Source organism: Vulpes lagopus, chromosome 1, assembly GCF_018345385.1.
Source record: "Vulpes lagopus strain Blue_001 chromosome 1, ASM1834538v1, whole genome shotgun sequence".
Lineage (NCBI taxonomy): Eukaryota > Metazoa > Chordata > Mammalia > Carnivora > Canidae > Vulpes > Vulpes lagopus.
The window spans coordinates 72,204,243-72,272,018 of record NC_054824.1 but is presented as its reverse complement, the minus strand read 5'-3'; the positions used below and the strand labels follow the sequence as shown (position 1 = coordinate 72,272,018).

Below are 67,776 nucleotides of genomic sequence, written 5' to 3'. Positions count from 1 at the left end.
CCTCAGTGTCCTCACTGGTACAGTGGGAATAACGAATCTCCTACAGTTCTGATGATCAAAAGTGCTAACGTGAAGTGCTAGGATAGTGTCTGACACATGAAAAGCACTCTGTAAATGGTAGCAGTTACTACTATTAAAATCCGGTCTTAAAAAAAAAAAAAAATCCGGTCTTCATCTTCTAGTGCTCTGATAATTGACAAGAGCAATAACAACAGTAACCAATATTTATATAACTCTCTAGGATTCCCAAAGCACTTGTCACATACATTATTTAATTTGAGACTCAGGAAGACTAGAGGTAGTCTGGTTGTAGAGTTTCAGGAAGTTGAATGCCTTGCCTGGAGTGACAAGGCAGGGAGGAGCAGCCCTCAGACTCAGGCATCAGATGCCAGAGCCCATGCTCTTTGCCCTTGCTGGGTCGTCTCGGGGTTTCTCCCTGGATGGTGATTCCTCCCAGCTCCCAGCACCCAGAGCACTGGAACCCTCCAGCCTCCTGTGACCCGGTGTCTGCATCCTGCCTCTGCCACAGCTCCCCGTTCTCTGACTCCCAGGGTCCCAGCCTCCTACCTGGCAGGAGGAGACCAGCCAGCAGCAGTGCCATCATTCCTCGCCCTCCCACATGCCCCTCCTGGGGTGCCTGCGAGGAGCCCATCTTGGACTGTGCAGCCTTCTAACAGCAGCTCGTGGACACCCAGGGCCTTTATGCCAGGGCTGGACATTCTCCGGGCAGGAGTCACCGAGGGGAGGGGTGGGGAGGTGAAGGGGCAGGTGCCCGGGGCACCTTGGTGTGGCTGGGAGGAGCTCAAGTAATCAGCTGGGGCATCTGCCTACTCAGCGGCAGAGGTGGCTCGGTGCTGGGTATCCGCGGCCATGGGGCCTCCAACAATCCTGCCTTCCAGCCCGCTGACGGGCCTGCCCGTGGCTCTTCATTGCTTCACCTGGAACCAGGCACTCTGCCCGCTCAAGCGGCCACTCTCCCCACAGACCCAGTCACCTGGCTCCTGTCCCACTCCCCATCCTCCTCCCATGCACAGACGTGGACATTCAACTTTCCCAGGTACCCGCTCTGGCCCCCCACTGCTACCCCATGGCTAACCCCACCTGGCTTCCCATCCATGGCCCCTGGATCTGCCCCTTTCCTTGGGATCTGTCCCTCAGCCTCCACTTTCCTCCTGCAGCTCAGAGAATCTGCCCTGCACCCCCAGAACCCCCTGTGGTCACTGTCCGGGTCGCATGCCTGCCACATGCCTAGTATGTGTCCAGCAATGAATGAGTCCTCTCCCTCCTACCCACTAGGAATCTGCACTCCGAATACCAGCTCCCTGACCTCTCCCTTCCGGGGGCGCTCCTGGGATAGGGTGAGGGGTGCTGGGTGCCAGGGCCTCAGCCTGAGGAGAGGCCTGGGCTGGGAGCCCCTGTCATAGCTGGGTCTGAGGTTACTCACAGGCCACTCATGGCCTCTCCCCCGCAGCTGGTGACCCTGACTCCCGGGCGTGAGCCAGAAGCTAATGAGGCTAATTGGGAAGGTGGTGGCCCTGCAGACCATTAGCTGGCTCCCTGGCCTGGATGAGGGGACAGGAAGCAGCCAGCCCTGGTCTGAGGGTGGTGAAGGAGGGCCAGGCAGAAGGCAGACTTCAGGGTTCCCTAGGATGAAAGGCAGGACTGGCCGACCAGAGTCCTGAGTTCAGCTGGGAGGGAGACCGGTCCTCCTCCATCATGTTCCCCTCCTTCTGCTTTGGTCCTGGCCCCACCCCAGCCAATTAATTGCTCACTGGTATTGCCCAGAGTATCAGTATCGGAGGGAGAGGCCTGGGACCAGGTCAAGCTGCCTCTCCTCCTCCTCCCTGCACCCCTCACCCAGACTCTCACCTCCATACCTCCCCACAAAGACTGCCTGTGCCCCAGCCCTGATTGCCTTCTCTCTCTCTCTCTCTCTCTCTCTCTCTCTCTCTCTCTCTCTCCTGTCCTGCCTTTCCCTCCGGCCCAGTGCTGCCCCTAGGACTTTCTTTGATGATAGGAATGTTCTGTTCTGTATCTGTGCTGCCAAATACTACTAAGCATTTGAAATGGGGCTAATATGGCCAGCCTAAGGAACTGATTTTTTTTATTGTACTTAATTTTAATTTATTTTTAAAATATTTTATTTATTTATTCATGAAAGACACAGAGAGAGGCAGAGACACAAGCATAGAGGGAAGCAGGCTCCCTGCAGGGAGCCTGATGTGGGACTCGATGGGGACCTTGGAATCATGCCCCTGACAGAAGGCAGGCACTTAACCCTGAGCCACTCAGGCGTCCCCTTAATTTTAATTTAAATGTGAACAGCCATGTGCAGCTAGTCTAGCCCTTGACTTTACCAGCACTCAAAATGGGATTGGGAAGGAAGAGGGGCCAGGAGCTAGGGAGAGAGGAGGGAACAGGACAGACTCCCCGAAGAGGGTTGAGGCGGTGGGAGAAAAACAAAACCACTGGCTTAGGACCAGGATGACCTGGGTAGGAGTCTCAGTTAACTTCCTGGCCTCCGGCAAGTCTCCCAACCTTTCTGAACGTCAGTGTCCTCCTCTGTAAAATGGAGATACTTTGAGTCAAGCCTGACACATGGTTTGCGAGGGGGTTTGCGAGGATCAAATGGGAAATGATCAGAAAGATTCGGTGAGGCTGAAGATGCAGCCCTCGGGCACAGGAGCTTGGCAGATGAAGCTCACAGCGCCCCACCTGTGTCCTCCCCTGGGGACAGTGAGCAGGATGGCCCACTCCCCAGCCCCAGGCTTTCCCTTCAGAGGCTCCAGCCCAGCTGACCTGGAGGGGACCCAGAGTCTCCCCCCACCCCCGCCCCACCCGCCCCACCCCTATGGAGCAGCGAGCAGCGTCACCCAGGGGTGCTACTGAACATGGTGTCAGTTCCTCCGGAGCCCTTCCCGGCCACCTCTGTTCCCTCCCTGGACTCCCAGCCGCTGGCTCGGTCTCAGGGAAGAGGGGGGCGGGGTGTGCTGGGAGCAGAGAGGGGAGTGCCCGAAAGAAGAGGCACAGGGAGCCTTGTGGGTGGGCAGAAGGGGAGGAACGTCAAGGCCTGTGGGATAGTCTTTCCCAGCACAAACAGAGGTGGCAACGTCTGTCCTGTTTTCTCTCTCTTCATTCCTCCCAGATGCCGTCAGACCTTGGCCAGGACAGCCAGGGCTGGGGGAAGCAGAGTGTGTGTCGTCTCTCACGCTCACACAGCCTGGTGTTCAGCCTCCGTCCTTCCCCCACCTGCTGTGCTCCTATCCTCCTGTCCTCTCTGTTCTCCTTTCTCCCTGATCCCACCAGTGCGTCTGCCCATGTGTGGGCCCTCCCAGCAACTCTCCTCTCTGCTGTTTTACTATGTCTCTTGGACTCATCATGAACACTTCTTTCAGCTCAGGCAGTAAAAATCTGAAGCTAATGGGGCTGAGGAGGGCAGGAAGGGCCGTTGGCTCGGCACCTGCCAGGCCAGGGCTATCCTGTGGGACATTCACCAATGCCTACAGAGGTGAAGGAGGTCTGCTGTGCTCCCCAGCAAGTGCCCTGTCCAACACCTGGACTGAGGGAGAGAACATGGTGACCCGAGGCAACCCCACACACACCAGAGACTATCAAACATTTTTTAAGACTTTATTTATTAGAGAGAGAGAGAGCACAAGCAGGGGGGAAGTGCAAAGGGAGAGGGAGAAGCAGGCTCCCCACTTAGCAGGGAGCCCAACGTGGAGCTCCATCCTAGGACCCTGAGATCATGACCTGAGCCACAGGCAGAAGCTTAACCAGCTGAGCCACCCAGGTGCCCCTAGAAAATCAGACCTAAGGCACGCGCCTTCCAAGGGTAAGAGATTGGGAGTTGGTGATGCGTTTATGAAGAAGGCAGGTTGTGTCCACTCAATTGAGGCTGCCTGGGGCTGCTGCTGCTGCTGCGTCCAGCATTGGGCACTGGTTCAGTACACTCAGCCTACACTGTGCTTTAGACTTTGCAACAAGGAGGGCGATGAATTGTCCTTGACCGTGAGGAGCTGAGGTCCAGCTGGGGATAAACAGACAGCCCGGAGAGAAGGCTAGCATGGAGAAAAGAGAAGCACTTGGTTCCGAGGTGGTGTCAGGACATTCCCTGGGCCTTGGGGAATGCTGAAGGCAGGGAGTCAGCAGCTCAGACTCCAGGCCCTGGCTGTGCTGAAGGGGTGTTTGGAACAAGTGGCTGGCTTGGAAAGTATAAATGGGAGCAGCAGAGTGGAGGCACAGAGGGGCTACTTGGGCCAGCATCACAGGTGATGCGTAACAGCAAGTAAGGGAGGAATATGGTCAGTGTAGGAGGAAGCAGGGATTGGAGGGTTCTGAACAGGGGGAACAGCATAGTCAGAGGGGAGGTTTGGGGTAGAGAACCACCATCTCCTGAGGGCCAGTGGTGGGCCAGATGCTGTCCCGGCTACTCCAACTGCTCTGGTGCTTAGACCTCACAACAGCTCGGCAGGGTAAGAGTTTTTCTCCCCCAATTCACAGACAAGGAAACTTGAGTTTCAGTTGGTTGCTCAGACCAGCTGGTAACTAGCACGAGAGTTTGGAAAGGACACACACTCAAGCCTGTTGGACTCTAGAGGCCATGTAGGTCCCATCTTTCAGCTGACACCAGGCCATGAATCAATGGCAGTGGTCCACAGACAGATTTCAGAGGTTCCTTAGACCCAGTTAGGGTGTGTGCAAAATTCCTTGTGTGTCATCAAAGTCTCAAAGCTGAGAGGTCCCAAGCAAGGAAGTCAACAGCAGGGCAGCCCGGGTGGCTCAGTGGTTCAGCGCCACCTTCGGCCCAGGTTGTGATCCTGAAGACCTGGGATCGAGTCCCACGTTGGGCTCCCTGCATGGAGCCTGCTTCTCCCTCTGCCTGGGTCTCTGCCTCTCTCTCTCTCTCACTCTGTGTCTCTCATGAATAAATAAAATCTTTTAAAAAATTAAAAAAAAAAAAAGAAAAGAAAAAGAAAGTCAACAGCACATCCTGTCCCTCCCACTCAATCTTGCCTCCTTTGTTTTTTATCCACGGCCCTCAAAGTCAGGACAGAAGTTTTGGAACAAGTGTCCCATGCAGGGGTGTTTGGTAGACCTAGGACTTCCGCTTGAGAGAAGGAACGGGGAATGAAAACACAGGGAGAGAAGAAGCCCAAGAGAGGGGCTTGTTTTGTGGGGGCAGAGGGCAAGAGGCTGCTCTGCACCCCAGGGCCTGAGCCTCTCTGCTCTGCTCCAGCCAAAGGCACTTCCGTCTCCTGCCCTCTCTTCCTCCCTCGCACTTTCTCTGCTGGGGTGGGCTTCTCTGTCCAGCTGTCACCCAGGGCAGGCTCACACCCCTGGCCCGCTCCCAGAAGGTCTCCCTGGGCCATTGCCCCGTAGTGGGCATGGGTGCCCCTGAGTCACCCACACTCTCCACCTGGTCCTCTCGTGGCTGAGGACACGGGTCCAGGAAGCAGAGGACGAATCTGCACGTGGGAGTTCCTGCCCGACCCATGCCCACCTCAGCCCCGCTGTGCCCACGTGACTGGCTAAGTGTCACTCCAGTGTGGTCTCTCTCCTCCACCTGCCTCTGTGCTTTCTTCCCTGTGGTAGATGATGCAGCCCAGGACCCATATTCCACATGGGTCCTCTGAGCAGATAGATCCCAGGGCAGCTTATGTGCGCAGCCCGGCACGGCCATCAGCCCCGATCTCGGATCTCCACATGCCAGGCCCGCGCCCCCAGCAGGCGCCTGTGGTTCTTCCCCCGCTGCCCTACTTCCCCTGGATCTCCCCGTCTCGGCCTTCAGCGCCCTCCCAGCCGCTAGGCGCCCGGTGGGATGTGGCAACGGCTGAGGCCTTGCCCCCAGGAGCACCCTGTCTGTCCAGGCACATGAACTTGGCTCCCATGTGAAACTTCTCGGCTCCACTGTGTTGGGGGCCCACCGGTCCCACCCTCATTCCTCACGGGTGACTGTCTCCCCGAGCCACTCGTCTCCCCCCTGGACGTCCTCTCTCCTCTGGGGGATGCAGCACACCTCCATTTATAAAGAGCAGAGCTCACATGGCACCCCGAGGGAGTCCTGGGAACTCCCCTGCACCCAGCCTTACTCTGGAGCCGAGGGTGGAGCAGGACGGGCCCCGTGTTCCCTAACAATCCCTTAGGTGAGTTGTTGGGAATCCCCCCCAGGATGACACGCCACCCTTAGCTAAGAATCACTGGGGAGCAGTCTGCACCTCATCAAACGTTCAGCGGCGTGCTCTACGCTCAGCTCCACCTGGTCCTCCTCCATCAGCTCCAGCCCACCCGTGTCTCCTCTGGGACTGACCTCCTGGAGTTTGGCCTGAAGTGGAGTCAGAAGTGGAGTCAGCCTCCACTTCTCCTCTTCCCATGCCCCACCTTCACCCTCTCCGCAGCCTGCCGGCACCCTCCCAGGGACCCAGGGCACCGCAGCTGGAGTGAGGACTGGAGCCCGAGGCAGGGGCATCTTTAGGCAGTGAGTCTCCGTGAGGACGAACTCTGCCCCCAGCCTCCCTGCTCCCCCTCCTGTCTCCTCCCCGCCTCCTGTAAGCAGCAGCAGGGAGTCAGCTGAGCGCCGGTCATGCTCCCAGCCTGAGACCCGCTGGGTTTAAGTCACATCTGATTTGGCCACCACCTCTCTTGCCTTGTGAGGAGGTGACTACAGAGGCTGTGATTAGCTGTCCGAGCAACAATAATATTTGTCCTCTTCTCTGTTCTGTGGAATGAGTGCCAGGGAAACCAGCACTCATTGCTCATTATGTTTACCTTTAAAACAGTCGTTCTTTCCACTGTAGTTATTAATGCTTCTTTATTGTTATTGGTCACCCAGGACTAGTGCCTCCCAGCTCCCTGGCAGTCCAGAGGATGGAGCCAGGGAGGGTGAAAGGGAAGGCCAGGGTACAGTCTGAATGAGCTTTTGGGAGCAGCTGGAAGGCGTTGCCCCAAGAGGGACTCCCAGGCCACCTATGGTTCTCGGGCTGCTGGGGGCGGATCGTGTGGGCCCGTCTTCTGGACTTCTGCCTGGCTGGGAGCACCACTCTCGCAGGGAGCTTCTCCTGTCCCCCGAGGTGTCCATCCCTGGCACCTGATGCATCACCCTTCCACACAGGTGGCCAGAAAAGCCCGAATCATGTTGGAGAGGCTGGCATCCCTAGTCTGGCTCTGTTCTCCTGGACCCCAGGACTAGAACCAGAGAGTAGCACTGAGTCCTCAGCAGTGTGTAACAGATCCTCACAGTCACCCACATGTGCGGGGTTGATTTGGATCCTCTCAGTGACCCCAGGAGACAGAAATTATCACTTGTCCTTTGGAGCTGCAGAGGTAGCTGCAGACACAAGTCCAGGGAGGTAAGGTGATGCTCACCCCTAGTGGCCTGGGCTTCCCATGCACTCAGGATGCCCTAAGCTGCTTTCTCCTCTTCTTCTTGGGTATTCCCATAGCCTGACTTCCTCCTTCACTTCATTCACTCCTGTCACCTGCCATTTCCTCAAGAGGCCCCCTCTATCTTTTCTATTTAAAATCGCACCCCACCGCTAAATATGACCCATCATGCTCCATTTCCTTCCTTTTCCTGAATTTTCTTCAGAGCGCTTATCCCAGCCTGACATCCCATTACTTCTGTCCTGTGTCCATCTGTGGGATGTTCCCTTCCCCCACCACAAGATGAGCCCGTGAGGGGAAGGCCCTCCTCTCTTTGACTCACCACTGCATCCACAGCCTTAGAGCACCGCCTGGCTCATGGGAGGGACATAATCAGAGAACGAAGAAATAATGAATATGTTGGGCCATAGGCCAAGCAGCCTATGCCTGAATTTTCCTGAGGGCTCCAGAGCCTGCCTCATCTCACCTCATGTGCCTGACTCACCTCAGAGAGGTCACCCTGGCAACCAAGAGGGTACTAGTGGGGCCTGAGTGAGGCCTGGGGAGTGTATGATGTCAGAGGCAAAGGGCAAAGAGAACTCTGGATGGAAACATCTTGGGGGGCCTCTAGGCCGCCCTCTGGTGGAGAAGCATAGAATACCCAACACAAGGAAGCAGCCTCTCTGCCTGGGGTGGAAATTTGGAGATTATTACAGAAATCCCGAAAAGTCACATCCCAAGGTCACACAGAAAATATGTAGCAGAGAAGGGACAAAAACTTGGGTTACAATCGGATGCTTTCACCACTATGGGATTCGGTCTTCCTCCAACCACAGGTGAGATTAAGCTGTCAAAAGGAAGGCTAAGGTTTTTTGAGGCTATGGTGGGAGTAGGGGGAAGCTGGGAAGGTGGAGTTGGTTTAATTCAACAAGTTTTTTGAGCTAGTGCCAGGCACCCAGTGGGCACGCAATTGAAGATTAGAGGAAGAAAATGTATAGCAAGAGAGCTTAAATTTATACTGAAGCAAGTTTTCAAATGAATTTGAAACATGAAATTGGCAGAAGAGTTAGGTCTTCCCCTCCTCAGCTCCTACAGAGGGGTGTGCCCCTCCGTAATTTAACTTTTATCACATTTTATCGCCATAATTTACATGTTTGTATCCTCCCCAGACACACAGCTCCTTGAGGGCAGGGAGGACTGAAGCTGCTTCCTGGGATTGTCACCACAGCCTAGCACCCCACACAGTAGATGCTCAATAAATTATTGTTGTATAGGCAAGTGGATGAACAAATGAGTGCTTTGGAGTTTCCCTGCCTAGAGATCTTCAAAGAAGTGCAGACAACCATCTCTTCTGTCTAATCCAAAGACATGATTGGCCTGCCCAAAGGCTGAGCACTGTGCCTGACGCCTTCTCAAGTTAACTAGGCTTCTATAATTAGGTTATACCATGATACAAGTTCTAGGTTCTTCTCTTTCATTGGCCAAGCATTTACTGACTACCTGCCATGTCCGAGGTACTGAGCTATTGTTCTCTAAAACTGTGATCCTGTTCTATTATTTAATTCTCTGACTCCATGTTGACATAAGATGCAACACTGTCCCCACCGCATTCACTCCTAGGTGAGGTCAGTCAAAGTAGACAGGAAAGAAGCAGTATTGTCTAACCTGAATGATAGGCTGGCACAATGGGTTCCCCTGTGTCAATACTCCATACCCTTCAGTACCACTCAATCTCCTTCCCAGCTAATAGCACCCTGTGTTTGGGTATCAATGCCTGCTGCCTATCAATAGGTATTAAAATCTCCCATTACCTCATGCCTCCCCCTTCTCTCTCCCACTCACCCACCTGTTGTGTCAAACCAGAAAGAACTGATTTGGAGCCAAGTCCTGGATCGTCTTCACTTTGGCACTTGGGTGATGTCTTTTTTTTTTTTTTTTTAAGATTTTATTTATTTATTCATGAGAGGCAGAGAGAGAAGCAGGTTCCATGCAGGGAGCCCGATGTGGGACTTGATTCTGGGTCTCCAGGATCACGCCCTGGGCCGAAGTTGGCGCTAAACTGCTGAGCCACCTGGGCTGTCCTTGGGTGACATCTTAAACAGATGAGTTACCTCTCTCAGAGTAGTTTCCTCATCTGTGAAGTGGGGCTAATAACTTGCTTTATTGAACACCTTCAGAGCCAAGGACGAGGATAAGAAGTAAGACCTATAAACACAGACAAGGCACCATCTCTGCCCTCCAGAACCTCATACTTTACAAGAGGAGAAACATGGAAACCACAATAATGTGGAAATTAAATAAGACGAACCCTAGGTCCTTGCCTGGGCCACACTAAGGACTCAGTTCCTTTGCCTCACTTTCTCTCTCCTTTAAGAATGCTTTTCTCTTTCTTTTCACAACGAACTTTATCTCACTGGCTTGGGGGGTTGCTAGGGTCCATTTGAGGGGTCCAGACTTCTTCCCTTCCTTCCCATACCTCCCTGCCAGAGCACACCCAGGCATGTGTGTGAGCCTCCTTATCACTGGGCCACGACTCTATCAGGGTAGAAAGACTTTTGATATGAGCTCCCAAGCTTGGCTTCCCTGATTTTCCCCCAACTCACTTGTCCAACAATATCCCCCTCCTTTCCAGGTTATAAAGCCCTTCACTCTAATCATTACAGTCTATTTCTGTTGCCCAAACTTGCTATTTATTAATGAATTCAGCCACTCATAAAACATGTATGCAATGGTTAGTTTTATCTGTCAACTTGACTGGGCAAAGGGATGCCCAGATAGCTGGTAAAACATTATTTTGGAGTGCATCTGTGAGGTGCATCACGAGGCGGCTTCTTGGAAGAGAGTAGCATTTGAATGGTGAACTGAGGGAAGAAGCTTGCTGTCACTGGTGGGGTGCGGGTAGGCGTCATGCAACCTGTGAGGGCTGAATTAATTGAACAGATAAGAAGGATGAGCTTGCTCTGTTTGAGCTGGGACATCCATGTTCTCCTGTCCTCAGACATCATCAACACTCCTGGTTTGCTGGCCTTTTGACTGGGACTGGTACCTGCACCAACTGTTCCCCTGGTTGTCAGGCCTTTGGGATTATTCCACTGCTTTCCTGGGTCTCCAGCTTGTAGATGGCAGACTGGGGATTCTCAGCCTGCACAGTCTCAAGAGCCAATTCCTGTAATAAACCTCCAGGTATATTCCATTGGTTCTGTTTCTCTGAAGAACCCTCATATAACCACTGTGTTCGGTGTCAGGGTTACACAGATGAATAAAGGGATGGGAAGCTATAGTGATTAAAATCAGAGACATTGCTGTAGGATAGATCTGAGTTCAAATCCCAATTTTGCCATTTGTTTCTCCTTGTATGCGCCTCACTGTACCTGTCTGGATCCAAAACAGTGATAAGGGGAAGCCTGGGTGGCTCAGGGCGTGATCCCGGGCCAGATGGAGTCCCACATTGAGATCCCTGCATGGAGCCTGCTTCTCCCTCTGCCTGTGTCTCTGCCTCTCTCTCTCTCTCTGTGTCTCTCATGAATAAATAAATAAAAATATTTTTTTAAAAAACGGTGATAAGGATGGGGTTATTGTGCAAATTAGGTGAGAGCTTACTGTGTAGACATTTCACAAGGGTGTCCATACAGCACATGGGGGTCACAGGTAACTGCGGTGGCTTGTAGTAAACTGTGCTTTGCGTCTTACGCTGGGTTGCCCAGATCCTGAGACAAAGATTCAAAGCAAAGGGGGATTCATTTTAAAAAGGCAAGGGGGAGGGGGCAACCGGGGCTCAGAGGACCGGAGTGTGCACGCCCCCGCATCTGTGAGTCACCCTCGAGGGGCTGCGGGGAGCTGCGGGGGAGCGCGAACGCGAGGGGACGCCGTCCAGGTGCTTCCAGCGGGCAAGGCGGTGGCGGGCTGCCGGGGTGACAGCAGTCTGCGGCAGGAGGCTCGAAGCGCCAACGAGGTCCCCGAAGCAGCGCCCCGCCCGCGGCGAGCAGCCCGAATAGGTCATTTCCCGCCCGAGCTCGGGCGCAGGCCCCGCTGCGCCGCGGACCGCAGGCGGCGGGGGACAGAGCAGCGGCGACGCGGAGGAGAACCACCACCCGGGCAGGGCAGCCCTGGTGGCGCAGCGGCTTGGCGCCGCCTGCAGCCCGGGCTGTGATCCCGGAGACCCGGGACCGAGTCCCACGTCGGGCTCCGCGCACGGAGCCTGCCTCTCCCTCTGCCTGTGTCTCTGCCTCTCTCCCTCTGTGTCTATGAATAAATAAATAAAATCCTTAAAAAAAAAAGAACCACCACCGGCTGCGGAGAGGGAGGCCTGCGACACGGCGGGCGGCGCGGGGCACACGGCGCCAGGTGCCCGCCGCCGGAGCTCGCAGGGGCAGGGCCCGCCCTCTGCGCCCGCGCCGGAGGCCCGCAGCCCGCAGCCCCTCCCCCGCAGCCCCCCAAGCCCCTCCCCCGCAGCCCCGCAGCCCCTCCCCCGCAGCCCCCCAGCCCCTTCCCCGCAGCCCCTCCCCCGCAGCCCCCCAGCCCCTTCCCCGCAGCCCCTCCCCCGCAGCCCCCCAGCCCCTTCCCCGCAGCCCCTCCCCCGCAGCCCCAGCCCCTCCCCCGCAGCCCCGCAGCCCCCCGCAGCCCCCCAGCCCCTCCCCCGCAGCCCCTCCGGGCCGTTCCCCCCGCCGCTAGGAGGCCTCCCCGGACCCCGTCTGAGCCCGCGGCGTTGCTTCCTCGGCTGTTTGGGTTCCTTCCCAGAGTGATTCAGTTACACACACCCTTCCTGTGTGGGACGTTGTTGTTTGACTTTTCAGGCGAAACCTTTCTTCCCCAGCTGAACTGTAAACTTCCTGAGAGTGGGAACCGTGTATTTTATTTACTATATTCCCCTGTCACGTGGCACTGACGGACACCTTGAGGGTATATAAGATCATGCCCAGGGCCTGAGGCTCAGCGGTTCGGGGCGGGATCCTGGAATCCCACAGGGAGCCTGCTTCTCCCTCAGCCTGTGTCTCTTCTCTGCCTTTCTGTGCCCCTCATGAATAAATGAATAAAATCTTAAAAAAAAAAGATCATGGCTGAATGAATAAATTTCGTGAACCAGGCCCCTTTGAGGCCTATTGAATTATACTAGGCCCACCCCTACAACTCTCTTACTTTCCAAGATTATTTCTAAATTCTAAAACTAGGTTTGATTTCGTTTTGTATTGTTTTCAAACTGGTCACCTACAGGTTTTGATGGGAGTTGCCACATAAACAAATGGGTCCTAAGTGGTGAATGTTAAGGTCTTGCACATTCAATTGCTTTTAACCCTTCTCAGCCCCACCCTGGTAAGCCACTTGCTCCACATTAGGTCAGGGTAATCTTTTAGCTCTTGCCTTTTGAACTTTCCTGCTCAAATACTCCCTTAAAGGATGGTTTTAAATTATGTATTTATTTTTTTAAAGATTTTATTTATTTATCCATGAGAGACACAGAGAGGCAGAGACAGGCAGAGGGAGAAGCAGGCTCCATGGAGGGAGCCTGACATGGGACTTGATCCTGCGTCTCCGTCTCCAGGATCACACTCTGGGCTGAAAGCGGCACTAAACCACTGAGCCACCCAGGCTGCCCTGAATTATGTATTTTTAAGTCAACGGCTAACATTTTTAATTAGAAGTTAAAATATTGCAAAGGGTATACTTTCCAGGAAATTGTACATACTTACCTGTTAAAAGCCACATCACTCTTTCAAATATAGCAGATGGAACGTAGCATACTTTTGTGCCCACAACACCCTTTTAATAAGTGAGCAAGCCCTATAACCAGTCCACAAATTTAGCTTCTATTTCTTTTTAGTTTTTTCCATTCCACTCTCCCTACAGTTCTATCCTAATGAAATATATTTCCATTGTGTCACTTTCTTTTTGTATTTTATTGTATTTTGGGGAAGTCCTTTTGTATATCTCCGTAACAAAAATATGTATATAAATTGAAATGTATTTCCTGTGACTAGAAGATCCGAAGTGATGAAAACAGTTATTCGGCAGTGGGCTTATAACTACAATTACTACAGGACACAAGTTGTCAAACTACAAATATTGACAGTGATTAAACAGAAAAGCAATTTTGTTTTTTTTTTAAAGATTTTTATTTATTTAAAAAAAAAGATATTTATTTACTCATGACAGACACAGAAAGAGAAGCAGAGACACAGGCTCCATGCATGGAACTGGATGCAGGACTCATCCAGGAATTTCGTATCACACCCTGAGCCATGCAGGTGTCCTGAAAAGCAAGTTTTTATTTAAGATGCCTCCCTTGGAGGGCCTGCCTTTGCCCCAGGGCGTGATCCTGGCGCCGGGAATGGAGTCCTGCATCAGGCTCCCGGCAAGGAGTCTGCTTCTCCCTCTGCCTGTGTCTCTCATGAAATAAAATCTTAAAAAAAAAAAAAAAAAAAGATGCATCTCTTAATGAGATGGGGGAAAGGGCTGATTTCTGTTTCCCCCTGACTCTTGTTTGGCAACTCCAGGAAGGGCACTCAGGTCCTGTTTAGGGTGAAAAAGAGAGCCCAGCCTCTCTCTGCCAAGAGGGAGAAGAGTGGTTAATGGAGGCAGGTAGAAAACAGTAGGGTCCTCAGGCAGATTCATTTTAGGAAGGGGATACATATACTTCTGGAAATTGATCCCCTTAGAACTTAGTCTTGCCCACATGCCCTTGGGGAAAAGTTTTTTTTTTTTTCTAAAAGATCTTATTTATTCACGAGAGAGACACAGAGAGAGAGAGAGAGAGAGAGAGAGAGGCAGAGACAGAAGCAGGCTCCATGCCGACAGACCGACGTGGGACTCCAGGATCGTGCCCTGGGCCAAAGGCAGGCGCTAAACCGCTGAGCCACCCAGGGATCCCCGCGAAAAAGTTTTCATGTTCAGTGCAAATCAAAAGCTATTTAAAAGAGACTTAAGGGCAGCCCGGGTGGCGCAGCGGTTTAGCGCTGCCTTCAGCCTAGGGCGTGATCCTGGAGTCCCGTGTAGGGCTCCCTGCATGGAGCCTGCTTCTCCCTCTGCCTGGGTCTGCTTCTCTGTGTGTGTGTGTCTCTATGAATAAATAAATAAAATCTTAAAAAAATAAAAGAGACTTAATATGGTTTATTATTCTCCAAAATAGGAGTTCCAGAATGGGAGAAATGTGGGTCTGAATGTCCTTGTAACTCCGATGGTTACATTTCCAACTTCCTCCTGCTGAGCTCCGCGTCCTTACGCATATGGGCAAGACGGGAACTTAGGAGTACTTCCAGATCTCTGTAGCTTTGTGCTCTGGGGAGGGCATCTCATTATTCAAAGACCTAATCATCAGCAAAGCAGCAGCCAAGATTCAAAATGAAGAAAACATGGTTTTTATTTTTCCATTTCATGGAAGAATGGTCTCCGTCTTCCGATAGTTCCCAGCTGTCGGCCACCAGGTGGCAGCAGAGAACACAAGGCCACCAACCTGGCCCCAGGAGCCCCAGGGGTGGGGAGGAGGGACCAGGTTGGAAGCAGGTAGGTGGGTGGACTGGGCATGAGGTAGGGGTGTATGCTTCAGCTGTCAAAGAAAAAAGGAGGGGGAAAGGGGGCTGGATCTCAAGAGAGGACAGATAATAGAATGACGCTTTCAGAGTTCAGAAAAAAATTGAAGAGGAAGGGGATTGAGGCTGATGGGAGAACTGGAGAGGAATCAGAAAGGTACACTTGGGGCACTCAGCCTGGAGCCCCAAGAAGCCTCTGGGGGAATCCCTTTATCTGTACTCTTCCTGGGGTGGGTCAAGATCTGGGTCCTCTTGAGGTCCATGGTCCACTTCAGGGGCAAGTGGCCAGGGGTTTTCTGGAGGCTGGGGTCCTGCTGGCCAGGGGTCATCAGGCCGGGGAGGCTGAGGGGGGTCGGTTCTCGGGGGTTCAGGAGGCCAGGCTCCGGATTCAGGCAGGTCTCTCCAGGGACGACTGGGGCCTGGAGGTGGAGGGTCCTCAAAGAGAGGGGGTGCCCCTGGCCAGGGATCACCAGGGACCGGGGGGCCCTGCGGCAATGTTGGGGAGCCCTCCTCCTCTCCAGTCTCTGTGGGTGGGGGACGGGGGTGCTCTCTGCTGCCTGAGATGCCTGTGGAAGAGGAAGGGGAAAGGTAGAAGGTGGTGAGGGCCAGATCTCCCTGCCCCAGCTAGAGTCAGGGGGAATAGGCTCTCTGGGATAGACCGCAGCCTGAGCAGACATCACAAACCTACCTCAAAAGTCAGTCTCAAAGAGCTCTCCACACATTAACAACAGACCGAAGTGATCTTAAAATGACATAAAAACCTTGTCCGGAATCATTCACTTGACCTACTTTAAACCAACAGATCAGGCAGCCTGGGTGGCTCAGCGGTTTAGCACCGCCTTCAGCCCAGGTCAGCCCAGGGTGTGGTCCTGGAGTCCTGGGATCAAGTCTTGTGTTGGGCTCCCTGCATGGAGCCTGCTTCTCCCTCTGCCTGTGTCTCTGCCTGCCTCTCTCTCTCTCTCTCTCTCTGTCTCTCATGAATAAATTAAAAAAAAAAAAAAACTTAAAAAAAAAAAAACATAAGTTGACATAAGCTCCATCCAGCCAGGGTTGGGACCCTCACTGGCATGGCCTCTGTGCTGGTCTACACCTCCAAAGCCATCTACACCTTGGGCCCATGTGGCAACCAGACCCCACCCTTTGCAAACACATCCACCCTCCACAGGCCTCAGTCGTGACACATACTCACCCACACACCTGGATTCTGATCTAAATTGCCACATGGACCTACACTTGAACCAGCAAAAACATTGAGCTAAAATGCATTTTCCTGCATCACCTTCAACTTCTTAACTCCCTCCTTCATGTGAAAACCCAGAATCTTTTGAAGTCTCCTCCATCCCTAGGCATCTAATTCACCCTTGCCCCACCTGACCATCCTCCATCACCCCAAATTGCACTCCTTGCTCTGTTCCCAGATTACCTCCAGCACACAGGTAAAGGACCAGGATCCCCAGTAGCTTCCAGTTGAGCATCATGGCTGTCTCCTGGCCCCCAAAATTGGGGGTGGGCTGAGTGTAGGTGCCTAGGAACCCCAAGAGGCTTTATAGGGATTGAGAGGAGGTGTCCAATCTCTGGGGAGGGGCCAGCCCAGTGACACAGGAATCCCATCAGAACCTAACTGGTTGAACCTGTTTGGAAAGCCAGGGCTAATGCGTAACCTCTGACGGTGGCGTCCCTCACTTTAGTGCCACCCCAGCTCTATTGATGACCTAGACCTCGGTCACCCCACCCTTGTGTTCATGTCCTCCTCCACACACTCTGCAGCCATCAATACCTACCTGTCATCTCTAGTCACGGGGACTTCCACCTTTCATTCCTTGGCACTACTGGAAGCCAAGGAATGGAAGCCAACCATGCGTGGGGAAGCAGTGTAATTACAGGGGCCAGCAGGCAGGACGCTGCGGCAGGAGCAGGGAGAGGTGCTCCTTCTAAACATACAGAACGCAGCTAGGATGGCCCCAGCCAGCACCCCGAGCTTCCCCCTTGGGACTGTTTTGTCCTTGGAACTCCCAATCCCCCCTCCCCTCAGGACTGGGACGTGCATGCAGTAGCACATGCCTTCATCAGGCACTCAAGGGGCCTCCCAAGCTATGACATCAGAATTACACCCAGGAGCCATGTGGGAGATGGCAGGCCAGGAAGTATGAGGACATCCTGATTTCTTCCCCCACCCCGGAGCTGGCTCCATCCATCCCAGCCCAGAGGCTCAGGAGGAAACTGCCTCTGCTTCCTGTGGATCTCCGCCCCTTCCTCCTCCCTCTGGAATCCTGCTCACTGCCCCTCTGGCCACTGCCTGGTCCTCCCTGCCCTTCCCCCCTCCCCCCAAACCCCCCACCCCATCTTGTAGACCTCAATCCAGTTTTGTCTCCATCTCTTGGAGCCCCCAGGAAGGCTGCCCCTGGTCTGGAGGTCCAGTAAGCCTCTCAGAAGTAATGCCTCCCTAACACATCACCCACCCTCCCCAGGCTGTTCCCCACCTGGTCTGCTCCCCCCTGGTGAGAGACACCACTGTCCCTCTGTGGCTCACTTTGAAGCCTTCATTCTGCTCCTTCCCCCAACCCTGCCCCAAGCCCAGCCCAGGAGCCCATCTCTCCAGCCCTCCCCAGTTACCCTAACTGGTCTCCCCACCCCCTCCTCTTCCCTCCCCAACCCAAACCCCAACCTCCACAGCCAGCCTACCTAGCTCTTAATGTCGGCCTAGGGATCCCTGGGTGGCTCAGCGGTTTAGCACCTGCCTTTGGCCCAGGGCATGATTCTGGGGTCAAGTCCCACATCCGGTTCCTTGCATGGAGCCTGCTTCTACCCCTGCCTGTGTCTCTGCCTCTCTCTCTGTGTCTCTCATAAATAAACAAAATCTTTAAAAAAAAAAGAAGTCAGCCTAATCGTGTGGTTGCATCCCTGCTACAAGTACTCCAAGGGCTTTTTACTGACTTGGAATAAAACCCGCACCCCACCAGGTCCCCCTCCATGCTAGCCTGCCCTCTGCAGGACTCCAGCCAACGCCACTGCTTGCTTCCCCACCTCAGGCAGGTCCTCCACACAGCCCCTCCTCAGGGAGGCAGCATCAGGCGGCCCCTCCCTGGTCAGGTTCTGTCACTTTGTATGTCTTTTCTCTTCCCAAGGACGCCTGTCTGTTCACTTAGGTACCTGTCCATCATCTGTCTCTACCACCGGGACAGCAGTGCCTCGGCAGCAGGGACCCACTCAGCAAGCCCACCACTATGGTCCCTGAGCGAGGACACTGCCTGGCTCTGAGCAAATGAGCGATGTTTTATATTCCTCACTCTGGGCAGTGATCTTCTTCCAGAAGTAAAGAGTTTTAAAACAAAAGTTGAGAAAAAGAAAACCTGGGGCTTGCCAGAAACTTCTCAAGCAGCCTGGGGAAAGGGTTTTGAGAAAGGCACTACCTAGAGAAAACAGCTGGGTGGGACCACTTCTTGCATTTTCCGGGTGGATGGAGATGGCTGCAGGGGAATTCCCTCTCAGTCCCAGAGAAAACATGGCACACTGTAATCACCTTTATTGAGCCACAGCATTCAGACATCCTGGTGGCTGGTATCCACGAGGGCAGCTGGCCGGCCCCCCACCCTGAGCCCCCAGAGGCAGAGTCCCCAGCTGTTCAGCCACACACTGGAGCAGGACAGTTCGAGCTGCCTCCTTGAGAAACAGCTTCCTCTTTGGAAATGGCCTCACTCAGGCCCTGCAGATCATTGAGCAGGACAGAGAGGGATCCTGGGAAAGAAGACCCCCAGGGATAGCAGCCGGACAGACAAGGCTGTTGCAGCTCCGGTTGCAGAGAACAGGGCTGCCATCAGATGGGAGGGTTATGAGGGAGGGTGTTCTCTGGTCCAAGATGGGCATGGATGAGGGGCTGTGGGCCTCCAAAGGTCATGGAGAAAAATGCTCACCATGAAGAGCACCTGGAGGAGAGATTCCTTAAGTCCTACGCATCCATCCATCCCTTCCTACCTAGACCATTACCTTTTATGGACTCCCTGGTGGTGGGTGCTGCCAGAGGCACAGCTGCTGAAAACCCTGGGTCCCTGGGGCTGGACTCCACAGACTTTCCCTTATCCAGGAGGGAAGGAAGAACTGCCAATAGTCGCTGCTGCTTGTAACGGGAGAGGAGACCCTCCTGCTGCAAGGTGGCCTGGGAAGGAGAGGGTCAAATGCCACCTAGCCCGGGCAGAGCCACCCCTCCCCAATGAGGCCTCTACTCCCGAGGCAGCTCCAGGGCCCAGTCTCTGACCCCCTACCAGCATAAGGTTCTTGTCCCTCTCTAGCTCCTGCAGGCGCTGGGTCAGCCGCAGCCCCTCCTCCTTCCGGGCCTCATCTTGCAGGCGCCTGAGCTCCTGGTTCCGCTCCTTCTCCCAGGTGGCTTTGCGCTGCATCTGGCGCAGGGAGACCACTAGTGGAAGCCAGGGTACAGAGGGCACAGGTGTGGGGCAACCCAGAGGTAGTGAGACACGAGAACAGCTGGAATTGTGGGCAGAACACTGGGGGGCTATGTCTTCTGCATGCTGGGCACAGTGGCTGATGCTCCACAACCCCATCCCTGAACCTTCCTGGACTCATTTAGGGGGAATCTGAGTATGTACTGGATATTCAATTTGGTGCAATTAATGTCTTCTTAATGTGTGCCAATGACACTGAGGTTAGGGACGCCTGGGTGGCTCAGCTGTTGAGTGCCTGCCTTTGGCTCAGGGCATGATCCTGGGGCCCTGGGATCAAGTCCCACATCGGGCTCCCTGCAGGAAGCCTGCTTCTCTCTCTGCCTGTGTCTCTGCTTCTCTATGTCCCTCATAAATAAAATCTTTTAAAAAATCTTTAACAAAAAATAGATGAATAGCTGTTGCATCTAGTTAGAGGAGGTACACAAGTGGGCACTGCGTGAGTCTTGTAATTTGGCTATGTATTTGAACTTTTCCCTACTATGACATTGGGGGGAAGCCTCTGGCTGGGTCAGTCGGTAGAGTACATGATTCTTGATCTTAGGTAAGTTTGAACCCCATGCTGATTATAAAGATCACTCAAAAATAAAATCTTTAAAAAAAAAGTTGGGAGACGGACACGTGCAGCACAGAACATCATGTAAAGATGGAGACACAAAAGAATGACGTGCCAACAAACCAGGGATGCCACTGATTGCCAGCAACCATGAGAATGCAGGAGAGAATCATAAAACAGACTCTCAGAACCTCTAGTAGGCACCAACCCTGGCCAGCATCTTGACTTCAGACTTCTAGCTTCCAGTACTGTAAGAGAACAATTTTCTATTGCTTTAAGGCAAAAAAAAGAAAAAAGAAAAAAGAAAAGAAAAAGAAAGAAAAAGAAAAAGAAAAAAGTTGGGGGTAATGGTTGGTGTGAGGTTGGGATGGCCGTGGCCTTGTGGAGGGGGGTGGCTGGGCAGGGCTCAGGGGGCACTAGGGCTGGCCACATGCTGGTGCTCCTATGTGTGCTGGCTGAAGGAGTGTGTTCACCACCTCAGAATGTATTTGTGCCATTTCTTGGTAACTTCATTATTTGCATACTTCAAAAACAGCTTTAAGATCCTTGGACACCTGGGTGACTCAGCAGTTGGGCACCTGCCTTTGGCTCAGGACGTGATCCCCGGATCCAGAATTGAGTCCCACATCAGGCTCCCAATGGGGAGCCTGCTTCTCTCTCTGCCTGTGTCTCTGCCTGTCTCTCATGAACAAATAAATAAATCTTAAAAAAACAAAACAAAACCCCTTACGTCCAACACTGCCTTCTCCCCGGATGACCACAGTCACCCAAGCAAATCTCACCTGCCTTGCCATGCTCCCTCCGAGCCTCATTCAGTCTCCTCTCTGTTTCTAAGAGCTGTTCCCGCAGCCTGGTTTCCACTTCAGCCACCTTCTCTTGCAGAGCTGGGGCGGGGGGGGGGGGGGGGGGGGGGGGTTTGCAGATGGGATGTGTCAGAGGAAGCTTTGCTTCTCCGTTCCCCACAGCCCTCCGTGGTAAACGGACTCCATATCCTGCACACCTTGCCCATAGAGCTCCTGCTGCTGGGTCAGTTCCTGCCGGAGATTGGCAGCCTCCTCTGTGCTCTCCTGCTGGCCCTGGCGAGCGGCCTCCAGCTGCAGCCCCACACTAGCCAGGGACTCCTGGGTGCGCTGTAGCTCCTGCTCCAGCTGCTGGGCGACCTCACTCAGCTGCTGCCGCTCCGCCTCCCCTGGTAAGAGCTGGCACTCAAAGGTCTCTCCGTGGCCAGACCCTACTCCTCCCTCCCCAACACACCCAACTCTGGCCCCTGCTCCAGCTCTGTAACGCCAGGACCAAGCGTACCTTGCTCCCGGGCCCGGCCCACCTCCTGCTGGATGATGTGGGCACTCAGCTGCAGCTCTGCATCCAGGCGGTTCCGTTCTTCCCGCAGCTGCTCCAACTCAAGGCTCACGTGTGTGGCTGGCGGGGCTGGGGGGCAGCTGCAGCAGGGAAGGGAAACAGAGTCAGGGGCAGTCACCTAGCCTGATCCCTAAGCCCCCATCCCCTTCAGTCCTCACTGTCTGGGGTCCCAGCAGACACCACCTTAACCCCCTCCCATCCACCGCAGTGGCCCAGGCTTCACCTCTCCTGGCGCAGCTGAGCAAGGGCCAGTTTTCGAGCCATCAGGCCTGGGGGAGAAAAGGCAGAGAGCAACGGAGAGGAGCTTGAGGAGGGAAAGGGGAAGGGATGCATGGTCTGGTGACAAGAAGGCATGAGGTCGAATGTGGGAGGCGAGAGCTGGGGAAGGCAGGGGCAGGAACAGCTTGTCTGGCAGTTGCCCTACGCACCCCGAATCGTGTGGACCCTGCGGACGGCATAGCTGACTCGGCTGCTGAGGCAGGGCAGCCGGGCTGTAGCCCCTTCCACTTCAGCCATGGTGCTCTGGAGCCAGGTCTGAAAGCTGGAGAAGGCACACATCACTGACCCTTCCACCCCACTCATCCCCTGAAGGACCTGATGTGACTTGTAGGAACAACTCCTTCTACCCTATACTGCTGAATATGCAGGGAACAGGCAGGGCAAACCATAGCAGGGAAAAGAGAAGCTGAGGCCGAGGGCTGGGGCACCAACTCTGTCCCGCCAGTCGCATCTGAGCCCCTCGGCCTCGGCCAATGAGGAAAGCCTGAGCGCTCACACCCTTTAGTGTCTGTTAGATAAAAATGATCCCATTGCTCCTAAGGACCACATGGCTTTGCTTGGTCCCAAAACCTACAGCAAGCTTCTCCTCTGGGTCCTATCAATCAGTATCTTTAATAAGAGCCCTGTGGTAAAAACAAGAACAAGCTTCATAGGGTCACATACCTCATCCCGACCCAGAGCCTATAACACACAGAGTTCAATACACATCAGTACAAACAACTCTATGGGGGCTGACACCATAAGGATGGATCATCTCTAGCTCATTTGGACTTTTTTTGCCTGCAGTCCCTGGACATGTCTCCTGGTTTTGGAAACCTCCTGGCACTGTACGCCATGTGTGGGTGTATGAACTTAGGTACGTTTTCCCTAAAGAACAAGGCACATAGTTTCCAAGAAAGCATCGCCTATGTATCTTTTATCTTTCCAAGCAACCTGCAGAGTTTATTTCTCATAATCTATGTTTTGGTCACTAATATGCATTACAGATCAAAGCTACCCTCACAATTCCCTGACACTAGTGAAGGCCAGACCCATGAGCATTATGGGCTGGCCGTGCCCCAAGCGGTACAGCAAAGGCTCACGAAAACTGAGCAGGGCCAAGGCAAGGGGAGAACTCTCCAGGAGAGTCCAAGTCTGTATTGACTGAAAAACACGTAGATGATAAAGGCTCATGATAAAGGTTGTATCCCTTGCAGCACAGCAGAAACCCATTATTTAAAAACTTCCAACACCTCCTGTGGCTCTTATTATAGCCATTTCCTGATGAAGTTTCCAGGCCATCTAGAGACAGACATGATTAACAATCTGAGTGTGGGTTGTTTTAAGCCTCACGAACTTTCTGGCATCAGTCATTGGCAAGGACCACTTCAGTGATGTCCTGGTGCCAAAGTAAAGCCCTGTGCACAGTGCAACCTTCCCATTCTTCTGGGAACAGGAGGCATGCATGATGAGGTGAATCTGGGTGGTTCATTATAACTAGTCTAAGTCCATGAGAAGTGGAAATTTTTCATGATTATTTTAAAGTGAAATTAGTCCTCAAGGTACAAACCCAACAGAAAGTGATGGTGGACAAGGACCTATCCAGCCTCACAATTTTCTACACCAGTAATTCTTCTGTTATCCACCCAGAACAGCCTCGTGGTAACAGTAAACATTCAGAGTGCGGATGACAAGCGGGCACCGTGCCAGGAGGCCTATGGGGGCCCACCTCAGTATTCCCAAGTCCAAAGCTGACAAGGGGCTGTCACCAGCACAAAGAAGCACGCGCTCCGCCTTAGAGGCCCTCCTACAGGTTGTAAAACAGGAGTCGAGAAGGACACACCTAGGAAGTTGGTATGAGAGGCACTGGCTCGCAAAAGATTAAGGAGGAAATTGGCATACATGTCACAGACTACCTAGTAAGCCAGGAGGTGTACAGCTTTAAAATAAATACATTAAACTTGGTGCCAACTAAACAGGGCGTGCCTGTAAAATTTTAAAGAAAGATGGTGTATCCACACTCTGCATCCTCCAACAGCTCTGAAGGTGGAGAACCTCCCAGTGAGCGGCACTATAGGAGGAAGCACGGTCTCACCTCCAACCAAACATGCATGGGAGTTGTAACAAGCGACCCTCCTGTGAGTGTGGAGCAGGTCGCCCCAGGGAAAAACAAACACAGGGACTTTTACAGTAAAGGGCTGGGTACCTCTTGCCCTGCATCCTCCAATTGCCAGCTTTCCAGCCCCTCTTGCCTAAGCTCCTAAACTTCTGGCTACCCAGGAAACCAGGGAAGCAAAAATGCTATTCCGCCCACCCTCCATCCCATATACCTGCTGACAAAATTGGCCACAAGCCTCAGCTGCTCCTCGGCTGTGGCTGTGTGCTGCTGCCTCCGGCGCTGGGCCTCCTGAGCACGGCTCAGCTCTAGCTGCAGGGCCTGGGAAGGATGCAGTGAAGACAGCGGTCCCCTCCCCAGGGCTCGTGGGAGGCAGTGGTGAGAGGCACACCCGACCCCACCCAGCCTGGGCCTGGCTCAGCCACTACCTTGGCGCTCATCCGCTCCACCTCCACCTCTGCGGCTTTGTCCTGTAGGGAGCGCTGCAGGATGGCCTGCTCCTGGCTCTGGGCCACAGCTCCCTCCTGGAGCTCTGCCACCTGGGCAGGGTGGGGAGGAAGCAAGACAGGGCACAGCTAGGGCAGAAAGCTGGAGGGGGGGCACTGGGAATGGAGGGGCTGGTGTCAAAGTCTCTGAAAAAACATCATGCTTGGGTTCCTGAAATGGAGTCTGAGTCCAGGTTTCCTTCCAGAAGCACGTTCCACGTGCCCACACCTTCAGGAACCACACTGTGACATACCAACAAGGATGCATCACCTCAGCCCATGCCACCCATGCTTGGACTTTGTCACCTCCTTAAAAAAGCCATTCCTGACCATCCTGCCTAAAGCACGCCCACCCTGGGGTCTCTTTCTGTCACGCTTTTGCACTTTTCTTTAGTGCACAGGATAATCACTTGACATCATCTGTCTGCTGGCCTGCTGTGTCTCTGCTGCCCAACATAAGCTACGTGCCAGCACTACTTGTGTTTGTTCAGGACTATGTTCCTGGTACACAGGGTAACTCTTCAAGAGATCTTTGGTGGGTAAATACCATCCCTTGTGTAAGGAGCCAGGAGTGGGGGGGGGGGGGGGACGAACAGGGAGAGAGAGTCAAGTGAGAGGGTGTGTCAAGTGACCTGTCCCTTCAGCTGCGCCACACATCCTCTGTGCTCCAGCTCTTGGGCCTTCAGCTGCACCATGAGGGCAAACACCTTCTCCCGCCAGCGCTTCAGCAGGGCCTGGCACTTCCTGCTGAACTCGGGCTCCAGGGAGTCTGCAGGCTGGACCTGCGTTGGAGGAAGGGCCAGAAGTGCACCCAGGCTTTGTTTTTTTTTTGTTTTTTTTTTTCTTTGTCCCACCCAAGCCACAAGAGCCACAGCAAGAAGAGGGCTTCACTGAAGAGAAGGTCCCAGAAGGTTCTGGCAGCACAGCAACTCTTCCCACCCTCGGGGAATCGCTGGAGGCAAGGGGCCTACCTTCCTGGTCAGCTCATCCTCCTGCATGGCCAGAATGTGCATGAGGCTCTGCACACGCACCTGCAGCAGCTCCGCCGTGGTGTGCAGGCCATCCCGGTCCTCCCGCAAGTGCTGCAGGAGGAAGCGCAAAGGACGGAGCAGCTGCTCTGCACGCCCTCAAGCAGCAGCCTGATGCCACCCCTTGTCAGCACTGCTTTCAGGGGCCACCCATCTCCCAGGATCTGATCCCTGAGCCTTCTCACCCCACCTCCAGCCCACACAGAGGCGCACTCTCTCACTTGCACTGTTTCTAGAAGCTCCTGTCGCTCCGATTCCCAGGTCTGGCTGTGGACCTCAGGAGGGACTTGCTCCCCCACATATCTCCTTAAATTCTCAACCAAGGTCACCTGTGCCTCTAAGTCTTCTTCGGTCTTGCTGGGGTTGGGATGGGAACCGGGCAGCCATCAGTGAAGCACCCTGGAGACTCGCCACATCACCCACCTGCCAGATCCCATTTGCTGCCCACCCCCACTTTACCTCAGCTGCTTCTGTAGCAACTCGGCCTCCCTCTGGGCCACAGCCAGCTCCTTGGCTTCCCCTGCCCTCCTAGTTTCCAGACTATTCAGAGATTTCTCCAAGCCCTCAGCTTTGCTGGTCAAACTGGAAAGAGCCTCCTGGTGTGCCTGTGTCAAGGACAAGAGCTGTGGAGAGAAGAGAGGGCACAGAGGGGCCAGCTCATTCCCACTTCTGGACTTTCTGAATCCATTCCCGCTCAGACCCTGTCCTTGCAATCCCACCTTCCGTAACCTTAAAAAACAACGTGGCAAAAATGGAGACAGCCCCTGGTGCCCCACTGTCCTCCGTCCACCTGCCATTCTGTCAGCGGTCCCTGCCAGGTCTCTCTCCACTAAATGTATCTTCACTTCTGTCTCCAACCTTAGCAAGCCACCCTCCTCTCTGGCCTGCACAATACCAACAAACTCCTGACCAGTCTTCAGAAACTTTCTGGGGCAGGGGCCGCATGTGTGGCTCAGTTGGTTAAGCGTCAGACTTTGACTTGGGTCATGATATTGGGGCTAGAGACAGGCCCTGTGCTCAGTGGGGAGTCTACCTGTCCCGTTCTGTATTCTCCTCCCCCCATTCATTCTCTATCAAATAGATGAAAAAAAATTTTTTTAAGATTATTTATTCACAAGACACACAGAAAGAGGCAGAGACACAGACAGTGTCTATTTAAAAATTTTTCATCAGGGCACCTGATGGTGGTTGAGCAGCTGCCTTTGGCTCAGTCCCGGGATCAAGTCCCACATCAGGCTCCCTTGCATGGAGCCTGCTTCTCCCTCTGCCTGTGTCTGCCTCTCTGTGTCTCTCATGAATAAATAAAATCTTCAAATAACAAAAACAGAGCTCACTGCTCTCAAGGTAAAGTACAAAGTTCTGAACAGGCCCCAAGGACTCCCCGTGCGCACACCATCCAGGGCACCCCCCTCTTCTACACTCATACCCCTTGCCCCTCTGGCCTCCTTATGCCCCACAGGCTGCCAAGTGTTGCCAGCTCACCAGCCATCTCCTATTCAGCTCAAATGACAACTTATCAAGATGCATCTTTCATAAATCTAAAGGCCATTTTTTTTTTTTTTTTAACTACCTCCTGTGTCCATTTTTTGGCTAGATTGCTACCTTTCCCTTATCAACTTCTAGGCACAGAGTATATGTTAGGGATATTAGCCTTTTTCACGATATGAACTGTAAATATTTTTTATCATCTGTTAATTTTACTTTGTCATTTCTAATTTTAAAATTATAAAGCCAATGTATCCATCTTTCCTTTAATGACTGGATTTTAACTCATAAGTAGAAAAGCCTTCACCAATCTGTTATAAAGGAATTCACCAGGGGTACCAGATTGCCAGACTGGCTCAGTCAGTAGATAGAGCATGCAACTCCTGATCTCAGGGTCATTTTGGGTGTAGAGATTACTTAAAAAAAAAATTTAAAAAAAAGGAATTCACCCATGTTTTCTTCCAGTATCTTTATGGTTTCACTTCTTAACATGTCAACTGATTAGGATGGTCTCCCCTAACGCCCTTGTCCACATTAGGGCTTCCTGTCCTTCTCCTTCCTGGCATTTCTCCCAATTGCAATTAATTAATTAGGATTACATAAGGTGTTGAATGTGCAAGTCCCCCAGTCGGCTGTCAGCTCCACCCACAAGGACTCAGGCTGATTTGCCCACCCCAGAGTCCCCACACAGATCTCAGATGGCAAAAGGTAGCACTGAGAAATGCTTGCTGAATGAGTCCTCTCCTTTCCCCAGTCCACCTCAGGAGACCTCTCCCACCCTCCTCACCACCCCTACAATGCTCCCACATGAAGTGGGTATCCTGAGTGAAGCAGGAACACAAAGTACTTCCTACTGAACAAAGACCAAAACACCCAAAATCGTCTTTCACCTTCCCCAGTCATCTTATTACTCCACTGGTCATAGGGACTTTTCTGTGAAACTTGCTCTTTGCTAGGAAACTTCTGGCCAGTTCCTCCAGCAGAAACTGAACCCTTCTCACCCCCATATTCACCTGCTCCTGGTGCAGCCTCTTAATCTCCTCCAGTTCCCGCTGGCTCCCTTCTTCCAGGTTCTTTCGGACAACCTCAGCCCCAGCCAAGGCAGCACGCAGGCCCTCAGCCTCAGCCCGACCGGCCTTCTCTGCCCGTGCCAGAGCCTCTAGCTCCATGGCCTGGGCCTCCAGCTTCATCTTCTGCTGCAATGAGGTCTCCCGCAGGACTCGGACCTCCTCCTCAAGCCGCCGCAGCTCTTGCAGCTGCCGAGAGATCAGCTCAGCCTGCTGGCTCAGGGCCTGTGACCCCTCTATCTCCACAGACCTTCAAAGAGGTTAGCACAGGTGAGACCTGTCTGGTGCTGGGAGGGTGGTGGAAGTCACAAACAGAGAGAGGAGGAGGATCCTTCTGCTACTGTATGAGGAGATGGGGGGAGGGAGGATGAAGGTGGGCCAGGGGAGTCTCTGCATTTGCATCATCACTGTCATTTATCATGGCCGTCCTAAGCATATTAGGCTCACTAGTGGCACTCACAGGACCTAAAGGCTACTTGAGTTCACGGAACATGATCTCTTTTGAGCTACATACAGGCAGATGCATCAAACACGCACATCATTAGGCCCCACATTCTGAAATAGAGATTGGAAGACACCTAGAGACTTCTGAATTCTGATTTAAGGGTAAGGAAAAGTTGGAGGAAGTTTCAGAGAAAGACAGGTCATCATGGCTTCTAGTATCAATACAGTGAGACCAGGCACTAATTAAAAGCATTTATTGAGTGTTAGATATCCTGTATCCATCCTGTATCCAGGAGTCAACAGCACATCAACAGCACATTAATAAGTTACATAGACCACTGGTGTCTTGTAAAGTTTAAACCAGCTTATGATAACATGGATCTTGACACACCTCCTCCACTGAGGCCCAGAACCACAGGATTTTTCTTTTAAAATGGTGGGGATCTAAGCCTATATATATATATTTTTTTTTTTTTTAAGATTTTATTTATTCACGAGAGACACGGAGAGACAGATGTAGAGACACAGGCAGAAGAAGCAGGCTCCATGCAGGGAGCCTGATGTGGGACTCGATCCTGGGACTCCAGGATCATGCCCTGAGCCAAAGGCAGACACTTAACCACTGAGCCACCCAGGCGTCCCTACAGCCTAGAGATATTAACTGGCCAAAGGACCCTAGTTGGTAGCCAAACTAGCATCAGAGTCTCTGTCTCCTGACACCCACTCTGGGGCTCCCCTTTTCATCATCATGCTCCTTTCTCTTGGACGGGGTCCAAGGCAGACCCATCTGCAGCCCCACTCTAGAGCAAAATGGCAGAATGACATTCCAGTACATTTGAGAAGAGACACATGACGAAACATCAAGAGTAAGAATCACAATTTTTATAGAAAAAACATTGGCAAATAGCACGGTCAGCTCTAAAGGCAAGTCCTCCATCAGAATCCACGCTACCATAGTACAGCCTATACTCCTGGTTTGTACTTCTTTCTCTCACCCTATATGTTGCTCATTGCTATCAGCTGCTGGTCAATCTACCTCTTCCCTTAGGGCTTTTAAATCATTGCTATCAGGATCTCATTCATTTTCATTATCCCCATCTGTAGCATCGAGCATTGCCTTATCCTTTATCCTATTATAAGCTCCAGGAGTTGCTTATGCAAAAATGCACAAATTAGGGAACTAAGGGCTGAAACAGGGTAAGGAATCTATTTCAGTGAAAAAGGGTCACTGGCAAGCAAGCCCAAGAAAAGAGCAACAGTGAATCCCTACCTGCCTCTCCGCCCTGGCTCCTGCCCATTGCCAGAAACATCCTGTTCCCACGTGATCACTTGAGGTCTCTGGTTGTCTGGCCGCCTCTCTGAGACATCTTGATGGGCTGAGGTTTGGACCAGGGGAATGTCTGAAACCCAGGTGGGAGCCATTCTTGGTACAGTTGGAAGGGGATGAGCTTGGAAGTGGGATGGGGGAATCAACCCAGTGGAACCTGAGGAATCACAAGGACACAGATGGTCAGTTTTCTAAGGAAAGGCAATCACCAGTCCCCTTGCCTGGGCCCACTGACCTGAAGGTTGAAACATCTCCACATTATCTGAAGTCTCTAGATTCTGTGTCCAGCCATCTATGTTTCCCTGGACAATAGGAAAAACAAGGACACCCCAGTTCAATTAACAATGTCATAATCCTTTAGTAACTTCTCCAGAGAAGGAGGAAATACCCGAAGATCACTTGCTTGACCCAACCTCGTTCCTGATAGAACTATGGCAATATCCATGAGATGGAGATAATTAAGGCAGGCTGAGAGGAAGCTCTTAGACTTTACTCCTACTTTTAGAATTCCGGGAAGCCTTTACCCTCTTCTTTAAGTTTCTACAGCCTCTGCCTTTCCTTGTCGGAGGTGAGAAAGGAGGTACGCAGTGCAGGGGCTGTGAGCCCGATCTCCAGAGTTTTCTCCATGGCTCAGCAAGGCCTTCTGGAAGCCCATCCAGACACCACCAAGCCATGACTCCTGGGTCCTTCCCTATTAAAGCACTGGCCCAAGGCCTGGGCCCAGATGAATGTGGCCACATGTAGGGCAGGACACCTCCCCAGGTCCCCTGGGAACAGGCAGCCTAGACCCCTTGGCAGAAAAAACAATTTCCTGACATCTCATCCAGAGCCCTCCGGCCGCCGTCCTCAGTTTCTCTCTTCGATGCCCTCAGCTGCCATTCCTGCCGCCCACCGTCCTCTCTCCAGGGTCCAGAACACAAGAGAGGTCTTTTCAAGGTCTCCCTACCCTCCCACCAGAACGCACCTAGTCTCCCCTGCCTGGGATTCCTATCACCCTCCCTACAGCCTCATCTGCTTCCTCCTGAATTACTCTAGTCCCTCACTGCCGTACCCCCTCCCAGCTGCACGCCTGCAGGCTCCCAGCTCTCTTTCCACTCCGCGTCTCCCCCGATACCCGAGCCTTCCCCCTGCTGGACCCGGGGCTCTAAGGCCGTTGGGACCACTTGATCTGCTCCTTCCCCTGGTCCCTGTGCCCCTCTTCCCCTATGGACCCCTGAACCCACCCCCGCACCCCCTGTCGGCCCCTTCCCGCCCCCCAACCGACTCCTCCCGAATGCCCCTTACCGAGCGCGAGGCCCTCCGCCCTCCGCCTCCAGCCACCACCCCCGGCCCTCGCCCCGGGCGCGGCCACCGCGCCTGCGCAGAGCAGGCGGCTCGGCGGGCCGCCGGGGGAGGGGGAGGGGGAGGGAGAGGGGAGGGTGGAGGGGGAGGGCACGCAGGCGCAGTGGGCCTGAAGCCAGGCCCGAGGGCGTGGGGGACGTCTCCGCGCGCCGGCGGCCCCTCCCAACGCCGGGACCCGGGAAAACACGAGAACTAATCAGGAGAGGCGGAAGGCGGGAAATCGGAGCTCTCCGGAGCGCCGGCCAGTGGAGCGGCGGGGGACAGCGGAACCGGCCAACCAGGAGGGCCGGGGGGCGGGCTCGTCGCTCCGAGCTCGGGCCCGGGAACTCGGGAGGCGGGTCAGGCGCGGCCCGCGCCCGGAGGCCACGCCCCCGCGCCCCGGCCTCCCCGCTGTCAACGGCGGTCGCGCGAGCTCGGCTCGAGCCGGAGGGGTCCCCGCCGCCGCACACGCGGGCACTGCCTGCGGGGGACAGCACGTGGAGCCTGCACGCGGTAGGTGGGGCACCGGGCAGGGCAGGGGAGGGAAGCCCGCGTTGGCCCCCCTGACCCCGGGAGCCCCTTCCCCTCTGCGCCGCGCCCGGAGAAGCCGTGAGCCAGGGCTTAGCTTCGCTTTGCTGGAGAACCCAGGGACCGTTTTCACTGTCTGTTGGGGGACAGTGGATTCGCCTCCCGCTGGGGTTAAAGGGAACTGGTTGAGAGGGATTGGCCTGAAGGGCGAGGCGGCGCGGGCGAGCAGGATAAGCAAGTCTGATAGGAAGCTTCTTTTCTACGAATTACAGAGGTGACAGGGTAGTATGGTACAGAGCAGGAATCCCATACACCCATCTACAGACTGCATTTCCCTGGGAGGCGCCTAATGTGTTGTTGCCTTGCACAGATTGAGTCTCCTGAATACCTGGGGCAGCCTGAGGATCCGGCTCAACCAAAGTGCCACAGGACGTGTTCCTCTGCGCTGCACTGGGACCTTCCCTGAATTCTTCGGTTGCAAAGCTGCTTGACAGTTTTGTTTGTATCCCGTGTCTAGGCGCCCTGCACTCTGAATTTGCACTACTCAGGCCTGGGTTCTCCTCTGAGTTTTACCACTGATCCCTGGTACAAATTCAAGCCTGTGCTCAAAGCTGAAAAAAAGCACAAAGCACAGCTCAAATTTGCATCAGACAGAAAGTGAACTTAGGGCAGCGTGCATGGCTCAGGTGTGGGAGAGGTGATAGACCTCTGAAGTGGAAGAGGTGGTGCAGAGAGGGCACCACCCATGCTGCCCTGCTTCCAGCTCCTGCGCATAGGAGGAGGCAGGGGTGGTGATCTCTACACCTTCCACCCCCCTAACGGGGCTGGCTGCACTTATCGCTTGGGCTGTAGGGCCGACCTGTGTGATGTGGCCCTGCAGCCCCAGAGGGAGCCTGGCCTCATCTCTGGAGTCCATGCGGAGCTGCACGCTGAGCGCCAGGGTGATGACTGGAGGGTCAGCCTGGAGGACCATAGCAGCCAAGGTGAGCAGCCTTGTACCTGGGTAATTGCAGTTCTGGGCTGGAATGATCAAGGGGCTTCACAGGGACCCTGCCTGCCTCCCAAACGCCCTATCAGGTTGGATGGACAGTTGTCTTGACCTGCATCTTCCCACTCAAGGTGTGCAGTGTCAGCTCTCCGTGGGACTGTCTCCCAATGGTCGCTGCCTAGCTGGAAGCATCTAAACAGGGGCTGGGAGGTAGATGCAGGGCCTGCCATCATCAGGGAAGTATCATAGTAGGGATGATCTGGGGCCTTGGGAGCCAAATTCAGATGACTGTTTCCAAATTTGTTGAGGCACCTTGTTTTTGTCTGAAGGCGGTTATATGTTGGACTATGTTTTAATGATCAGGGCATAGGTCTTGCTCCTTGACTGGCAGGCATTTGTAGTCAACCTCAGAAGGCCTGGGCTTTGCTGCTGTCCCTTCACGTCTCTGGGTCTTGAGTTCCTCATAGGTATAATGTAAGGCTTTGTAAGGTCGGTTTCAGATGTGTTGTGGAGATTAGGTTAACTATTGGAGCCAACAATCATTTAGTGCTTACTGTGGGCACCAGGTACTGTTCTAAGCACATCGAATGCCGGTGAACACTAATATAGTCCCCATTTTACAGACAACAAACATTAAGCATAGCTTAATTTTCAGGTGACATAGCTGGTAAGATAGAGCCAAGATCTCAACCCAGACAGTCCATGGTATGCCATTAACTGTTTTTGTGTTAGAGCTGGGTGAGAAATAGGTCTGAGGATGGCACCTCAGCAGAGTGAGGGAAGGAGTCCATTCCTTCCATATGCCTTGTGGGACGGCATAAAAAATAAACTTGTTCTCAACTCACTAGGAGGTTAATATCTGGTGTCACCTGTTGAGGGACTTCAGGTGTTGAGAAGTTGATGACAAGTGTCATGTTCTCCTCCCTCATGTTCCCCAGAAAAGCAAAGGAGGCCAGATTTCTCCTCTCCTGACTCTGGTCATTTCTGTTTTTGTCATTCTCTGTATCTGTCTGGTGCCCTGCCATCAATAGGGACTCTGGTCAATAATGTCCGACTCCCAAGGGGTCACAGGCTGGAGTTGAGTGATGGAGACCTTGTGACTTTTGGCCCTGAAGGGCCCCCAGGAACCAGCCCTTCAGAGTTCTACTTCATGTTTCAGCAAGTCCGAGTCAAACCTCAAGATTTTGCGGCCATTACCATCCCGAGGTCTAGTGAAGAGGGAACTGGGATTGGCTTCCAGCCTATGCTGCCCCCCCAAGGGGCCCCAAAGCGCCCCCTCAGCACCCTTTCCCCTTCCCCGAAAGCCACGTTGATCCTCAATTCCATCGGTAGTCTCAGCAAGCTCAGACCCCTTCCCCTCACCTTTTCCCGGAGTGGGGGTGGGCCACAGAACCTGCCTGTTCCCACTCCTCCTAGGGAGGTGGGGAGTACCCCTTCTGACCCACCCCCAAGAAATCGGAGGAAATCAGCTCACCGAGTGTTGGCAGAGCTGGATGATGAGGGAGAGATTCCCGAGGCCCCCCCAGTCTTTATGGAGCCCAGAAAGAAACTCCGTGTAGAGACAACCCCACAGACACCTGCTGGGTAAGTGGAGAGAACTTTCTCAATTTTAATTCCTTTTTTATTCTTTTTTAGTGCCCTGGGCTGGGAGGTGGCCCTCTGCTCTGGGGATAGGAATGGGGATGGGAATAGGAGGTGGACAGAAGTGGAACAGATGTTGGATTGGCAAGACCTGGGTTAGCTCTACTGTTGAGGTTCACCATTGGTCCAGTGAGTTATCTAGGTTCCCTCTAGGATTACCCAGGGGAAAGTTCTAGGCTTCTACAGGTTTCTAGTGACCCTGATTTTTGTGTCACTTTCTTCAGCAATCGACGTGGATGCCCTTGGAAGCACCCAGTGAGCACTCCCAGGGCTCCACCTGCAGCTGGGGGCGGGGAGCCCTGTGCAGCCACTTGTTGCTACCTACCCCAAGAAGAAACAGTTGCCTGGGTTCAGTGCGATGGTTGTGATGTCTGGTTCCATGTGGCCTGTGTTGGCTTCAGCATCCAGGCTGCCAGGGAGGCTGACTTCCGGTGCCCAGGGTGTCATGTAGGCATCCAGACTTAAGGCCCACCACCAGGGTACCAGAGGACAGGGAGCCAGCACCTCCAGGCCAGGGGTAGACAGTGGAGCACCGATGGATCCTAAGAAATGCTCCCATCTTCCCTTGCCTCCCTGGGAGGGAATGACTACAGGTGATCATGCCCATTGCTATGGACACTGATTCAAGGCCGGAAGCAGGCCCTCGTGGCCACAGTGACAGAAGAGATGGTTTCCTGCCAAAGATAATTGTTGCCTCCGGAAGTTGCAAGCTGGAAATTCCATTACAAGCTGTAGGTAGGTCCTTGTCGTCGGAGGCACTAGAGTGTCTGGTCAGAGCACCCGTCAATTGCAGAGGCCATGCCTGGGCAGACTTGGAACAAACAAGCGCTTAATGTTCTTGGATGGCATCACTAAGGCATACTGGGAAAACCCAAGACATGACCTCAAAGCTTTTACATTGTGGGTAAACCACTGACACAGACCATGATCTTGAATTGGCTTTTCAGAGCTTTGCTTCTATTTCCAAATAAATAAGCAGCTTCATTCAATCCTAGACATTTATTCTTTTTCCAGGTCTGACACTCCTGGCTTTCCAGTTCTTGAAAGAATGGTATGGTCTGGAAAACTAACGGACTCTTAGGGGAAGAGATGAGCAAAGCACAGAGAAATGTGAACCTGCTCACTTGAAATAGAATGGGCTGGAGGTGGGAGAATGGAGAAGAGGTACCTAAGGTTCCTATTTTATTTCATTTCTTTAAGATTTTATTTATTCATGAGAGACACAGAGAGAGAAAGAGAGGCAGAGATACAGGTGGAATGGGCTGGAGGTGGGAGACTGGAGAAGAGGTACCTAAGATTCCTATTTTAAAGGAAAAACAGGGCAGCCCTGGTGGCTCAGCAGGTTTATTAGCACTGCCTCCAGCCCAGGGCGTGATCCCAGAGATCCGGGATCGAGTCCCACATCAGGCTCCCTGCATGGAGCCTGCTTCTCCCTCTGCCTGTGTCTCTGCCTCTCTCTCTCTCTAATAAGAAAAAGAAAAACAGATCCACTGTCTTAAAGTAGATGAAATTTGGTCGAGTTCTTGAGGACGGTGGAACCTTTACAAATTTCACCAGTACTATTACAGAAGAGAGAAAACCTGGTACACCAGGTGGAGCAGATACTGACTTTATTCAGCATGAATGAGCCTAACCCATGTACAGTTAGCCAAGCCAACATACTGTCAATGGTGTAGCTCTTACTAGGAAAGCTTTATGTTGACCTATTGGCAATCTTTGTCCATTTCCTTCTATTCCTACTTAAACCAGCCCAAGGTTTGGTTGGTTTTTTCCCACATCAAGAAAACAGCTCCAGGCAAGAGCCCCAATTAAGTAATGGCAGAGCCAGGACAAAAACATGGGGGTTTGGGGAGTTGCTCATGGACAGACTAGGCCAAAACCTCAAGTGGAAACCAAATGGACTTTGGTATCAACAAAGCATACAACAAAACAAAGATGGAGTTTCTAGTTGGGGCAATAGCAGGAAAAAAAGTATCTAAAGATCATTCCTTAGTATAAAAACACTAAGAACACTTCCAGAGTAGAGAGAGGAAAGCAAAAAGCCAGGTCCTAATAGGCAATGAGCTATAAAAATAAGGGATGCCTGGGTGGCTCAGTCAGGTGAGTGCTGGACTCTTGATTTCAGCTCAGGTTGTGATCTCAGGGTCCTGGGATGGAATCCCAGGAGTCTCCAGGCTGCTTCTCTCCTGTCCACCTCCATCCCCACTCTCTCTAAAATAAAGTAAAAATAAGGCATTCCACTCATATTTCCCCAGGCTCTGAAGAACTAGTTCACTTATAGGGGCACTCTCCAAGTAAGTGGGTTCCAATACCGGCTTTCCCTCGGACACCCTGTGGCTAAGCAGTTTGAATGGCACCTTGGTTTCAGGTGGGATCTAAGAGCTATTTGTATCTAACTATTGGGTATCCCCAACCCCTCTTCAGTAACCACAGGAGGACAAACCAAAGACAAAAGTATCTACTTACTGTGTCCCAGGCTTCTTTATTTAAGAAAGTGATGAGTGATGGGATTAAAAACAAGAGCATCCTTGAACTTCACCTTTCCTCCAACCAGCCACCCCCCTCCCCGAAACTCCCTGCCTCCACACCCTTTGTGTTCCCAGATCCTTTCTTAGTGAATGAAGAACTTAATCCCAAAGCCCTGGTACAAACCCCAGGTTCTCCTTCCCTAGCGCTCCCTCTTCCTCTGGCCCCCATTCCTGGGAAGGGCCAGCACCTCAATTTGAATGCATGGGAGAGCCCAGAGTGGTGACAGACACAGAGGGAAAGCCTTCACCCTCAGGGAGAGGGACTGAGGAGTAGAGCGTAGTGAAGTGAGGGCCCCCATAGCCTGGGGTACCAAAATGGGGCCCTGGCGCCAGAGGAAAGGATACTGGTGCCCCTGAGAAAGGGGACCCAGCAGCCTCAAAATCCTCTCGTTGCGAATAGTCACTGCTTGATCGTTTGCCCTTCTGCCGACGATTGCAGAACCACACTCGGACCACCTGGGATGGAAGACATGAGGTACAGTGACACTTGATCCGAAGCTCAGGGAAATGGGGCTGGCTTTGCTTAGTCATTTGGCCCAAAGCCAACAGGTCTAGAGCGGTTGGAGGGCAAGAGGCAGAGCTAGGGACAGGGAGGTGGTGACGGGGGAGGAGACTGGAGGACACAGGGACAAGCCACTCACATCCTTCTCAAGGCCGAGCTGCTGGGCAATGTGGCTGATCTGCTGCAGGGTGGGCTTCGGGCACTGCAGGAACATGTTCTCCAGGTTGCCTCTCACTCGGTTCTCAATACTTGTTCGCTTTCTCTTTCGGGCCTGCACAAGGGTCTCTGCTTTGCATATCTGGGGAGATAGGGAGTGAGTGGCAAGGGAGGAGAAAATGGAATGGCAGGCTTTGGATCTCTTGAGCACCATGAGGGTAGTGACTCCAGAGCTCATTGCTAAGGGTCCCCACTGACTAGATGGGTCACCAGCAACAGATGGTATGAAATAGAATCCTGGAAGTGTGGGTCTAGACAGGCGGTTCTGGACCCCTTTCCCGACAGAACCAAGGAATTCTATTCCATCCCACTGAGGATTACTGCCCCCAAGGAGAGTGACAAACCAGGGACAGAAGCATTGAAAACTGGGCTAAGACTCGGGCAGTTCCCTGAGCCTCCCTCCCCACCCTCACCTCCTGTAGATTTTCATTGTTGTCAGCTTCCTCCACCCACTTCTGCAGCAGGGGCCGCAGCTTACACATATTCTTGAAACTGAGCTGCAGAGCCTCAAAACGGCAGATGGTAGTTTGGCTGAACACCTTCCCTGGGGAGGCCAGTTGAAAAAAACACAAGGTGAGGCAGGAAGGCAGGAGGCAGTAACTTCCTGACCCCAAGACCCAGGGCCTCCCCATCTTTTCCCTCCCAAGACCCCACACCAGGGTTCTACTTCTTCCCACAGGGAACTCAAGGTCCAGGTATTTTTTTTACCCTCCCTCTCTACCCTATTTCATGTGTGGAGGTAAAGCCTGCCCCTGCTCCCCTGCCCCCAAAACACCCTTCCCTTGCTCCCCTGGTGGGAAGAAAAGCCCAAGCTCAGGCATGTTCTTCCAGAGATGTGTTCCCTGTGTACTGTGAGTCAGGACAATACTGAGGGAGACCCACCAAAGAGAACCCCCAGGGTGAGCCCCACATCCGCCTGAGTATATCCTAGGGTGATCCTCTTCTGCTTCAGGAGCTTGGCAAATTGCTCCAGGTCTTTCTGCAGGGCTTTGATGTCTTGGGACTGCATCCAAAAAAGGCAGAGGATACATAAGAACACAAATGTGTAACTTGTCCGTCCCCCTTCCCACCTGGACCCCAAGAACCTGACTGGCCTCAAGGAATGGTCCATGGAGTATCTGCACCCAGATTATCCACCAAAAATCTAGTTATGATCTATCTACAAACATCATTCACCCCAGAAAACAACGCATCCAGTCCACACAGAGCTCCATGCTTGCACAGACGGAAAGGCAGACCCTGGTCTCCATGAGAGCAAACACCCATCCAGTTATGAAGGGAGCTGCTGCCTGTGAGCCCACTAATACAAAAGATTTTATGAGTATGACCCCAACTTGAGGCGGTTTTGAGACTAGACAAAGTAAAGGGCACCACCATGTCTCTAATTGTCATTTCAATATATTCTCCCCCAGTGTGCTTCCAGAGTAGGACAGGGCATGTATAGACACAAACACAACAAAATGTATTTCTGAAAAGGTGTGAATTAAATGATAGGTAGACAGCTGGTGCTCATTTTTAAAATCAAACTATTCCTTATTTTTACTCTATCTTTTGGCAACACACAGGCATTCTCCTTGATGAATTCAACAGATTTAGTGCTCTTTCTGTAAACCAGTGGCTACACAACTGGACAGAAAGCCCTGGCCTCAAGGGGCTTCCATTCTAATATGGAGAGACAAGTAATTATCCAGTATGTTACTAGGTTAGAAGCACTATGGGAAAAGGTACAGCAGGGTAGATTATGGGCACGGGGACAATTTTAAATAAAAGAAAGTGATGCTCGAGCACCATGAGTGGTGCAGGGTGAAAGGCTGAGGGCTAGGAAGGGATGAGGAGAGGAGCTCACGAAATCCAAGGGGGAGCAGAGTAGATTCTGTGGATACTGTGGTCCGTGAAACGGGGAGCTGCTGAATGGATGTGGAGTAAAATGATCTGATTTTGAAATGTTCACTCCAGTTGACATGTTGACATCAGACTAAGGAGGCAACTTCAGTAAACACCCCCCTCCCTCCCGCATCCGGCATCCCACCCCATCTCACCCCCCATAGACAGAGGGGCTGGGACTAGGGCGGTAGTGATTGCTTCAGGGTGTATTTCCAAGGCAAAGATAGCTTAGTTTCCAAAAGATGGGATGTAGAATGTGAAAGGAATGAGGACGACCGGTTGGGGCCTTGAGCCACTGGGTGTTAGATAGGGTGGAGCAGTTCATGTTGCCATCCCAGCAGGAGACAGAAAATGTGGTTGTCCTGTCTACAAGGCATGTGAGCTTGAAGGTAGATGAGAGGAAGCCAAGGTAGACAGAGCAGAAGGTGATGGACCGGCACTCCAATGAGGGCAGGTGGCCAAAGGGACCAGAAGAGCAGCTAAAACCTCTGTGCCGTCCCGGAGGCTTTGAGAAGTATTCCGAGGGTGATCAATCCCATCAAGCTCAAAGAGGCCAACTTCGGCTCAGTTCATGCTTCAGACCTCTAAATGTCTTCCGCTCCCCATCATGGCTAGGTGATGGGGAGCGGAGTAGGTCCAAATCCTACTTTGGGGATTTGAAATACAGTAACCTCGGCTCAGATCCTAGCTTCATCAGTAGTTAGGACCCGTGAAACAGGCTAATAATGCCTCCCCGGGAGATTTTGTGCCGGTTAATGAGGTAATGATGTAGGTAGGCACTGAGCACACAGCCAGGCACTTAGGAAATGGACCACAATTGGCATCCATTATCATTCAAGGCCCAGTCGCCTCCTACAACGTCTAGGACTCGGCTGGCTGAAGCGCTCGCACCTCCTTCTGGGAGGTCTAAAGGCTTAGTACTTGATCTCTAATTGCTTACACTGGTCTCTTTGGAGGGCTGGAAGCTACATCCTTAAGAGTCCTTGGCAGGGGGATGCCTGGGTGGCTCCGTGGTTGAGCGTCTGCCTTTGGCTCAGATTGTGATCCCGGGGTCCTGGGATCACAATCTCCCTGCAGGGAGCCTGCCTCTCCCTCTGCCTCTAGGTCTTTCATGAATAAATAAATAAAATCTTCTAAAAAAGGGAAAATCCTTGGCCAGGGCTGGACACATAAGTCTTTCAGGCCCTCAGCAGACCCTACGTTTGGGGAATGGCCTGGCGGGGACATCCACCACTTCAGTTTTTGTCTCATTTACAACTTACGGAATTAAGGCCGATATCAGTTAAAGTTCTCTACGAGGGGGTGCCAGGGGGTGCACTTGCGTAATGGTGACTCACTGGCCCCAAGGCAGAGGTCAAGGGAAGGCAAGCCCTAAACTTGACGGCAGGTAAACCCAGCCCCACGCTTCACACACAGCCCAAACAGGAGCTTCTGGCAGAAATCAGTCACACCCTACACTTGCAGGAACAATAACCCTAGGATAAGCACTGATTTTACCCTCAGGCCGTACTTAACCCGAAGGCCAAGGTCCTGAGTCCCGCAGGGATCAAATTTTCAAGAAGGGTTAAGGTGGGAAGAGGGTCTCAACCCCCAAGCTGGGTCTGGTACTGGGCTGGTCATCAGAGCGATGCCACCCCAGTCAGGCCAGGCCTGGAAGTGGGAAGTGGCTAGTAGACGCGGGGGGCAGAGGGGGGGCAAGGCCAGCCTGGGGCAGCTTCCCACTCCCGGGGCTGCCCCGGCCCTCACCTGCCCAGCGCTCTGCCTTGTGGCTTCTCGGGCCGCACACCCCTCTCTGCCCGGGTGGCCGCCCCAGCCTGGTCCCCTGTCGGGCTCCGGGCCTAGGAGCCGTAGGCCACCGCCTCCGCCTCTGCCTCTGCCTCCCGTGGCCGCCCCCCAACCCGGCGCCCCAGCCCGGCTGCAGCTCACTCGCCTCCTCGGGGTTTTGCTCCAGCTTCTCCTTGTCCGGCTTCACGACCCCGGGCGGGGCGGCGCAGGGCTCGGGGGAGGCCCCCTCGGAGCTGCCCTCCAGGCCGGCTCCCCGCTCGCCCTCCGGCTGGGAGGTGTCCAGGCCGCCTTGGGGCAGCAGCCCCACTCCCACCTGAGGTCCACAGTACGCCATCCCCCCGCAGAACTCATAGGGCGGGGGGCACGGGGGGAGCCCCCACACCTCGGCGCCGGGTCCCACCCCGGGCCCGAGGGCGGGCGCGCCTGGAGGCCCCGGGAAGCTCAGCCAGGTCCGAGGGTCACCCCAGCCGGGATCCGGCCCTCCCGGCCCGTCGCCTCCACCGCCCGGCGGGGGCGAGAAGGCCAAGTCGGAAGCCAGGTGTCCCGCCATGGGGAACAGAGGCGCCCCAAGCCGGGGGCCTGGAAAAATGAGGGCTCTCCCGAGGGCTGCTCAACACCTCTCTCCCTCCCCAATCCCACCCACTAGCCTTGACCTCTGGCCCCGCCCCCTGGATGGGTGGAGGACCAGGGCGGTGGGGGTGGGAGAAACTGAGGCGAAGGGCGCTGGCCTGAAGGTGGCGGTGGTCGGTCGCTCCAGCTAGGCGCCCGTCAGAGCCGTCTGGGGTGGCCTAGGCACCTCCTCCCTGTTGTTCAGGAGCCCAGGTGCTGGACCCCCCTCCAAAGATTCTGGCACCATCTCCTGACTGGGCCCTGCCATCCTCTCAGCCCCTAAACACTCTGGAGTGTGCCTGCGTGGAGAGCCACTGTAGCCACCCCTCAACTCCTTAACAGCCACCGGTGCTGTGCTCCCTCATTCCCAACCGCCCCACACCTCGGCATTCCCATCCCAATTACTGGCCAGCTTCCGTTACACCAAAGCCACAGGTGCCCCGTAGCCTTCTGCCCAGCCAGCTGAATTCCACCCCATCTACAAGGACAGGCTGCCAGGCAAGGCCTCCCTTCTATGCCTCAAGTCTTCTGCCCCAGAGCCCCGTACCTACCAGACCCAGGGACTGGCCTCCACTTCCCCTTCTAAGGCCCAGACTCTGGACTGACTGGGCCCACATTCTCTAACCTTTGTGCAGACAGAGCACTTGGACACATTTACACCCCAGGCCCCCCACAAGGAGACCCCCACACTGGGTTGGTTCTTCGTCTCCCATCAGAGACCCAAATATCTAGCCCTGTTGTTGGCCGTTCCTCCTCTAGCCCTAGGCCCTGGCTGGGGAGAGCCAAAGGAGAGAGCTGGGCAGAAAAAAAGTATCTGAGTTCAGGTTCAAAGAAGCTTGGAAGGCACTGGGGGAAGGGGGCAGCACAATGGCCTTGGCTGGACAATCCCAGTCCCCAGAGGGGGCAGCTCTAGCCCTAAACAAGTGCTCAACCCTTGAATGGGCCTGGATGGCTCCCCTGGGGTCAGCTTCCTGCCCCCCAACCCCCAGCCCCAATCCCCCACACAGAATCCCCCTCAAAGCAGCTAAAAGAACTCCAGCAACACCACCCCCTATCCCCTCAAAGCCTGAGCCTCAGACGGGGCCCCCCATTGAGACCTAGGTATCCTGCTCCCCTTCCTCTGGAGGACTGGGGCGTCCAGCCTCCTCATCCACCCCTCCCCCAGAGCCCCAGGCCAAGGGATGCACTTTGTTTAGTGGGGCCGGTTGAAAGAAGCTGAAGAGGTGGAGAGCGATTTGGGGAGGGGGTGCAGGAAGCCTGCCCTAAACTCTCCCGCCCAAGGTCTATTTTCCTGGGCCTTCCTGACTGTCCTGAGGGCCCATACTGTTGGCTTAGTACTTGATTCTGTTTGCAAGAGAATAGCTCTCAGGGATCCTGTCTATGAAGGAGGATGTCTGCTCCCCAAACCTGCCTTAAATGGAGGCTCTAGAGTAAATTGGGAGATGGGATCAGAGTTCCCCACAGCTTGAGAGGTGAGAATCCTGAGCTTAGGGACACTGACCTCTGCCGACTTTGAGGCCTGTCTTCAGCTGGGCCCATCTGTGGTTGTTTGCTGGGGCGAGTGGCTCAGTGTCTGCATTCTGAGGGGCTGGGTGTCCTGGTGGGGCCCTCCTGAAAGTGGCCTGCTGTCTGCACCTCAGTATCCAGAAGGCTTTTGAGCCTGTTTTTCTTTTTTCTTCTGACCTGTATAACATAGCCCTGTTCATGTGCCCATCTCTATGAATTTTTTTGGACAACTAACTATATGCGTGACTTCAATACCTTTCCATAGGTCTGTTGAAAGATCTAACTGCATTCACCTCTAAGCCACTAACTGCCCAAAAGGCAGATAGATTAAGAGGCCAGGTGGGGGTGGAGAGACCCGCTTTAGAACAGGAGGGGGCCCCTCCCCAGCCATCTCTCCCACCCCCCCGGGACAGGGCCATCACGGCACCTTTGTCATGCATCTATCTGCTGTCTGCCATGAAGGCAGCCTCCTGGAGGAGGGGGAGGGGCAGCCATAGGTCTTGGCTGAAATCCCCTACACCAGTGCTTCTCAGAAAGCGTATTTTACACTCCCAGAACTCTGTCTCCCCATGCCAGTCCAGGCTGCCCCTGCTGCCTAACTTCCCAGCGACTCCTCAAACACCTTCCCAGCTTCCCTACTCAACACCACCCTCTTATTTTTTAGATTACAGTTTGCAATTGCTCTAGGTGATGTTTCTGGCCTGGGCAAGAGGCCCATTCCAGAGAGACAACCGGAAGAGGGGTGGGTGCTAGGATCCCTGGTCAGCTTGTAGTGGGACACCTGAGCCAGGTCAGCCCCATGCTCCCCTGGAGACCTACTCAGAACCTTAATGACAAGTTAAATTTGTCTAGAGCCCAAGCCAGCCCTTCCTGGGATTCTTGGGGGCTGACCCAGGCTGAGACATGCTCCTCTCCCCATCTCCATCCTCCCATTGAGCCTGGGGGAGGGGGGCTATCCTTCTGCCAGCCAGCTGTCTGCAGGACAGCCCAAGGTTGTCCGCCTAGAGGAGACTTGGAAATGAGATTGAGTCACCAGACCTGGCTCAACTTTCCTGGGTCATAATTATAGAATCACTAAAAAACTTCAAGTCCCCCAAACCAATTTAGGGCTGGGCTCACAAACTCTCCACATATACCTTTATTATATGACCTTGCAATGTCAAGGCCCTTCACAGAGACAAATGGGAGTATCTGGTTGCAAGGCACTCACAGGAGACTCAGGGAGGGCAGGCAAGGTCCACACTCCCCATGTGTGGCTGGCTGGCTGGCTGCAAAGCGAGGTCAGCCAAACTGTCCCCTTGCTGGGGCATCGGGGTGCTGTCTGGTTGGGAGAACCAGCTCAAAGGGCTCAGATGGAGACCAGTGGAGACCTGCCCTACACCAGTGTAGCAGACCACTTATCTTGATTTCTGGGTTCTACCAACCTGTAGGCAAAAGAAAGCAAGGAGGGCTGAGGTGAGAAGGTTCAGGCTTTTCTGATAATCTGGGAGATTATCAGAAGTCAGAAGTCAGGAGTAAAATGTCCATAGAACAGGGTTCTTGGTTCTGGCTCTGGCTCCCTAGCACCTCCCCTATCAGTGCCTCAGTTTCCTCACTTAATAAGGAGGAATTGGATTAAATGAACTCTACATTTCCTTCCAGCCTCAACATAAAATTGCTGCCCGGTTCCTATATTCCCCTCTATCTACCTTTGTCACGCGTTTGCCATGGGAATATAGATTTCTCTCTGCACACTCGTGAAGAGAAATTGGGGTTGGAGGAGTGGGTGGGGGCACAGTGAGAGGCTGGCACTGGGCTTTTCTGCACCCCACCTCCCCACCCCCAAGCAACCTTCCTGGGAGATCTGGCAGGTATTCCCACCAAGTCTGATCAAATTACGTATGAGGATTTTGAGAGGCCGGTGTGCTCTTGATTTTCAGTGCTTGGGAGGTTACAAGAAACACCAGGAGGTAAACTTATCATGGAAAACAGACCCCAGGTGTGTGTGCACAGGCACCTGTGTCTACTGGGAAGGAGACACCCAGGCTAAAAGCCTGAGAGGAAACAAAAATCCTAACTGACTCCTTCTTCTTTTCATATTGCTTCGGTTGCTCTCTTTAAATCCCTGCCTCAGGGATGCCTGGGTGGCTCAGCCGTTGAATGTCTGTCTGCCTTTGACTCAGGGCATGATCCCGGGATCCGAGATCGAGTCCCACACTGGGCTCCTTGCAGGGAGCCGGCTTCTCCCTCTCTCTGTGTGTCTCCCATGAATAAATAAAATCTTTAAAATAGATAGATAGATAGATAGATAGATAGATAGATAGATAGATAATAGATAGATAGATAGATAGATAGATAAATCCCTGCCTCAGCATCAGAGAGAGAGAGAGAGGGAGAGAGAGAGAGAGATGTCAGAAGATCCCTAGGGTCATTCCCGGCTCTAAGATTCTAAGCATCCCTGATGTCCTGCCCTTCTTCCAGAGAAAGGTGTACGGTAGCACCCACAGCGATCACCGCAGAAGGCAGGAGCCCACAGAAGATCCAAACTGTGTGTGTGTTGGAGGGGTGCTTAGAACAAGGAAGCTCTGAAAGGTGAGGCCATGGGGGTCCCTGATGGACCAGCTAGACTCTTCCCTCTTCTACCTTTACCTGGGCCACCCTGACTGCTCATCTGAGCGCCTGCAGAGACCCAGCATTGGCTGGGTGCTCCCCCAAGACAGGAGGGCCTCTGTTCACTTCAAAGGGCATCTCAGGCTGTAAGTAGTCCCATCCCTCAGGGGATCAGGTGGTTTGAGGTCCTGGGGATTCAGGGTTCAGAGGCAGCCTGTCAGCTAGATTAGTTGCAGTACTGCTGGAGGACAGAGGCAAGGGCCCCACGTGTTGGGATGGGCTCCTTTCCAGGGGCTTTACAGAGAGTCACACACAGTAGTGGGACAGGGAGGAGCAGTGGAAAGGAGACCAAAAGGCCTGGACCAGGGAACTTGCTGCCTCTAGTCTGGCCAAAATGTCATGCATCCATATCGGGCCATGCCCTACCCTGAGTGCTCCTGGGTGCTAAGCCCTGGTGGAGAGCCCTTGAAGACCAGGTGGAGAAAGGGTTCACCAAATACATGGGAGAGAAGGCAAGCAGAATGGCTAGGCTGGTCAGCCAGGGAAGTATGCTCAGAAAGGGCGCAGGTAATAAGATGGAAGTAATGAAGGAGTGGTTGGCTGAGAAGCCTGCTTAACCGGGTCTCTCCATCCCCCCTCCCCTCCCTCTGACACTGATCAGTCCACACTTGTCACTCCAACCTAGTCTGGGCCCCACCCCAGCTCCCAGGTATTTCTTTTCTTTTTTTTTTTTTTTCCCCAGGTATTTCTGAAGACAGTAGATGCAGCTCTGGGTCAGGAAGCCTTGCTCTTTCCTCTTCTCCCCACATGCAGTTCTGCTTTTTTCTCGGCTTGCTCTTGCTGGAGTGGAAAAACTCCCACATGCTGAGAAGTCCTGGCCTGTGTTCTCTGACACTCTGGTTCCCTAGCGACTCACAAACTACCAGTGTCTGGAGGCCATGTGACTCTGAAATGCCAAAACTCCTGAACACCAAAGTTACAGGAGAGCAAACAGTGGCTTTCTCCACCTCCACTCCCACCACTTCCCAAAATGCCTGGAATTCCCTTCTCCAACTGATTAACCTTCGCTCATTCTCCTAGACCTGTCTCCACTCTCCTGCATCCCAGCAAAGTCACGCTGCATCCCATCCTCCAGCTCGTGCAGCAAGTGGCTTGCTCTGGTGTTCCCTGAATGCACTGCTCATGCCACACTTATGGCACTGATGACACTGGGTCTTGTCACCTCACCACGCTGAGACTTGCTGAGGGTGGAAAGCCATTGCGGTCCCTGCACAGCATCCTGCTGACATCCAGATCTAAACGCTATTGCGGACTGTATGGCCCACGGCTAATGTAAATGAGCCTCTCTGAGCATCTCTGAGCCCTACTTTCCTCATCTGGGAATCCGAGATAAAAATAGTAAGGACTGGGCAGCCCCGGTGGTGCAGCAGTTTAGCGCCGCCTGCAGCCCAGGGCATGATCCTGGAGTCACGGGATCAAGTCCCACGCTAGGCTCTCTGCATGGAGCCTGCTTCTCCCTCTGCCTGTGTCTCTGCCTTTCTCTTTCTCTCTCTGTGTCTTGTGAATAAATAAATAAATAATTTTTTTAAATAAATAAAATCTTTAAAAAAAAGAATTCAAGGACTGGTAGCTGCTACTGTCATGTGTATTATTGGTGATGCACAATGAACAGCATTTTCATGACCCTCAGATGTTTGCTAGATAAAAAAGAAGATGTAAGTTAGAAGGTGCTTCACTTCAGACCCCGACCAGTCTCCAGGGTTCCTGTGAACTACTGGTGGGGGTAGGGAAGTGACTGTCAGAAAAAGGCCAGTTATTTCCCAGACTCTGGATTTGAAAAAGCTGGAATTTTTTTTTCACCTGAAGAGAAGGCTTGGGAGCCCAGAGGCAATGGGGAGTTCTATTCCTATTCCTCTGCTGGGCTAAGGCGGGGGAGTTACACTTACATCCTACATTTGCCAATACTCAACACCTAATATGCAGTCTTTTTGGCATCACTGGGTACATGGGTTTGGGTTCAGAGATATAATCCCTTAGGTGGAAGGAAGAGATACTATCAAATCTCAGTGGAGGATGCTATGTCTAGAGCACCGGGCATATTTATTTGGTGCCCAAACTGAATAAATAGTTGAGTGATAACAAATGCCTGGCTCCGTATCTTTAGGCCTGTAGTGAGTCTTCCACCAAGACTGCCCCCTCCCCCCCCCCCTCCACCACCACCCCCAGTCACCTTTGTTGTAATTGTTCTGTTTCATCAGGCTCCTTGGCATGATGATAAGGTGCTGAGCTCTGACATTCAGTCTGAGAGTCAGCTTCTCCCAAGCTCTGGGACCATGGCCTGGCATGAGAAGCCCCATGCTCTCCTTGCAGCACTATAAGAAAGGCTAGTCCTCCAAGTAGTTTGAGACTCCTAAGGGGCTTTGCCCAGCACTGAGCTGGGAAAGAGCAATGAAGTTCTATCGCAGAGTATACCTGGCTGAGGGAAAATAAATGGTGGTCAGGGTTTATCCCTCACAGGCTTCAACATATGACATGGCCCCACAAGGTTCCTGTGAGAAGGTGAGGCTGTATGACTACTTTTAGGGCACCAAAGGGATAGTAAAGGAAATGGAGAGTGAATAGTGGGAAGGAAAACTTTTGTTTCTCAACAGGCTCTCACCCAAGCTCATTGCTTTAAATAGTAATGACCACCAGTATCTAAATCCCTGTACTTCACGTCAGTATGAACAACCACCTGTTGGCCCTCTTGACCTAGAGTCCTACATTGCCTCAAACTCAACACATCCAAACTGAGTATATCCTTAGCCCCCCCCCATAGAACAACCAGACCCTCTTCCTATAATCCTGATAGGTGACATCACCATCCAGTCTACCCACTTACTCAAGTCAGAGCTGGGTTGTGGTGTGGGGAATGACCTTGATGCTATAGTAGCCTGCTGGTGCAGTACCAGGAAGTCATCCCAGAAGTCACAGAATAAAAAGGCTCACAGACTAGGGCACCTGGCAGGCTCAGTCATTGGAGCATGATTCTTCATCTCAGGGTCGTGAGTTCGAGCCCCACATTGGGTGTAAAGATTACTAAAAACAAAAATGAAATCAACTTTATTATTATTATTTAAGATTTTATTTATTTACTCATGAGAGACACAGAGAGAGAGAGGCAGAGACACAGGCAGAGGGAGAAGCAGGCTCCATTCAGGGAGCCCGACATGGGACTCAATCCCAGGACTCCAGGATCATGCTCTGGGCCAAAGGCAGGCACCAAATCGCTAAGCCACCCAGGAGTCCCTGAAATAAAGTTTAATAAAAAGGCTCATAGAGGGGGGGATCCCTGGGTGGCGCAGCGGTTTAGCGCCTGCCTTTGGCCCAGGGCGCGATCCTGGAGACCCGGGATCGAATCCCACGTCGAGCTCCCGGTGCATGGAGCCTGCTTCTCCCTCTGCCTGTGTCTCTGCCTCTCTCTCTCTCTCTCTCTCTCTCTCTCTCTCTCTGTGTGTGTGTGACTATCATAAATAAATAAAAATAAAAATAAAAAAAGGCTCATAGACTAAATTAAGATGCTTGACACATGGTTTATTGGATAAGGGTAAAGCACACAGTGAGGAGCAAGAGGAAAGCAGTGGGGTACAAGTTGGATGGAAGGATCATACAGCCTATATTCTAGGCTATTCAATGTGCATCTGTCCTGTCAGACGGACTCCTCCTGAATTTCAAGTGCCTCAGATCATATATTTAGGGTACATGAATATCATGAGCACCTGGTTGGCCTCCTCTCCCTTTCTTTCTTTTTTCTTTTTAAAGATTTTATTTATTTATTTATTTATTTATTTATTTATTTATTTATTTGAGAGAGAGAGAGAGCATGAGCAGGGAGAGGGGAGAAGGGAGAAGAAGAAGCAGATCCCACTGAGCGCAGAGCCTGACACGGGGGCTCCATCCCAGGACACCGAGATTATGACCTGAGCTGATGGCAGACGTTCAACCAACTGAGGCACCCAGGAGCCCCAGCCTTCCCTCTTTTTCTATCTCAGTTCACAGGAATACATTCTATTTACTTGTCAATGTCTAACATGTCTCACAAATTAACAATGTACTTACCCTCATGCAACACTTCTGATAATTACATCCATCCCATTTGTTTTCCTGCGTTTTTTTTTTTTTTTTTAAGATTTTTTTATTCATGAGACACACAGAGAGAGAAGCAGAGACACAGGCAGAGGGAGAAGTAGGCTCTATGCAGAGAGCCTGAAGTGGGACTCGATCCCGGAACTCCAGGATCATGCCCTGGGCTGAAGGCGGCGCTAAACCGCTGGGCCACCCAGGCTGCCCAAAATCTGTCCTCCTGATACAATCAGTGATCTATCTGGAAACACATATCTTACTGCATACCACTCTGCTGCTCCTTCAAGAATTCCCTTTGTCCTCGGGATGACTTCCAAGCTCCTTAGCAGGCTAAACAAGGCCTCTCAAAGGCTGACTTCTCTCCCTTCATCACCAATTACTCCCTGCCTTCACTGGACCATCTTGGAACAGGAATGTTTGAGAATCTCTATAGTCCTGCTGCTGTTCTATGTCCCAGAAACTGTCCTCTATCAAAGGGAGTTTCTTTCCTCTCTTCTGCTCCCCCCACCAGCCACATTAAACTCTTACCCTGGCCTCAAATCATCTACTACAGGGCAGCACCCCTTTATTTCAGAGGTGAGCTCTCCAATTTAGGGGTCAGTGGCTAATCCATAACACACACACCCTCCACACTCCTCTACAGCTGTACTACCCTAAGGGACCATCCCTTTTCTTGTCGAAAGTTGACTTCTTGGCCTCCCTTTGATCCCTGGGCTATGCCCTTCTATCCAGCAGGGAAACCCAGTCCTGAGTGGCACCTCTTTTTTTTTTTTTTTTTTTCTGAGTGGCACCTCTTAAGAGAGATGGGAAGGTACAATGCAGTGCTCCCCAAGCTCACCAGAGCCTAAGAATCACCTGGGTTATTTGTTTTCTAGTCTTTTTCTTTTTTTTTCTTTTTCTTCTTTTTTTTTTTCTTTTCTAGGCTTTTTCTCTCCAGAATCTGACTCAGGAGATTTGGAGGAAGCCTAAGAATATATTTTTAAAAAATATTTATTGGGGATCCCTGGGTAGCTCAGCGATTGAGCACCTGCCTTCAGCCCAGGGTGTGATCCTGGAGACCTGGGATTGAGTCCCATGTTGGGCTCCCTGCATGGAGCCTACTTCTCCCTCTGCCCATGTCTCTGCCTCTCTCTCTCTGTGTGTCTCTCATGAATAAATAAATAAAATCTTTAAAAATAAAATAAAATAAAATAAAATAAATATTTATTGATTTGAGAGAAAATGAGAGAGGGAGAGAGAGCACAGGAGAGAGAGAAGCAGACTCCCTGTTGAGCAGAGAGCCAAATGCGGGGCTCGATCGCAGGACCCTCGGGTTATAACCTCAGCCAAAGGCAGATGCTTAGCCAATTCTACCCAGGAACCCCTAATTCACAAAATATTTTAATTTGTTTTTTTTTCTGATAAAAAAGCAACATCAACTATCTCAGAATATCACGAAGAAAGCAATAGGTTGTCTAACACCCTTCCCCTCAAGACAACCACTGTTGTCAGCTTGGTGAATGGTCTTCTGTATAGTAACCTGCTTTTTTCTTTTCTTTTCTTTTCTTTTCTTTTCTTTTCTTTTCTTTTCTTTTCTTTTCTTTTTTTCTTTTCTTTTCTTTCTTTTCTTTTTTTTTTAGGTTTTATTTATTTGTTCATGAGAGACACAGAGAGAGAGAGGCAGAGACACAGGCAGAGGGAGAAGCAGGCCCCATGCAGGAGCCTGACGCTGGACCTGATCCTGGGGGATCAAGCTTCAGACTGAAGGCAGGCACTAAACCACTGAGCCACGCAGGCTGCCCGAAACTGCTTTTTATTTTATTTATTTATTTATTTATTTATTTATTTATTTATTTATTTATGATAGTCACACACAGAGAGAGATATAGGCAGAGGGAGAAGCAGGCTCCATGCACCCGGAGCCCGACGTGGGACTCGATCCCTGGTCTCCAGGATCGCACCCTGGGCCAAAGGCAGGCGCCCAACCGCTGCACCACCCAGGGATCCCCGAACCTGCTTTTTAAAATAAAAAACAAAGGCAGCTCGAGTGGCTCAGTGGTTTAGCGCCACCTTCAGCCCAGGGCATGATCCTGGGGACCCTGGATTGAGTCCCTGCATGGAGCCTGCTTCTCCCTCTGCCTGTGCCTCTGCGCACTCCCCCCCACCCCCATGTGTGTCTCTATGAATAAATAAAATCTTAAAAAAAAAATAAGATTCTAAACTTTTTTTTTCCACTTAGTGAATACCTATCTCCTCAAATCTTGCTTTTGCCTTCACCTAAACATGATGTGGCAAAGGTCAGCAGCCACTTCCTAATTGCTAAATCCACCAACTCCTTGCACCTCTATCCTGAGGTGGTCTCTCAGCAGGCTGTGGCCCTGGATCTTTCTCTTGTCACTGTCCTGCTTGGGAGCTGACTCTTCTCAAGCCTCCCTGACAGCCTTCAGTGCCTAGGCAGTGACATCAGGTTTTCTGAATCACTCCCTCAAGCCCCAACCTCCAAGCATTTTACAAGTTTTGCCGGGAGAAACCCATTCATCTCTGGACTTCTCTTGCAGCTCCTACCATCTCTCTGCAAGTAGCTGATTTGTCAAGTCTATTCATTTTACTGCCTTTGCCTGAGATCTTTCAATGAGACCCTCCCCGCCACCCTTAAAAATAGTCAATTTCTTGGCCTGGTTCCTGTGGGGGACTGGGAATTGCCTCGGATTTGTGATCAGAAGGTCCTAGATTGACATTCCTTACTCACAAACATACCAACAGCACGAATTTAACAGCACGAATTTATGAAATAGCCTAACTTCCAGGCTTGCATCTCTCATCTGTAACCCAGGAAAATAAGACCTAAAGTTATATGGCTGAGATTCAAGAGTTTATTAGGTGCCCAGACAGCAATGACAAGAGTGAGCACTTGATTTAGTTGGTGTCCTCCCAGCCCCAGGCAGGTTTTCAGATCTACTTGCGGTTTCCAGAATCCCACTCTAGCTGTCCCCCAATCTAGTTTGTCTACCCAAGACCCTGCTCATCTCCAACAGTCAATGTTAACCACCTCCTCTCAAGTCTTTCTGCACCTCCACAGGTAGAACTCACTCCTCTGCTGGGAAGCCTCAAGACCCTACATATTCTGCTGTGATAGCAGCTATGTCTAATATTTCTTTGCACTAATCTGCTCAGTAGTATCCATCAAATTGACACCCTTTAAGACCAGACCTTATTCTTCTTTGCATCACTCATGCCCAGCAGGAAGTAATTAGTAAGTGGGGGTTGCAAAAAGGAATTTGACGTAAAATTCATTTTTTCTCTTCATCTCCTGCCATGCTGTAGGACAAAATGTAGGGGTTAAGCTTAAAGTTCATATGTGGGGGAGAGGATTCAGGGTAATCTATTAGTTCGAGGCAGCTAGTTTCAGAGGAAACGCTACCCCTACGCCAGGGGGCGTTACGTCTTCTCAGACTAGGCAACCTCCAGCTCCCCAGGCCTCTCCAGCCCGGCTCCAGGAAGTGGTCACAAAGGGCCTCATATTAGAGGCCACAGTTTGGAGGCGGTGGGTTGGGGTGAAGGGGAGGGGTCTACACAATCCAGCCTCCTCACTACTCAGCGCCCAAGTGTCAGGCCTCCAGCGGTGGAAGTGCAACACTCGGCCTCAGTCTCCCGGGAGGTCAAGGCTCCTGCTGGGCTGCGGGGCTGGGCGTTAGGGGCCAGCGGTCGGCTGGCTCGGAAGGCTCAACAGGGCCCCCCACGCCGGCTCCCGCAGCGAGCCGTCCGCAGCGAGCACCGCAGCCGCGAAGAGCTCCATTCATCCGCAGCTCCCAGTCCTCCGCGCCCCGGGCCCCAGCGGCCCCCCCGAAGGCTCCCATTGGGCGGTGTCTGCCTGGGAGGCGGGACTTGCCCTTTCCTTGTATCCCATTGGGCCAAATCCAATCGGAGGCGGGATTCTGCGCTCCGCAGGTGGGGACGGGTGCTTAGATCCGCTTGAAATTCGGGATTTTGCGTCCTTGGTCACTGTGGCCCTATGAGTGTTTTAATTCTCGGATTCCCCACCAATTAAATATCATGTTTTCAAAAATTCACCTTCATTTCTGATTTCCAAGCCTCCGACCAACACCAACTTGCATTCTCAGTCACTTGAAGATGCATCGGAAGTTTTTTTTTTTTTTTTTAATTGTGGTAAGATACACATAACATAAAAATTTACCATTTTAACTTTTTTTTAAAAAGTAGCCTTCACGCCCAGCGTGGAGCCCAACAGGAGCCCTGAATGCAGGACTCTGAGAAGACTTGAGCTGAGATCAAGAGCCCCCATGCCTAAAAGGCTGAGCCACCCAGGTCCCCCACCACCACCATTTTAAAACGTTTATGTATTTAACTAATCTCTACACTCAATTTGAGGCTTGAACTCATGAATGACCCCAAGATCAAGAACGACATGCCAAGTGCTCCCTATTTTAACCATTCTTAAGTATACATGAAGTACATTTACATGACATAAAGTATATTCACATTGTTGTGCAACCACCACCAAGAACTTTGATATATGGAGCATAAAATTTAAATTACAGACGTAGGGATCCCTGGGTGGCGCAGCGGTTTGGCGCCTGCCTTTGGCCCGGGGCGCGATCCTGGAGACCCGGAATCGAATCCCACGTCGGGCTCCCGGTGCATGGAGCCTGCTTCTCCCTCTGCCTATGTCTCTGCTTCTCTCTCTCTCACTGTGTGCCTATCATAAATAAATAAAATTAAAAAAAATTTAAAAAAAAAATAAATTACAGACGTAGTGCATGCTTATCGTTGTAGGTGAACAATCCAAAACTTTGTGAAAGAAAAGTTAGCAAATGCACTGTTTTCCACTACCAGGAGGTAGCCACTTTAACAGCTGTGAACCCTCTCTCTGATGACCATACAAGCAGACAGCCACATATTTGAGGCTCTCTCTTTGTACACTTACAAAGATAGGATAGTACTACGCATAATACAAATAAACTTACAGACATCTCTTTGTATGCATAGATTAATCACCTATTTATCTACCTATTTATTTTAAATATTTTTATTTATTTATTCATGAGGAACACAGAGAAAGAAGCAGAAACACAGGCAGAGGGAGAAGCAGACTCCCCCCTGGGAACCGATATGGGACTGGATCCCAGGATCCCGTGATCATGCCCTGAGCCAAAGGCAGACGCTCAAGTACTGAGCCACCCAGGTGTCCCAATCACCTTCTTATTTATTTATTTGTTTGTTTTTCACCTTTTCAATAACATCGTAATAGTCCATAATATGGACATATCACCATTTATCCAGTGTTTTCACTCTTGAGGGACATTTTGATTCTTTCCATTTCAACACTACAAATAAAGGTACATAAACATCCTTACAGAGGCACCTGGCTGGCTCAGTTGGTAGAGCATGCAACTCTTGATCTCAGGGTTGTAAGTGCAAGTCCCACACTGAGTGTAGAGATTACAAAAACAAAAAACAAAACAATATAAAACATCCTTATATATTTATAACCTTCCCCTCTATGGATTGCTAGGTCAGCATAGGTGTTTTCATTTATACTTTCAGATTATATTCACAAACCATGGAAGCAGTTTCCAGTCTCCATAGTTTCCATTCTTAAAAATGCAGGCCATTTGGATTTGTAATTAAATCTGTAAAGGGGGCTGAAAGTGCCAAGTTTATCTCTGCCTCAAGGAGATTGATTTAGGGTCAGTGTAACTTCATTTCTTAACAGTCTGGCTCTGAGGCTCACTGTGGCCATGATCTCTGGGGTGAGCCTGGTGGAATACAGTCTAGGGGTATGAGAAGTTTGGAAGAAGGCTGGGACCTGGGTAAAGTCTGGGTAGGCAGTGGTGACCAGTGGAACCCAAGTGTCCTGAGTCTATGTTTTTAGGTACTGGTCTCTTCACTCCACTTGTCTTCCTTGTTCTGGAATGAGTTTACCCATCTCTCCAGAAGACTGAAAGGAATTTAGTCAGAAGGGCATTATTTGGAATGCCTGGGTGGCTCAGCGGTTTAGCACCTGCCTTCGGTCCAGGGCGTGATCCTGGAGTCCCGGGATCACGTCCTGGGATCTAGTCCCACATCAGGCTCCCTGCATGGAGCCTGCTTCTCCCTCTGCCTGTGTCTCTGCCTCTCTCTCTGTGTCTCTCATGAGTAAATAAATAAAATCTTAAAAAAAAAAGGCATTATTAACCTGTGTCCAGACTTGAATTCCAGTAAAGAGAGTTCCAGCCATATCTGGATGTGTCAGCTCTGTCCAGGTCCCCTTCCCTGCATTACTTCTGTCCTCCCTCTAACGCTGGAAGTGACACCTAATTTTTAACACGGGAAATTATTATGATCTAGTCTAGTGTCTTTGTGTTTTGTTTTGTTTTTTATAAATTCTTTTTTTTTTATTTATTTATGATAGGCACACAGTGAGAGAGAGAGAGAGGCAGAGACACAGGCAGAGGGAGAAGCAGGCTCCATGCACCGGGAGCCCGACGTGGGATTCGATCCCAGGTCTCCAGGATCGCGTCCCGGGCCAAAGGCAGGTGCTAAACCGCTGCGCCACCCAGGGATCCCTCATTTTCTTATCCTTAGAGGCAAGCACAGTTCTTGGCATAGAATAGGCACCTGATTGGGACACCTGCTTGGCTCAATCTGGTAAGCATCTACCTGCAGCTCAGGTCATCTACCTTCAGCTCAGGGTCCTGGGATCAAGCCCAGAATTAGGCTCCCTGCTCAATGGGGAGCCTGCTTCTCCCTCTGCCACCCCACCCCCCACCCCGGGGCTCATCCTCTCTCTCTCTCTCTTTAATAAGTAAATAAAAACTTAAAAAAAAATAGGCATTTGATTGTGAAGTGAATGACCTGGTGCGGGGGGGAAAGGTAAATGGTTGAAAGGCTGAGATTCCAGAAGGGGAGGGCCCAAGAAGGACAAAAGCAATTTCTTCTTCCATCCTTCCCTATTCCTCCAGTCATTGTGGGGAGAGAGAGAAGAAAGAGTGCTGGGTGGATCAGAGAGGATGATTCCAGTCCTTTGAGGAGGGCTCCAGGGGTACAGAGAGAGAACTTCTCTACGGTTTTAGGGAAGATCAGCTCCTGCATTATCCCCCATCTCATAGGCTATTCAAAATCTTCCCCTTCTTAGGAGTATTGAGGTGAGACGCTGGAAACGGCACGATTGGAGGCAGGAGTCTCAGGTATCAATCCAGCTTTGCTCCTGGTGATTTTGTAGAACGGTTATTTAAACCCTTGACTCTCAGTTATAGATCTCTAAAATGGAAGGTTCCTCTTCACATGAACATTGTGAAGATTAAAAGATATTAATATAAGTTCCCCCCAAACAATATATGCTACAAGAAGTGAGCTACTTCCCCCATCAGTTCCTTTCTCTGCCCCCAAGACCCTAATCGCTCTTCTGGCCACATTCATCTTTTTCTTTCCTGAAATTATACAAATCACAAAATGTTGGCTTGCAGATATATATGTTCCTATATTGTCATCGTGTGGTTGTTTGGTACATTTTCTCTCTTTTTTAAAAAAAGATTATTTATTTATTTATTCATGAGAGACACACAGAGAAGCAAAGACACAGGCAGAGGGAGAAGCAGACACCCCACAAGGAGCCTGATGGGGGACTCCAACCCAGATCCTGGAATCAGGACCTGAGCTGAAGGCGGATGCTCAACCCCTGAGCCATCCAGGCGTCCCCATTTTCTCTTTTCTCCTAAAATGTGAAGGTACCAGAGATCCGGTGTTTTGAGCTCTTTCTGCTTCTCTTTTCTCTGAGCTAATTTGCTTGTCTGGCAGGTGTTTCAGGGTAGTTATGAATCTACCCAGAAAAAGGTATTTGTGCAGCCTCCTCACTGTCTGTGGGATTTTATTTTTTTATTTTTGCTTTTTAAATTTTTTCTTCTTTTTTTTAAGATTTTTAAAAATTTATTTACTCATGAGAGACACAGAGAGAGAGAGAGAGAGAGAGAGAGAGAGAGAGAGACAGGCAGAGAGAGAAGCAGGCTCCATGCAGGGAGCCAGATGTGGGACTCAATCCGGGGGGCTCCAGGATCACACCCCAGGCTGCAGGCGGCGCCAAACCACTGCGCCACTGGGGCTGCCCTCTTTTTGTTTTTTATTTATTTATTATTTTTTTTAAGATTTTATTTATTTATTCATGAGAGACAGAGAGAGAGAGAGAGAGAGAGAGAGAGATGCAGAGACACAGACAGAGGGAGAAGCAGGCTCCATGGAGGGAGCCTGATGTGGGACTCAGTCCCAGGTCTCCAGGATCAGGCCCTGGGCTGAAGGCTGCACTAAACCGCTGAGCCACCCGGGCTGCCCCTCTTTTTGTTTTTTAAATAGTAATCTCTACACCCAATGGGGAGCTTGAACTCATGACCCAGAGATCAAGGGTCACATGTCCTACTAAGAGAGCCAGCCAAGTGTCCTGATTATTTTATATTCCTATAAGCAATGGATGAGAATTCAGATCATTCCACATCCTTACAAATATTTATAGTTTATTAATCTTTTTACTCTTAGTCATTCTAATGAGTACATACTGGTTTCCCATTGTGATTTTACTCTGCATTTTCCACTAATGACCACTGATGTTGAAAGTTTTTTCATATATATTGACCATTGACCATTCACTTATCTTCTTTTGTAAAATCCCTGTTTAAGTCTTTTGTTCATGTTTCTTGTTGTTGGTTTTGTTTCTTTCATTGTGAAATTATAGGAGTTGTTTATACACTCCACATCCAGATCCTTTGTCACCCACCTATTGCATTGCCTGGCGGATGTGTGTTGAATTTGATGTATAGGTATGTTTTTTACTAAGACTTTAATTTTATTTTATTTCTTGAAGTTAACTCTATGCCCAATGTGGAGCTCAAACTTATGAGTCTGAGATCAAGAGTTGCATGTTCTACCCACTAGACACCCCTTTACCAAGACTTTCTAAAAAATCCCTTTATTTGGCATGTTTAAGACTTTGTATAAATTGTTTCTCTCTGAATGCATCATTCTGTAGCTTGCTTTTTCGGTTAACATTATATATGAAATGAATCCATGTTTATCCAAATAGTTCATTTATTTTTATTATGAGATGGGATCCAATATGCTATAATTTATTCCCTCTCTCCATTGACCTTTAGTTTTTTTTTTTTTTAAGATTTTATTTATTTATTCATGAGAGACACACACACACACAGAGAGAGAGAGAGAGAGAGAGAGGCAGAGACATAGGCAGAGGGAGAAGCAGGCTCCATTCCACGCAGGGAGCCCGACGTGGGACTCGATGCTGGATCTCCAGGATCAGGCCCTGGGCCAAAGGCAACGCCAAACTGCGGAGCCACCGGGGCTGCCCTCTAGTTTGTTTCTATAGTGAATGTTCTAGGGCTTCTTTCTTTGGTTCCTTGTGTAAGTTCCCCTAGGATATGTTTATAGGAGTGGAATTACTGCACATCTCTACCACATGATGCTGAATTGTTCTCTGAAGTGATTGCATTGTTTTATAGTACTCCTCCCCCTACTGCCCCCCTTTTAAAGCTTCTGTGACATTACATAGTTCTGGTTTTCTTTGACGCCCTTTGCTGACTCTCTTTCCTCTAAATACTGGTGTGTTTAAGAACTGTATGTGGGCTGCTTGCTCTGTTTTTACTGCCTTCTTAATCACTCCACTTTCATCTAGTCCCAGGATTTTTTTTATATATATATTTTAAAGATTTTGTTTATTTATTCATGAGAGACACACAGAGAAGAGAGAGAGGGGCAGAGACACAGGCAGAGGGAGAAGCAGGCTCCATGCAGGGAGCCTGGGTCTCCAGGATCGCGCCCTGGGCTGAAGGCGACGCTAAACCATCGAGCCACCGCGGCTGCCCTGTTTACTACCGTTTTAACTCAGCAGGTTATTTTCTTTTTAAATGCCGTATCTGGGCAGCCCTGGTGGCTCATTGGTTTAGGCGCCGTCTCCAGCCCGCTTCTCCCTTGCCTCTCTCTCTCTCTCTCTCTCTCTCTCTCTCCCTGTATCTGTCATGAATAAATAAATAAAATCGTTTTTAAAAATGCCGTATCTTTCTTGATATATTTGGTTTTCATTCATTAAAAGAGGTAGAATAAGGGCACGATTATTCAACAAATGCAATTCGTTTGGTCAAGGAAATCGACCAAGTCTTGGTTTCAGCAGGAAAGCCCAATCTACAAGACTTTTTGGTTGTTGATGGTTAGACACAATCTTTGTAGCTTTAGCAGTCTCAGGACGCCCTCTAGTGTCCATATGGATTCAAAGTCCAATGATTCGGGATCCCTGGGTGGCGCAGCGGTTTAGCGCCTGCCTTTGGCTCAGGGCGCGATCCTGGGGACCCGATATCGAGTCCCACGTCGGGCTCCCAGTGCATGGAGCCCGCTTCTCCCTCTGCCTGTGTCTCTGCCTCTCTCTCTCTCTCTGTGACTATCATAAATAAATAAAAATAAAAAAAAAAAAGTCCAATGATTCAAAAATAAATCACTGGTGCTTCTAGTCTAGGACATCATGTTGTAGCCATTTGCCAAAATAGCAGAACCATCATTATCCGCCCATTGTGTTATCCTGTTAGTTGGCTTGTTATTGTCAGACTATGCTACCCTATCTTTGGATTAGAAAGTGTGCTCAGAGTTCCTCAGGTCGCATCATAGGTCCCAACGGCTGAGCAAGGGCCTGGAGGTCAATGCTGTGAGGGGTGGAAGGGCCTGAGGGGACAGGAACCAATCTTTGGAGGCACAGTTGCCCCACGTGTAAAGCGCTGCTTCTGGATCACCCTCTCAGACCTCCATGTCTGGTGCCTGCCTGGATGTCTGCCCATTGCTGGAACTCAAGGCAATCAGACAAACACGGGATCACTGGGGTTGGAGCAGGGTTCCAGGATGAGCCAGGTGTAGTTCAGTTTGTCCTATACTGCCGCCTTATAGTCCTTTTCCAAGCCACTTCGCCTTCTCCTTTTAAAAAATATTTTATTTATTTATTTGACAAAGACAGAGAGAGTGAGCACCCAAGTAGGAGGAGCAGCAGGCTGAGGGAGAAGCATGCTCCCACCTGACAGGAAACCTGATGTGGGACTTGATCCCAAGACCTTGAGATCATGACCTGAGCCAAAGACAGATGCTTAACTGACAGAGCCACCCAGATGCCCTCCAGGCCTCTTCTGATATTAGAAACCAAACCAGACTGACTTGGAGCTATGGTTCTCAAAGTGTGGACCTGAGACAAGCTGCATTGGCAACACCTGGGAACTTGTTAGAAATGCAAATTTCAGGCTTTACCCAGGACCTACTGAATGAGAAATCCAGGGGTGAGGGTCCAACACACCGGATTTATTTTCATTTATTTATTTATTTTAAATTTTATTTATTTATTCATAGAGACAGAGAGAGAGAGAGGCAGAGACACAGGCAGAGGGAGAAGCAGGCATCATACAGAGAGCCTGACGTGGGACTCCATCCAAGGTCTCCAGGATCATGCCCTGGGCTGCAGGCGGCGCTAAACCGCTGCACCACCGGGGCTGCCCTTCTTTTTTTTTTTTTTTTCTTTTTTTCACACCGGATTTTAATAAGCCCTCCAGCAGGATTTTGCTTTTCAAATCAGGCTTTCCTCTCTCAAGTTTCAATATGCAGTAGCTGTGACTCCGAATAGTCAGAGGTCAGGACACTTTCTTACCAGGAAGCACCTGGCACCTGAATTTAGGCCTTGCCCGAGCAAAGACACTCATGTCCTGGATTCTGAGCCATGTTCACTTGTCCTGGGTGTCCACTGGGTTTCTACTCATTCCTCAAATGCAGTTAACATGTTGTCTCTTTTATGAGGTTTTGGGACTCCTTAGAGCTGATGGGCTACATATATATCCAAAAAGCCCATGTGCAGCTTGCACTTATCATTCCTGTTAATGTTTCCTTACCCATTGAAGTGCAAATCTAACCACTTTGAGATGTCACCTCATACCAATCAGAATAGCTAGTACCAAAAAGACAAGAGGGGTGCCTGGCTGGCTCAATTGGTAGAGCATGCCACTCTTGACCTCCTCGTTGTGAGTTTGAGCCCCATGTTGGGCATAGAGATTACTTAAAAAAAGGGGGGGGGGGACAAGAAATAGCAAGTGTTGGAGATGATGTAGAAAGAGAAGGGAACTCTTATGCACTATTGGCAGAAATGTAAATCGGTGCAGCCACTATGGAAAACAGTATGGAGATTCCTCAAAAAATTAAAAATAGAACTACCGGTAATTTCACTTCCGGGTATTTTTGCCAAATAATTTTAATTACTTATTTGAGGAGGGGAGAGGATGAGGGAGAGGGACAAGTAGACTCTATGCTGAGCACAAAGCCTGATGTGGGGCTGGATATCACGACCCTGAAGATCATGATCTGAGCCGAAACCAAGAGTCAGCCACTTGATCGACTGAGCCTCTCAGGTGTCCCCCCAAAATGGTTTTTGACAATTGAGTCCATCTTCTATCTCATTATATATTCTTTTTTTCTTCTTAAGATGTTATATATTTATTCATGAGAGACAGAGAGAGAGAGGCAGAGACACAGGCAGAGTGAGAGGCTGGCTCCATGCAGGGAGCCCAGTGAGGGACTCCATCTGCATCCCGGGACTCCAGGATCATGGCCTGGGCCCAAGGCAGGCGCTAAACCACTGAGCCACCCAGGGATCCCTCTTTTTTTAGAGAGAGTGAGGGAATGCACACATGTGTGTGTGGATGGGAGAGAGGGAGAGGGAGAATATTAAGCAGGCTCCACATTCAGTGCTGGGTTTGATCTCATGACCCTAAGATCATGTCCTGAGCCAAAATCAAGAGTTGGACATTTAACTGACTGAGCCACCCAGGCACCCCGAGACGTTTCTTTTTTAATATAGGCATTTACAGCTATATATTTGCCTCGCAGCTCTGCTTTAGTTTAGTTTTTTTTTTAAGGTTTTATTTATTTGACACAGAGAGAGAGAGCACAAGCAAGGGGAGAGGCAGGCAGAGGGAGGAGGAGAAGCAGGATCCCCACTGAGCAGAGAATCTGATGTGGGGGGCTCAATCCCAGGACCCTAGGATCATGACCTGAACTAAAGGGAGACGACTGCCGACTGAGCCACCCAGGCACTTGCAGCACTGCTTTAGTAGCATCCTCTAGGTTTGGGTGAGCTCTGTCTTCATTTTTGTTAATTTCAAAGTATTTTCTGATTTCCATTTTGATATCTCTTCGACCCTTTGATTATGTAAAATTGTTCTTTAATTCTGCATATTTGTGAGTTTCCCAAATTTCTTTCGGTTACTGCTTGATTTCTAGTATCATGGCACTGTGCTAAGAGAACAAATTTTGTATTATTTTTAACCCTTTAAATTCATGGAAGTTTGTTTTATGGCATAGCATATGGTTTAGCCTCAAGAAAGCTACACGCAGGGATGCCGGGGTGGCTCAGTGGTTGAGCTTCTGCCTTCGGCCCAGGGTGAGATCCTGGAGTCCTGGGATTGAGTCCCACATTGGGCTCCCTGCATGGAGCCTGCTTCTCCCTCTGCCTGTGTCTCTGCCTCTTTCTCTCTGTCTCTCTCATGAATAAATAAATAAAATCTTTAAAAAAAAGCTCCACGTGCATTGAAAAGAATTTATAATCTGTTGATGGATGGGATGTTCTATAAATGTCATATTTATAGCTGGTTTAGAGTGTGGTTGAAATCTTCTGAATGTTTATTGATCTCTGTATAGTTTTATTGATCACTGAAGGTGATATATTGCAGTTCCTGACTATTTTTGTTTTTAGGTCTATTTCCCTCTCAAATTCTGTCAGTTTAGTTTTCATGTATTTGGTGTTGAGTCATTAGGTGAATATAAGTTCATTATTTATTTATTTATTTTAAATTTATTTACTCATGAGAGACACACAGAGAGAGGCAGAGACACATGGAAGGCACTGCACACTTCTCCTTGCAGTCTGAAAAACCGGATGCCCTCCTTGATCCCTCCCTCTCACCCCCCAGAAGGAATGCCTTAGGAAATGCTGCAAAGTTCACCTGTAAACATATCCAGCACCCACTCATTTCCTATTATCTTCCCTCCCCACACTCCAGATGTTCAGCCCCCATCCCTCTCCTGGGACACTGCCCTGGGTCCTACAGGTTCCCTACTAGTTGCTCCCCTTCACCTCTCAATTCTGCACAGCAGCAAACAGGTGCTGGTAAAGAAATTCAATGAATTGATCTGTTCATTCTTATAACTCCACATCTCACTCAGAGAAAACTCAAAACCCTTCTACTGTCCTCAGGCCTCCATGACGTGACGTCATGTCATCCCCCTTGCTCTCTGCTCCAGCCCCAGGGGCCTCCTCACCCTCCCTCGAACATGGGACAGGCTCCTGCCCTGGAGCTTGGGCATGGAGGTTCCCTGCCTGGAAAGAACTTCCCCCAGACATCCTCCTACACAATTCATGTCCTCCAATCTCTCCCAGGTCGCCTTCTCAGGGAGGCTCCCCCAATCCCTGCAGTAAGGTGGCCACCGTCCCTGTCCTAGAGCAGGTTCTCTCTGGGTCACCTTCCTCAAGGCTCCTACCTACTTCCAATGTCTACACCTCCCTTACTTACTGTGCTTACACACACACACACACACACACACACACACACAGTTCATGTCTGAATTACACGGGTTGGGACTGTGTGTGTGCACCTGTATGAGGACTTTTTACTGTAAGTACTATCCACGGTGTTTCCCTTCCTTATGATTTACTAATTTATTGCAGCTTCGCTCATCGTAAGAGCACAGTACACACTACCCGTAACACACAGAGTAAGCAACTGCTTATGTTCTCCGTGAGGCTTCCAGGCACGAGCACGCTATTAGCTGGCATGTTTTGGGGGAGACATGAGCTACACTCAGATTTCCTACGACAGAAGGGGGTCACTGCCCCAATCACCCACCAGCCTGGGTCAGGTGTAGTCTCCCCCGACCACTAGAACATACTCTCTAGGAGACCAGCAGGTTTGCCTCACCTGAGTCTCACTGAGCTGCCCAGATGCAAACAGTGTGTCCCGCATGTGACACAGGACAGTTACAGCTGAATGAATGCGCAGGAAGAAGGTCTCCCTCTTCTAGAAGCGCCTGGGGCACAGCTGTTCCATTGCAGCCCCCCCCCACCCCCCGCAGCCACTGGTCATCATTGCGCATCTCCCTCCTCACAGGGCTGCCCTCACCTCCTTCCCTCAGCTCAGCCCCCACCCCCACACCATCTCTCCTGCACACACCACGCACAGAGTTCACTCCTCAGGCACCCTGCACTTGGGCTTCCTGGGTCCTCTTCTCCAGCCACAGAGAAATCTACGTTAAACTCTGCTTTATAAATCCCATGGGGATCACGGGGCCCAGGGTGGGGAGGGAGGGCGGAGCAGCAGGGGAGGCAGAAACTCCTGGACACTTATGAGGAGGAGAACCTCTGACTTCTCCCCTCTCTACCTCAGGATGTGAACAATAATCCAGAAAGCAGCTGGGGAGGGAGGGGGAGAGTGGATGGATCTGGAAGTTCATCTCTCCAAACCTCGGGGACTCCTGTGTGCAGGGGACGACCTAGGCCTGTGGGGACGGGAGCCCAAAGGACACCTGCTGCTGTAACCAATGGGGTCACCAGGGGATAATGGGACAGGAACTTGGACACAAGAGCAAGAGCAGGCATGAGGCTCTAGAGGACAACTCAAAAAGAAAAAAGAAAAAAAGGAAGAAACAAAATGGGGGCTATGCTGTGACCCAGACCTGAGTCTAGCAGGCTGACCCAGTCTCAGGAAGCTCTGGCTACAGAAGGTCCTGGTGACAGGTGACGTCCAAGTCCCTGTGATCACAGGTCCTGGTGAGACAAGCTTCTACAGAAGGGGCAAGGACACGGAGAAGAGAGGACCCCACTGAGGCGTGAACATGACTCACCCAGTATGTACTGAGCACCTACTGGGCACTGGCACCGTCCCCCTGGGCTCCTGACAGCTTTCAGCCCCCAACTGCAACTGATTCAGCACAGCAAACATGAGGATTCTGGAAGGTTCTCAGGGCTTCCATTTATTTGCTCTCTTAACTTCAGAAATCTTTTATTACCTTAGTAGCCCCACATCCCAAGACTTAGGAAACACAAACCCCTATCTGGATCCTTATTTTTTTTATTTTTTATTTTTATTTTTATTTTTTTTAATTTATGATAGTCACACAGAGAGAGACAGAGAGGCAGAGACACAGGCAGAGGAAGAATCAGTCTTCATGTGCCGGGAGCCCGACGTGGGATTCGATCCCGGGTCTCCAGGATCGCGCCCTAGGCCAAAGGCAGGTGCCAAACTGCTGCGCCACCCAGGGATCCCATGGATCCTTATTTTTTTTTTTAAAGATTTTATATATTTATTCATGAGAGATAAGAGAGAGCGAGAGAGAGAGAGAGAGGCAGAGACACAGGCAAAGGGAGAAGCAGGCTCCATGAAAGGAGCCCGATGTGGGACTCGATCTGGGAGGGGGAGAGTGGATGGATCTGGAAGTTCATCTCTCCAAACCTCGGGGACTCCTATGTGCAAGGGATGACCTAGGCCTGTGGAGACACAAGCCCAAAGGACACCTGCTACTGTAACTGATGGGGTCACCAGGGGACAATGGGACAGGAACTTGAACACAAGAGTAACAGCAGACATGAGCCTCTAGTGGAGTAATTAAAAAAGAAAATGGGGGCTATGCCGCAACGCAGACATGAGTTTAGGCTAACTCAGTCTTAGGACGCTGTGGCTAAAGAAGGTCCTGGTGACAGGTGATGTCCAAGTCCCCTTGATCACAAATCATTATGAGACAAGCTTCCACTGCAAGGACACGGAGCAGAGAGATGGCCCAGCTGAGGGGCACCCAGGATGCACTGAGCACCTACTGGGCACAGGCCCCATCCCCCCTCGGCTCCTGACACCTTTCGGCCCCCAACTTCAACAGACTCAACACAGCAAACATGAGAGTTCTGGAAGGTTCTCAGGGCTTCCATTTATTTGCTCTCTCAACTTCACAAATCTCCTTTGATTACCTCATCAGCCCCACATCCCAAGATTGAGGAAACACAAACTCATATCTGGATTCTTATTTTCAATCGGGTAGTAAAAGATTAGTATTCAACATGAAACAAAGACAGGGATGGAGGTGGTCCAGCCCTGCTTCTCCTGGACAGGAAAGCACATCAGAGAAGAGAGTGCACATCAGATTAGGGACAGGTCATGGTGGGCAGGGTGGGCCAATCTCCCCACCTCCTCACATATGCTCCTAGGGACACAGGCACATCCTGACACTGTTTGCAGAGACAAGCCAAGGTTGTTGATGTCATCACGTGAGATGTGAACACATCTTGCATCGCTCAGTCACCACAGGACAGCTGGTCTCACACTGTGAGAAACAATCAAGTACAAATTGAGGTCAGTCACATAAGTGCTGACATTCTCAACAGTCCCCCTCGCACTCATCCGGTCCCCAGTGCCCCAACCCTCCCCACTTCAGGGTCTCTGGGGTCTCACCTCTAGGAGCCGTCAGAGATACATCAGAGCCCTGGGCACTGTCATCACCTAGAGGAGAATAAACAGGACGTGGTCAGAGCTCACAGGAGGTGAGACTAAAGGAGGAGCTGTGGGGGTGAGCTCCCCATGGGGTCCTGTCTACACTCCCCCAGGGTCTCAGGGATCAACCTGTCCATACTCACGTGCAGCATGAGAGTAGCCTGGTCCTTTTCCTCCTGTGGGAAGAAAACATCATGTGAGAGGCCGGGCACAGGGCTGGGCCAGGAGATCCTTGAGGAAGCTCCCAGTCCTGGTGCAGAGTGAGTCTGCAGAATTCTGACTGACCGCCCAGGTCAGGGTCAGGGGACATGACATGAGGTGAGGGGTCACTGGACCACCTGACTTGCTGAAAGGGCTTTCCGCTCTGTCCTGTGACGGCTGGGAATCAGTCCCCGTCACCAGGATCACCAAGGCGAAACTCTGGCCTTCATTTTCCCAAGTGTTTGCTGCACAGTGAGTGTGAGTACACAGCTCTAGTGTGGGAGAGTAACCGCGTATGGACGACACCTCCTGTTAACAAGGCAGGACAGCGGCTCCCTAGGAAACCCCCCAACAGGACAGGA

The 67,776-nt window shown here is 51.4% G+C and overlaps 6 protein-coding genes and 1 long non-coding RNA gene across 14 annotated transcripts in view; 1 reads left to right on the top strand and 6 right to left on the bottom strand.

Annotated features, from left to right (window-relative positions):
- The window catches only part of CDSN (corneodesmosin), a 4,118-nt gene extending 3,456 nt beyond the window's left edge, over positions 1-662 (bottom strand). The window contains exon 1 of the mRNA XM_041764510.1: positions 568-662. Within this exon, the coding sequence (XP_041620444.1) occupies positions 568-652 (85 nt within the window). The 5' untranslated portion in view covers positions 653-662. The remainder of the gene's footprint in view (positions 1-567) is intronic.
- Positions 663-10,046: 9,384 nt separating this feature from the next.
- LOC121497988 lies at positions 10,047-11,849 on the bottom strand. 3 transcript variants are annotated; one of them, XR_005989586.1, is made up of 3 exons: positions 10,734-11,849; positions 10,409-10,637; positions 10,047-10,285 (listed from the first exon to the last, which is right to left on the bottom strand). It is a non-coding gene; the product is annotated as an uncharacterized LOC121497988 (long non-coding RNA). The 3 variants fall into 3 exon arrangements; XR_005989589.1 differs by having other exon boundaries at positions 10,409-10,528; XR_005989587.1 differs by having other exon boundaries at positions 10,409-10,528; positions 10,963-11,849.
- Positions 11,850-14,704: 2,855 nt separating this feature from the next.
- Positions 14,705-18,258, bottom strand: PSORS1C2 (psoriasis susceptibility 1 candidate 2). The gene is made up of 2 exons (XM_041770142.1): positions 16,309-18,258; positions 14,705-15,451 (listed from the first exon to the last, which is right to left on the bottom strand). Exons 1-2 carry the CDS (start codon positions 16,361-16,363, stop codon positions 15,096-15,098), a joined length of 411 nt encoding a protein of 136 aa, XP_041626076.1. The 5' UTR covers positions 16,364-18,258; the 3' UTR covers positions 14,705-15,095.
- Positions 18,259-18,391: 133 nt separating this feature from the next.
- On the bottom strand, positions 18,392-30,873 carry CCHCR1 (coiled-coil alpha-helical rod protein 1). Of its 6 annotated transcripts, none has more exons than XM_041770108.1 (18): positions 30,749-30,868; positions 29,700-29,766; positions 29,408-29,621; positions 27,640-27,943; positions 25,601-25,764; positions 25,363-25,498; positions 25,085-25,105; positions 24,746-24,895; positions 24,057-24,167; positions 23,843-23,949; positions 21,683-21,795; positions 21,478-21,523; positions 21,198-21,334; positions 20,896-21,084; positions 20,678-20,779; positions 19,145-19,296; positions 18,870-19,038; positions 18,392-18,620 (listed from the first exon to the last, which is right to left on the bottom strand). In XM_041770108.1, the coding sequence occupies exons 2-18, from the start codon at positions 29,713-29,715 to the stop codon at positions 18,508-18,510; spliced, it is 2,244 nt and encodes a 747-aa protein (XP_041626042.1). In that variant the 5' UTR covers positions 29,716-29,766; positions 30,749-30,868; the 3' UTR covers positions 18,392-18,507. The 6 variants fall into 6 exon arrangements, 5 of the variants coding, with proteins under 5 accessions (XP_041626042.1, XP_041626031.1, XP_041626024.1 ...); XM_041770097.1 differs by having other exon boundaries at positions 25,085-25,195; positions 29,408-29,537; positions 30,749-30,867; XM_041770090.1 differs by having other exon boundaries at positions 25,085-25,195; positions 30,749-30,865.
- A 282-nt stretch (positions 30,874-31,155) lies between these two features.
- On the top strand, positions 31,156-34,930 carry TCF19 (transcription factor 19). The gene is made up of 4 exons (XM_041723959.1): positions 31,156-31,297; positions 31,683-32,295; positions 33,332-33,884; positions 34,166-34,930. Exons 2-4 carry the CDS (start codon positions 32,058-32,060, stop codon positions 34,404-34,406), a joined length of 1,032 nt encoding a protein of 343 aa, XP_041579893.1. The 5' UTR covers positions 31,156-31,297; positions 31,683-32,057; the 3' UTR covers positions 34,407-34,930.
- Positions 34,931-36,658: 1,728 nt separating this feature from the next.
- POU5F1 (POU class 5 homeobox 1) lies at positions 36,659-41,406 on the bottom strand. Its single transcript, XM_041770023.1, has 5 exons — positions 41,002-41,406; positions 38,070-38,190; positions 37,601-37,731; positions 37,111-37,269; positions 36,659-36,925 (listed from the first exon to the last, which is right to left on the bottom strand). The coding sequence occupies exons 1-5, from the start codon at positions 41,404-41,406 to the stop codon at positions 36,659-36,661; spliced, it is 1,083 nt and encodes a 360-aa protein (XP_041625957.1).
- Positions 41,407-66,624: 25,218 nt separating this feature from the next.
- LOC121501728 (DLA class I histocompatibility antigen, A9/A9 alpha chain-like) overlaps positions 66,625-67,776 on the bottom strand; it is a 3,364-nt gene continuing 2,212 nt past the window's right edge. Inside the window, 3 exon segments of the mRNA XM_041774063.1 lie at positions 66,625-67,046; positions 67,175-67,222; positions 67,357-67,389. Of these exon segments, the coding sequence (XP_041629997.1) occupies positions 67,042-67,046; positions 67,175-67,222; positions 67,357-67,389 (86 nt within the window). The 3' untranslated portion in view covers positions 66,625-67,041.

Bases quoted from the DNA above. Each gene is read 5' to 3' on its own strand.
- PSORS1C2 (XM_041770142.1), bottom strand. From the start codon at position 16,363: ATGATGCTCAACTGGAAGCTACTGGGGATCCTGGTCCTTTACCTGTGT. The intron at 15,452-16,308 runs GTAATCTGGGAA...CCTCTTCCACAG, and splicing joins CCTTTACCTGTGTGCTGGAG to GCATCTCAGGCAGCAGAGAG.
- CCHCR1 (XM_041770090.1), bottom strand. The intron at 25,499-25,600 runs GTAAAGTGGGGG...TCCCAACCCCAG, and splicing joins TTGCTACAGAAGCAGCTGAG to CAAGACCGAAGAAGACTTAG. The intron at 19,297-20,677 runs GTGAGATTTGCT...GGCTTCCACTAG, and splicing joins GAGGGAGCATGGCAAGGCAG to TGGTCTCCCTGCGCCAGATG.
- TCF19 (XM_041723959.1), top strand. From the start codon at position 32,058: ATGCTGCCCTGCTTCCAGCTCCTGCGCATAGGAGGAGGCAGGGGTGGT. The intron at 32,296-33,331 runs GTGAGCAGCCTT...TGCCATCAATAG, and splicing joins GGAGGACCATAGCAGCCAAG to GGACTCTGGTCAATAATGTC. The intron at 33,885-34,165 runs GTAAGTGGAGAG...CACTTTCTTCAG, and splicing joins ACCCCACAGACACCTGCTGG to CAATCGACGTGGATGCCCTT.
- POU5F1 (XM_041770023.1), bottom strand. From the start codon at position 41,406: ATGGCGGGACACCTGGCTTCCGACTTGGCCTTCTCGCCCCCGCCGGGC. The intron at 38,191-41,001 runs GCGAGTGAGCTG...TTTTGGATGCAG, and splicing joins TGGAGCAAAACCCCGAGGAG to TCCCAAGACATCAAAGCCCT. The intron at 36,926-37,110 runs GTGAGTGGCTTG...CTTCCATCCCAG, and splicing joins AGCTCGGCCTTGAGAAGGAT to GTGGTCCGAGTGTGGTTCTG.